We start from the raw sequence: 71,889 nt of genomic DNA, 5'->3' as shown, positions 1-71,889 counted from the left end.
CATTTTCGAACCTAATTTCAGAAAAATACTCAATTGCACTAATTAATGCTATATAAAATGAATAAATGATGTTTCACCAAAAGACAATAATGAAGGACCAAGAAAATATCTCTATAGTATTCAAACTAGTTCAACATAGTTGCATTGCGCTAGATATATACTCCAGTAATACTGCTTAATTAATTTTACGGTTAGCACTTTAAAATATATATTGGTATGGCAAAAGCTAACGGACGCCTCCCGGATGTTGGATAAAAAATATATTTTAATATTTTTTTTATATAATATGCATTAAGTGGGTTGACACAAATTAATTAATTAAAGACAAAAGTTTAAATAATTGTGTTAAACATATAGCAAAAATATAGAATAATTGCCATAAATACAATATATATCTAATAAATTGTGATAAAATTAATTAAATTAATTCCCCTACTTGATTTTCTAATTTTTGAAAGCAAAATGCTTGATTTGAATGTCCTCCCATCCAATGAAAACATAGTTGCGTTCGTGGGGGAAGATCCGAATTTGGAAAATTCATTATATACTTCAATTCTAGTATAACCTCCAAATAATGCAGAAGAAACTCATGATCCGAATTTTTGGGTTATTATTTACACAATCTTCTTTTTTTTTTTTTTTGGTAGAAATTATTTACACAATCTTCAATTCTTCACTAATTTCCTCTAATTTTAATACTTGGTTTTCTAATTTTTTTTAGAGCACAAATGCATGATTTGAATGATAACTAAATTAATTAAAGAAGAAGAAAAAAAGAACTGATATTAGAGAAAAGTAAACGTTAGATTTGTAGAAAGAGATAGAGATAAGAATAAGAAGAAGTGGTATAAATGACAGCTAAATTACCATTAAATAGACTACCCAATTATAACCATATTTAATGCATAGAGTTTGACTAATTACAATGCAAATCATTTAATATGTGTTATATAAAAAATAATAAAATATATTTCTTATCTAGCATCCGTTAGCGGGCTCGTATTGGTATTATAATTTTTTTTTTGTTAATGATGCTCCATGTGTTACATATTATTTCTCATATATATTTCTCATATATAGAAAAATTGATTCTTCATATTATTTTTCAGTTTTTCTTTTAAAAAAAAATTATTTGTCGGTTTTCAATATAATTTTTTTTCTATTTTACCCTTATTAACGAGTTTAGTATTAAATATACTTTTATAATTTTAATTTTTAGTCCATTTTTTATAAATTTCATACCAATCAATTATTTTCTTAATATATATGATTTCGTCAAATATGAAAAATAATATGGAACAGATAGAATAATACTTAAGTTATAGACCTTGTTTGGCAAATAAATATTTCAAATGAATTAGAGGTTTGCACCAAAGAACTTTCTCACTTCAAACCTCTAATTTTGAAAAAACTAGCTATACGAATCTTTTCAATTAATTTATTATTACATCTCTTTTAAATGATATCTGTATCCCTAATTACTACCATTTACTAAAATAAATGTTTTTTTTTCGTTTACTAAAAATAAACTAATAATAATACTATAAACATACCCATCTAACTACATTTTTGTGGTAAATATCAATTAATAAATTTGATTTTACTATTATATTTTTGAAATTATATCTTTATTCAAAATTATATGTATTAAAATTAACAATTAAACTAATGAATATTATTGGAAACTTTGAGAAAAATATAAAATATATTACATGCCTATATGACAGTTTTTAGAAATTGATTAAGAATATGAATTATTAAAAAAGTAAAGGGTTAATTTCAAATAAATTTTTTATTGTTTCACACTTTTTGTAAATCGGTACCTGTGGGTTTTTTTTTGTTACAAAAAACAAACCATGTGGTTTGCGCTGTTAGCAGAATCAAGACAAATCTCTTAACGCATTTGTCTTGATTCTGATAACGACGAAAATCAAATGGTTCGTTTTGTGACAAAAAAAAAACAACAAATACTGATCTGCAAAAACTTGAAACCACATGAGTTTTATTTGAAATTAATCCAAAAGAAAATATTAGCCATAAAATATAATGTCTTTATATGTTATTTTACACAAATAACTGTTGACAATCAGTTAGGTTGTACTAAACAAATTTACACAAAAAGCTAAGTAAATCAACTAAAATAGAAAGATTATTCGCTAATAGCTAAACTCTATTTGCAAAACAGAACCGTAGTTCTACCATAACATTATTTAATGATAATTTAAACTTTATATATATGGAAATAAGAAATTGCAAAAATATTGTGGTGAAGCTGTTAGTCTAGTGGTTAAGAGTTTACCTATGCCTTGGGAGGTCATGGGTTCAAATCACATCCGGGTCTGGTGGGAATTTTTCTTTCTTTTTTAATGTAAGCGCATTGCGCAAATTTTTTAAAAAAAGAAATTGCAAAAATATCATTAGATCACATGTGACTCGAACCGACCCGAATAATCCAATCTAACCTCATAGTAAAAGATAAAAGTATGTGGAAACAATTATATTATTGGTTTTATTATTTTACTTTTTTTTTTCCTGAATTTGCTCATATGAATCTCCTTCTAATTCATATTATTTGTCACATTAACCAGATAATACATATTAAAGAAAGATTGATTTGTATTAAATTCATAGTAAATAAACTAAAATATCTTCTATCTCTCTTTATTAATAATCATCATTTTTATAACATATATTAAATTACATCATTATACTTCGAAAAATTAAAATGACAAAAAAAGTAATTAATGCTAAACTCATTAATATAGGTGAGATAGGAAAAAATTACATAAAAAATAAAAAATGACAAAATAATATGAAATAAGAAAAATCTTCTCTCTAACAAATATAAACCCGAAGGGAATTATATCTGATCCGATCCGATGTAATAAAAAGAAAAATAGATTCTATAATTACTTTATTGTTTTATAAAGTAACTATTACTTTGTATATTTTTACTATTGAATTTTTTTTGAAATGATTTATAGGTTTTATATTCAATTTAACAACAATAAATGAAAATTATATTTAAAAAATTAAACTAAAAAGATGAAATTCTTAATTAGTTATAAGCTAAAGGAAAAAGAGATCAGAATAATGCATGCTAATATATACAAATGTTATCCTTTAACCTTTGAATGATGTTTACACCGGATGACTCAGATCTAGATGTTTAAGTATCTAAACCCATAGTAAAAAAGAATTTTTATATTAAGTATCTGATCTTCCATGTTATTTGGAGAATTCTCAATTTATATCTGGATATGTGTATTGTGACCACACGTAATAATTAAAATAGTGGCGTCTCTTATATTATATGTGAGTCTATATTATACATATCAAAATGTATGAGAGGTCCTCCATTTGACATTAAGAATCAGATGCTTCTAATAATTTATCAATAAAAAGAGCATATGCATGTTGTGCACCATTGAAGTCTTGTTTAAGGATTTTTAGAGAAGTCGTGTATATGTTTAGTAACTTTCATTATTCTAATTGGGATATAAGCTTGTGATGAGTAGGGTTGTAATCGAGTCGAGCAATCCAAGTTTTGGTCTCATCATGCCCAGCTCATAATTTTTTTTAATGAGGTTAAGTTCAACATCCTGTTAACGAGCTGTTTGCGAGCTTGTTCACGAGTTTGGCTCGTAAGCAGTTCGTTAATTCAGTTCACAAATTTCGTTCGAGAACAACTAATTAATTATAGGGTAAATTCCAAAAAAAATCCTTGTGTTTTGTTATTACAAAAAAAAAGGACTGTGGTTTGCGCCGTTACCCGAAAAACAGAAATTGGCTTAACACCGTTAAAGTGCTGACGTGGCACAAGGGTAAAACGGGAAAATCGATTTTATTTTTTATTTTTTTTTCCTCTTCTCTCTCCTCCTTCTTCTTCTCTCTCCTCCTTCATCTTCTTCCTTCTCCCTTCTTCTTATTCCTTCTTCTTCCTTCTCTCCTCCTCCTTCTTCCTTCTCTCCTCCTTCTTCTTCTTCCTTCTCCCTTCTTCTTCTTCCTTTTTCTTCTTCCTTCTTATTCTTCTTCTTTTTTTTATTCTTTTTTTTAAAAAAAAATTCCCTTACTCAAAGAAATCTGGAATTTTCCCGAAATCTGAAATTCCAGAAATCTGGAAAATTTCCAGATTTCCGGAAATCTGGACAAATTTCCATAAATCTGGACAGATTTCCGGAAATCTGGACAGATTTCCATAAATCTGGACAGATTTCCGTAAATCTGGAGATTTTCCAGATTTCCGTCAGAAATCTGGAAAATTTTCAGATTTCTGGAAATTTTCAGAAATCTGGAAATTTTCGAAACTTAAAAAAAAAGAAAAAAAAGAAGGAAGAAGAAGAGGGATGAAGAAGAAGAATGGAGGAGGGGAGAAGAAGGAAGAAGAAGAAGAAAGAAGAAGAAGAAGAAGGAAGAGGGGAGAAGAAGAAAGAAGAAGAAGAAGAAGAAGGAAGAGGAGAGAAGAAGAAGAAAGAAGAAGAAGGAAGAGGAGAGAAGAAGAAGGTGGAGGAGGAGAAGAAGAAGAAGAAGAAGAAGAAGAAGAGGAGGGAGAAGGAAGAAGAAGGAGGAGAGAGAAGAGGGAAAAAAATAATAAAAAAAAAAAAATCTATTTTCCCGTTTTACCCCTGTGCCACGTCAGCACTTTAACAGTGTTCAGCCAATTTCCGTTTTTCGGATAACGGCGCAAACCACAGTCCTTTTTTTTGTAATAACAAACCACAAGGGTTTTTTTGGAACAACATCAAACCATAGAGTTTTTTTTTTTTAGAATTTACCCTTAATTATATTAATTGAAATTCTTTTAGCGTAAAACTACATAGTTTTTTAAAATCTATAAAATTAAAATTCATACAAAACCATATAATTTTACAGTTCCAATTTATAAAAATATTATTATTAAAAAATAAAAGAACCAATCTTGCTTAGGGACGAGGTTTCCAATTGAGTTTCTTTGTCTTCAAAACCCGGCTCGTTTATAAATCAAACGGAGTACAATTGAACTTTTGTTGAAGTGAACATCAAACAGTTAATAAGTAGGTGCACTTAGTGGAGAATATAATAATTAGTGGAGTGCGTAGTCTGATTAGGACTAGAAAGATCGAGGTGTATTAGAGCAACTCTAGTGGGTGTTGCAAGCTTGTTGCTTGCAACACCCAACCACTAGAGTGGTTATCACAATTGTGTTCTCACAATTGGTGAGTTACCAACAGAGGTAACAAGGAAGAGTGGGACCTAAATATTAAAAAATTATTGAAAAACTAAAGTAGTGGCAGACCATTACTGTTTCCTATTTTATTTTTAAACTCACTTTCACTGTATATAACCAGAAACCTTCCCTTTTTTTATATATAAAAAATCACCATTTTTTATGAAGTGACTTTGAATTATAATGGTTTGTTTTTTAATGTTTTTTATGTCTTAGGTGGCAATACTTGAAGTTACAACTAGCAGTGATGCTCTTAGTATTGATAGATGAGCTCAAAAGTCTAGAATTACTATAAAGAGGTAGCAGTAATCGTAGTTTTCACATGACATGACAGGATCCACCTCTTAACTTATATCGGAACCACCTGACAGTAACATTTTACTACTTAATAAGCAATTGTGCTTAAACATAGGACCAATCTACCAATATAATAATATTTGATTAACTACGTTGTTAATCATATGATGATTAAAGTTAATTATTAACTTTTTAGCAATAATAACATATTTCAATTTGAATAACAACCAACAGCAGACAACATCTTTCAAAAGACAAGACAAATACGTTTTTGCCATCTTATCCATTCACCGATTCATCTTCTGAAAGCTGTCCAAGGCGAGGCCATACATTTGTATTGTATGGATTGCGGAATATTACAATAATTTTCCTAAATAGAAAACCTAAATCACACTTGTTGCCACTAAACTTTAATCATTTACACAAATATGGGTATGAAACTTTAAAATTTAACATGAAAGTCACTGTATTTTGGGATATTTTTTTATTATAAAAGTCACTATTATCGGTTGACTAGTAATTTTTTTTATTGAAGGCTGGTTAACGAGAAAATGCTAAAAAACAGACATCCCAATTATGCTGGCATCCCTAAAAATCACACCAAACCCGAAACCAATATTATTAAAGAAAAAGAGAAAAGTTACAAACAACAAAAAAACAAACATTCAAAACAAAACCAAATCAAGAGAAGTGATAAGAACCACGCATCTCCAGATCAAGCAAACAAACCGAACAACAACAATCTGGCATAATATCCTACTAATGCAAACTATCCACCATACGACCAAAAGAGGCAAGAGAATCAGCAACCACATTTTCTTCACGATAAATGTGAGAAATGACAAATTGCATTGAATCAATTTTTTATAAACACTCCATCCAACTCCGACGAACCACCCAAGGAATGATCAACGACCTACTACGCAATAACTGAACCACATAAGTCGAATCACTCTCTAACCAAAGGTGACGCCAACCCTTGTCGAAAGCCGTATGAATTGCAAATATGGCAGCCTTCAACTCGGCTAAAAAAGCAACAGAAACATCAAAGGGGAAAGCAAAAGCACTAAGGAACGAACCATTTGAGGATCAGTAAATACCACCACAACCTGCAGCACCCGGACTACCCAAAACAGAAGCATTTGTATTAACCTTAGTCCAACCTGTTCAAACACCTTTCCACAAGATTTTGATTTGACAAAATCATCCATGATTAAGAGGCAATTAAATTTAAATGCTTTGATTTAATTGTACTAATGTGTTTGTTCAATATTGAGTGCAAAAATATATATAAAGTAAAGACAGGACAAAAGTCAGCACAAGCAAAGCTGAGTAGAACGGAACTCAGCATGACAGAATGTAAGCGGAGTGGAGTAGAACTTAGAAGCAAAACGAAGCTGACTAAAGTTAAAGATTTCTTCAGAAGCGGTTACACAGAGCGGAGCTGACCAAGAATGAACTCAGCTTAGAAGTTGAACATCCGAAGATTACGAAGAAAGCTGAATGACTGTCAGGACAACATGAAGGATCCGTTCACTAAAGGACAAAGTCTGCAAATCTTCTGCACCAATAATTGGAACCTCGAAGACACGTAAAAGACTAATTCCAAGAGTCATGGGTCATTGGATTATTGGTAAAAGACAACTGGCACAAACAGACAAGCCAGACGTAAAAAGACAAATCTGACGCCTGAAGAAAACAGAGAAAGGAAATGGCGGAGCAGTCTGAAGCTGGCCAGAAATTGTTCCCCAAAAGAGCCGTTTTGGTGTTAACGGTAACAACAATTCAAGATCCAAATCTGCAATTTCCTTCTATAAAAGGACAATGAAGAACCTTGGTTCACAATTGAAGCATCAAGAGAAAAATACAAAGAGAGAAAATCTTGAAAGCACTCAAATACAAAAAGATCTTACACCAACTTTTCATTCTCTGTGTAAATGCTAGATTGATTGTTGTATAATCATCTAAAGTGTTCTTTAGCATAAAAAGAACAAGTTTGTGATCAATAGGAATATTGAGAGTGTTAAGCTGAGTGCTTGGTTGTAAGCATTCAGTGGTAGAGAAATCTAGGTGCTGGGTTGTAGCACTTAGTAGGAGTTGAGTAGACGAATAGAGGAAGGTACTCTTGCATATTCAACTGCCTTGTAATTGGTTTGTGCTCTACCGTTAAAGAGCTCAGTATTGGATTCAAAAAGCCCGGAGGACTCTGGGGGACTGGACGTAGGCAGAGAGGCCGAACCAGGATAAGTGATACTGAGTAATCTCTGAACTCTCTCTTATATTGTATGTGTTGTTTGCTATATTTACTCAGCATATAAATTGCCTAAGCTGACCTTGAGAAAATAAGTGGTGCTGAGTTAGAAGCTGACCTCCAAGAGTGTCAATTCTCAACTCACAAGAAAACAACTTTAGTCAACATCTGACTAAAGCTGTCTTCAAACATATCTCACCAAGCTGACCAAAAGCCGAGTTAATAAACTCTCAAAATTACTTCCAGTCAGCTTAATTAAAACGCGAAAAAGTTATATTAGTTCCTAATCCCCCCTTGGAACTAATTACTAGGGACCAACAAGTGGTATCAGAGCCTAAGCTCACTACTCAAAGATTTAACAATCTTGAGCTGATCCCTAAAAATGGGTGAGAATAGCACTCGGTTCCTTCCAGGAAACCAAACAACACAGATACTCCCTGAGGGACTATCAATCACTAGACCTCCCATATTCTTTGGGTCAAATTATACATTCTGGAAGAATAGGATGAAAAACTTTATTCAAGCCACAAACATGAGTGCATGGCTTGCAATTGTTCAAGGTCCACATGTGCCATACAAAACTGTTAACGATGAGAAAATCGTTAAAAGTGAGGCTGAGTGGACAGAGGATGACCTCAGAAAATTACAAAATAATGCTTCAGCTATAAACATGCTTCACTGTGCGTTAGATGCTGCAGAATACAATAAGATTTCAGGTTACGAGTCAGAACAGGAGATTTGGAAGAAGCTTGAAGTAACCTATGAAGGCACAAGCAAAGTTAAGGAGTCTAAAGTCAATCAACATATGAGACTCTATGAGCTGTTTGAGATGAATGAGAATGAAGACATCTCAGAAATGAACGCAAGGTTCACAAATATTATAAACGAGCTAAAAAGGCTTGGAAAGAACTTCACTGAAGAGGAACAGGTGAAGAAAATTCTGAGAAGTCTGCCTAAGAGTTGGCAAGCAAAGAAAACAGCCGTAGAAGAAGCTCAAGACTTGACTACCTATAAATATGATGAGCTGATCGGATCCCTGCTGACCCATGAAATCTCTATGAAAAACTTTGAAGCCAAAGAGAAAGAAAAATCAGCAGATAAGAAACAAAAGTCACTTGTCATGAAAGCTGACTCGACTGAAGTTGAGTCAACTGATGATGAGGAAATAGCCATGTTCACCAGAAAAATGAAGAAGCTGTTCAGAAGGAATGATAGAAACGGCAAAAGGTCATTTAGAAGAAATGACAAGTATAAAGCCGAGTCAAGTGACAAGTACAAGAAGGACAGCTCGAAGTCTGTCACATGCTTTGAGTGTCATCAAACTGGGCACATCAAGTCAAGCTGTCCCAACCTCAAAAAGGAGAAGAAGGGAAGCAAAAAGGCTATGGTAGCCACATGGAGTGACAGTGATGTGTCAACATCATCCGAAGCTTAGCAAAATGAAACAGCCAATATATGTTTCATGGCAGATGATGGAGCTGACCAATCTCAATCTGAGCAAGCTGACCTCTCTAAAGATTCCGAGCAGGAGGAAATCAACAATGAGGTAACATCCTTACTTTTGCTTAGAAATGAAATGGTAAATGCCCTGAGTGACTTATATACACTAACTAAGAAGTGTAACAAAAAGATTAAGGCACTCAGCAGGCGCTGTGATGAGATTGAAGAGGTCAAACTGAGTGACCTCCGATATCTTCTCCAGGACAACTCTGACTTGCATACCAACATGAAAATCTTACATAAGTTTGTCACGGAGGTTCAATCTGAGTCAATGAAACTTAGAAAGGATATCACACTGTTACAGAGTCAAGGGAAGGGCTCAAATAGAAATAAACCCTATGCTGAGTACGCAAATACTAGTCAGCATAAGCAATTCACTTAATGTGAGTGTTGTGGAAAAAGGGGGCACACAAATGATGTGTGTTGGCACAACAAGCGGATTGTCCAATGTGACTTCTGCAGAAGAAAAGGCCATACCACAAAAGTATGTTGGCATGCCCAACACAATAATGCTGACCATACTCAGTTCAACCCACAAAGGGTACCTTTTTGTGATTTCTATGGTAAGCCAGGCCACACCATAAAAGTATGCCGTCACAAGTTAAAATGTGATTTTGCACCTGTTTATACTAACAAGAAAGGACCCAAAAGGAATTGGGTACCTAAAAATGGATAGTTTAAACTGCAGGTCAGCTTGACATGCGTGGAGAAGTCAAAACTATGGTATATAGACAGTGCATGCTCAAGGCATATGACAGGTGATGAAACTCAGTTCATCACACTAGAGCTTAAACGAGGTGGAAGTGTAAGCTTTGGAGACAACAAGAAGGGTAAGATAGTCGGCTCAGGTACTATCGGAGGTAACCCAACCATTGAGTCTGTCTCCTTAGTTAAAGGTCTCAAATACAATCTGCTGAGTGTAGCTTAGCTTTGCAAGAGCGGCAGAAAGGTTGTATTTGATGATACTAAGTGTCAAATACTCGAGGGAAATACAAATGAATTGATTTTAACTGCCCCTAGTGTAGAAAATGTATACATGTTAAACCTAGAAAAACAGTTTTCTAAAAACATATGCTTGGTGTCTAAAGAGGACAACTCCTGGTTATGGCATAGAAGACTTGGGCATGTCAGCATGGACCTTCTTGCCAAATTAGCTAGAAAGCAATTAGTTGAGGGATTACCCAAGTTAAAATTTGAAAAAGATCAACTGTGTAAAGCTTGTCAGCAAGGCAAACAAACTAAAAAGTCATTTCATAGCAAAAATATTGTCTCAACCAAAAGACCATTGGAATTACTACACTTGGATCTTTTCGGACCTATCCAGCCACTCAGCTTGGGAGGTAAGAAATTTTCCTTGGTTATTGTAGATGATTTCTCTCGGTACACTTGGATCATCTTGCTGAGCAGCAAGGATGAAACTTTTGAGATGTTTACCACACTGATTAAAAAGCTTGAAAATGACAAAGACCTAAGAGTAGCTCACATTAGAAGCGACAATGGTGGAGAATTCAAAAACCAACAGTTTGATGAATTCTGTGAAACCAGTGGTATTGACCACAACTTCTCTGCTCCTAGAACACCCCAACAAAATGGGGTCGTTGAAAGGAAAAATAGAACCATTGTCGAAATAGCTAGGACAATGCTGAGTGAAAATAGGCTTCCAAAGTACTTCTGGGGTGAAGCTGTTCACACGGCATGTTACATACTGAATAGGGCTCTAGTTAGACCTATACTTAAGAAAACCCCATATGAGCTTTGGAAAGGAAGAAAGCCCAACATTGGATACTTTCGTGCCTTTGGGTGTAAATGCTTTATACTCAATACAAAAGACAACCTTGCTAAATTTGATGCTAAAGCTGACGAGGCGATCTTTTTAGGGTACTCAACAAACAGTAAAGCATATAGAGTATTTAACAAAAGAACTCAGGTTGTAGAAGAGTCTGTACATGTTGAGTTCGATGAAACTGACCCTATAGGTAAGTCAGCTCAGCCTGAAGAAGATGAACCAGGCTCAGCTTCCGCTGCTCAACCAGAAGCCTCTGTGTCATCTATACAGGAGCTGACCCAAGGTAAGCAAGAAATTGAAATATCATTTGCTGACCAATCTATTCCTGTAGAGATTGTAGAAACACCTCTTACAAATGACTCAACACTGCCCAAGGAAATAAAGATCCCAAGAGGACATACAGAACAGGCCATTCTTGATGCCGCCAATAACAAATTAATGACCAGAGATCAGCTTAGAAAATACCTCAGCAATGTTGCATTCGTCTCAATATATGAGCCAAAGAACTTTGTCGATGCTGAGCAAGACGAGTATTGGATCAATGCTATGCAAGAGGAACTTGACCAATTCACTAGAAATGAGGTATGGGATTTAGTACCTAAACCTAGGAATCAAAAGCCCATAGGAACCAAGTGGGTCTTTAGAAATAAGCTAGATGAGCATGGAAATATGATTAGAAACAAAGCTTGACTTGTAGCCCAAGGCTATAGTCAGCAAGAGGGTATAGACTATGGAGAAACATTTGCTCCTGTTGCTAGATTAGAAGCTATACGTATATTGTGTGCCTATGCCAGTTACATGAATTTTAAACTATACCAAATGGATATAAAAAGTGCGTTTCTTAATGGCTTTATAAACGAAGAGGTATATGTTAATCAACCTCCTGGGTTTGAAGATCCAAAGTTTCCAAACCACGTTTATAAACTCAAAAAGGCCCTGTACGGCCTAAAGCAAGCTCCAAGAGCTTGGTATGAGAGTTTGACCAACTTCCTGCTGACCAGGAACTATGTCAGGGGAAAAGCTGACACAACCTTGTTTATTAAGAAAAAGGGTAAACATACCCTACTTGCACAGATATATGTAGATGATATAATATTTGGTGCTACTGATGAATCTTTGTGCAAAGAATTTAGCCAACAGATGCAAACTGAGTTCGAAATGTCCATGATGGGTGAACTCAACTTTTTCCTTGGACTTCAAATCAGACAAGGTAAGAATGGCATCTTTATAAGTCAGTCTAAGTACACCAAGGAAATGTTGAAGAAATTCAGCATGGTAGATTGCAAACCAATATCAACCCCCATGGGAACTGATACTGTCCTATGCAAGGATGAGAAGAGTAAGTCAGTTGATAGTAAACTCTATCGAGGTATGATAGGTTCTTTACTCTATCTCACTGCTAGTAGACCGGATATTCAATACTCAGTATGCTATTGTGCTAGATATCAAGCTGACCCCAGGGAATCTCATCTAACGGCTGTGAAAAGAATTTTTAGATACTTGCAAAGCTCAGTTGATGCAGGTCTATGGTATCCAACCTCAAATGACTTCACACTCATTGGATATACTGATGCTGACTATGGACGAGATAAGCTAGAACGGAAGAGTACTTCGGGAGGATGTCATTTTCTCGGAAGCTGTCTAGTATCTTGGTTCAGTAAGAAGCAATCATCCGTAGCCCTATCTACAACTGAAGCTGAGTACGTGGCTTCTGGAAGCTGTGTTGCTCAAGTCCTATGGATAAAGCAACAGCTTGAGGATTATGGAGTCAAAACAAAGACAATAGAGATCAAATGTGACAACAAAAGTGCCATTGATCTATCAAAGAACCCAGTCCAACACAGCAGGATGAAGCATGTTAGCATAAGGCATCACTTCATCAGAGATCATGTACTAAAAGATGAGATCAAGCTGACCTATGTGCCAACAAATGATCAACTTGCAGATATCTTCACAAAGCCCTTGGCACGAGAACAATTCAACACACTAAGGGAAGCAATTGGTATGTCAAATCCACTCTAACTAAATCTGTATTGAATAATTGCCATGTGAGTGGAAATTTGAATGATTGTGCAAATTCCATGTTGAGTAAAATATCTACTCCTTACTAAGTTTGAAAATGGAAAAGCCACCCTATGCTGAATTGACATATATATTGAGTGATGATACTGAGTAGGCATAAAAGCTGAGTAAACATTCTATGCTGAGTAGATAAACGTATTGAGTAATCACTCTATGCTGAGTACATATACATGCTGAGTGAGTAACATATGTTGAGTTAATTAGAGATAGAAAAAATTATCTTCACAAAAGTTAGGCACTCAATATCGCAAATGCTTCGAATTCTAGAAAAATCAAAAAGAAACCCACTTGCGTAAAATGAACGTACACGTGTAACCTCTGGCACCTTGGAAAGATGCACATTAATGGCAAATCCCATGCGCCGAAGATGTCATAAATGACAGAATACTTATCGGTTGAACGTCCCTAGGCAAAACGGCTAGTTAATTGAATAGGGCCGCCGAAAATAGGTATAAAAAGTGGAAGAATCCCCACTCACGAATCCTTACGCCTACGATTCTCTGAAATCAAATCCTTCTCTCTCCTTAAAACCTCAAAACCTTCAACAATGGCTTCCGACAAAGACAAAACCCCTAAAACTCCAACCTCAAACAAACCCACTCAGGCTGACCTTGCCGGTTCCTTATAACCAGTGAAAAGAACCATGATTAAGGTTCACAAAAATATTGCCAATCTGGAGGTTCTAAAATGCCGATGGTTTTCTCCAAGCTTTGTCTCGTCTGAAAAACCATTCTGTGAATGGATCGAGAAGAACAAGTGGAAAGGTCTCTTCTCTCTTTCAGGAACAACCTATCCCAGGTTAGTACGGGAATTCTACTCGAATCTACATGTTGATGCAGATGACTCTGACTATTTAGAGACCACAGTTAAAGTTCAGAAAATCATCGTAACCCTTGCCTATCTAGCCACCTTACTAGATTTACCAGACGAAGGAATTCAGTTTATAACGACGAAGGAGAAAGTGCCAAAAGACACAGCTGAGAAGCTCAAGGGGTTCTGTAAACCCAAGGATCATAAGGGTGAAATACCCAGCACCTGCATGGGTAAAGAACAAAAGATGGTCCACTACATGCTGACCACCTTTATCTTCCCCAAACTCAGCTCAGCTTCATCCGCCTCCAACTTCGAGCAGTGCTTCATCTGGCACATACTAACCTACACTCCACTCAACCTTCCTGTCTTCCTAGTTGGAGCTCTTCAACGAGGTGGTAAGAAACTCCGCTTAGGATCTCTAATCACAAAAATTCTTGAAGACAAGCAGATCCAGACAAAAAATGAAACAAGTAGCTTGGGGAGTGAAATCACTGCAGTTCTACTGGATGGACTGTTGTACAATCAACCCTTAAAGGGATATGAAGGAGCTGGAAATGAAGAAGATGAAGAAGCTGAGCAACCAGAAATTGATCTCGAAACTGAGCCTGCAAGAGATGTTGAGGCTCATGCTGAGTCACCTAAGACAGCTCAGCCTGAGAGGAAGAAGAAAAGGAAGGCTATAGAAACCTGCTCAAAAGACATTCATGCAGTCCCAAAGAAAGTAAGGCTATTATCAAAAGAAAAAGCTAAAGTTGACAAGGCTAAGGAGCAAGTTGAGAAAAGAAAAAGGCAAGAAGAGCCTAAGGATGAGGAAGAAGAAACTCCAGAATCCCCTTTAAAGAAAAAAAAAGGGTAACTCCTTAAAGATAGTGGAAGCTGTCCCACTAGACTGTACTCAACCTGACGGTCATGGAACTGACCAAGAAAAGGAAGCTGTAGAAGAAACAGAGCTACATGTTGAGCACCAAGAAGCTAATACTGAGCAGGAAGAACATCCCAATGTTGAGAAATCTCAGGATGATGCTGAGCAAGGAGAAAGAGAAAGTAATGCTGTTGAGGGTCATGTTGAGCAACTTGTAGAAGAGACAGTTGCTACTGAGTCCTGTGAAGGTATTCGAACGGACCATTCACCGCCAAGAGCTGAGACACGGCGAAGACTCAAAAAGAAAGCGCAAAAGCAAATTGATCTCATGGATGACTTTCCTATTGATGAGCTTGAAACTGACCTCTCTACAATCCAGTTTCAGTACTTCTCTAATGAGACTGAGTCACCACTAGAAAATCCTGTAGAAAAACAAGCCTCTGTTACTCAGGATGAGGAACAAGCCAAAAACCCTGCAGATCCAATCCAAACTGCTCAAGTTGAGCCAACTCCTGCCTCAATTCCACCTTCAACTCAACATGTTAATGACTCAGCTCATCCAATCAATCAAAGTCCAGGTACCAATCAAGGTACACAATCTGGCAGAGAGCCAACTCCTCCCCCACCATCAAACTCAGTACCAGCCTCTGAGTCTAACACTGCTAGATTTGCATACTTGAATGCTACTGAGTCTGGCCGACGTGTCATTGCTTCTGCTCAGTCCTTGCTTCAAGATTTCAATACTACTCAAGCTGATGGTCACCAATCTACTCAAGCTGAGTCCTCCCACATGTCAGGTATTACTCAGCTTCTGAATGAACTTCGAGGACTAAAGGATCTGGTTAGCGTTATCACTACGGTTTAAACTCAGCAACCGAATCAAGGGCAAAGAGCAAAACTGACTGAACTGATGCTTACAATGGCAACCCATATGAATTCACTTGAAGGGCAAGTTCAAAAATTGTCGGCAGTCAATCCAGGGTATGCAACTTCAACTGAACTGCACGAATATTTTGTTAAGTTAAATGCGGAACTGACCAAATCTAGTGCCACTGCCCATACTGAGTATGCTACCTCTGCTGAGTTGCATGATTGCTTTACCAAGCTGGATGCTGAGCTGACCAAATCAAGTCCACCCGGCAATGCTGAGTTTGCCACCTCTGCCGAACTTCAACAATGCTTCACCAAGCTTCATACTGAGCTGACCAGTACACGTGAAGCAGTCAGACTACTCAACATCGACAGAGCCCAAATGGATGTTGATCCAATCTCCAACAGTGAACTCATGAGCTTTTCACAAGCTATCATGAAGGCAATGCGCACCAACAATGCCCAGCGCATGTTTTATGATTCTGTTCTGCTAAAACTGTACCATCAATCTTTTGGTCAGATCACAAGCTCACTCACCTGCCTGAGCAAATCCCATGAATGCCTCCTCAGCATGATCAGCAGCTCCCTTCGGGTTCCTAGGCATATCCAGGACGATAGTGTACCCGTCATTGATGGCTTGGGTGAAAGCACCAAAAGGCTTCAGCGCTACTCCCATTATCTCTCCTCTGCAGCACGAAATGAAACCTTCCTCTACAAACCCGATGATGGCAAAACGGGGGAGACAAGTCAATGAGGAACTCAGCCTCAGCCTGCAGGTAATGCTTCTGGAAGTAAAGAGAAAGAGAAAGGCAAAGGAATTGCTCATACTGATCACTCGGCTCAGAAAAATAAGAAGTAGAACTAGCTTATTCAATATCTAGGACTTAGCTTTATATCCTGTCTGTCTTTGAATGTATGTGTTTTTAAAAAAAGGTCAATATATAACAAGTATTAGTTTTCTTCCTGACCTAACTAATAAAATTTGAACAAACAAATCACAAAGTTAAACACACTCAGTATACATTAACACCAAAACAACTTATGCAATAAACTGAGAGACAACATACTTCCAAAAATGTTAAAACTGACTTAAATCCAAACAAGCTCAAAACTCAAACTAAGTCAGTATACACAAATGTCTTAAGTCTAATTCAGTTAGATCTTGGAAGGTTTAGAATTAAGTTAAGACAATATGTGCAACCCTTACGGGGGAGTCATTTCAAAAATCAATCATGGGGCAACTTATAACTGAGTTCCGTAATTATGTATTTTGCCAACATCAAAATGGGGGAGTTTGTTGAAACACCTTTCCACAAGATTTTGATTTGACAAAATCATCCATGATTAAGAGGAAATTAAATTTAAATGCTTTGATTTAATTGTACTAATGTGTTTGTTCAATATTGAGTGCAAAAGTATATATAAAGTAAAGACAGGACAAAAGTCATCACAAGCAAAGCTGAGTAGAACGGAACTCAGCATGACAGAATGTAAGCGGAGTGGAGTAGAACTTAGAAGCAAAACGAAGCTGACTAAAGTTAAAGATTTCTTCAGAAGCGGTTACACAGAGCGGAGCTGACCAAGAATGAACTCAGCTTAGAAGTTGAACATCCAAAGATTACGAAGAAAGTTGAATGACTGTCAGGACAGCATGAAGGATCCGTTCACTAAAGGACAAAGTCTGCAAATCTTCTACACCAATAATTGGAACCTCGAAGACACATAAAAGACTAATTCCAAGAGTCATGGGTCATTGGATTATTGGTAAAAGACAACTGGCACAAACAGACAAGCCAGACGCAAGAACACAAATCTGACGCCTGAAGAAAACAGAGAAAGGGAATGGCGGAGTGATAGGGGTCAAAAAACCCTATCTTTGGGTACGGTTTTAGGACGGGTTTTAGCGTTATTTAGTTAATAAGCGAGCAATTCTCGCATTTAAATGCTTTTGTGTGAGTTAGTTAGAAATTGGAAACGTTTTATTTACTTTTCGTTGTTTAGGCTCGTTTTATGATCAATTTAGGCAAATACGGCCAAAATGGCATGCATATTATAATTCCGTTATCTTTTGAAGCTAATTGATCCGTCAAAAGTCGCACCAAACGAAGCGTTTGCTCAAATAAGCGATTGGCGGGTCAATTTAGCCCTTGGACTAATGTTGTTTGGAGTTTATGTGTGTGTGCAGGTTAAAACATGATCAAATTTCAGGCAAAAATCGAGTCTCAGGGACCCCCGGCAGTCGCTCGGCGAATTGAGCATCGGCGTGCAGCCCGGGCGCTGCTCGGCGAGCAGCCCAGGCACTGCCCAGGCACCGCCCAGGCACTACCCAGGCACCACCCAGGCACTACCCAGGCATTGTGCCTGCTCGCCGAGCAGGCCGCCAGGCGCCTGCTCGCCGAGCAGGGCGCTGCTCGTCGCGAGTAGCTCGGCGAGCAGACCTGCGGGAATTGGTCAAAAAGACCAATTCCGCCCCCACAAAGCCACGATGGACCCCACAACTTCCTACATCAATAAGGACACGTATTAGGTCAAGAAAAGGGCCCGAACCGCGTCTATAAATAGAGTTTTTCCAATGTAAATTAGATATCTTTCGTTTTTGTAAATTATTTTAGCTTTCCCCTTGTAATTCCTCTCCATCTTCTCCATATCTTCTTCAACCTCCATTGAAGCTCCTTCAAAGCTCTTCCTCGAGGAATTATCAAGGTCCGTCCTTAAGATTAAGTCGCCGGCTGCAGAGTAAACAGGTTCCCTGAAAGGGATTTTTGTATCTCCTTTTATCTTTCCTTGTTTGTAGTCTTTGATACAGTTGCCGAACTTAACTTATTGTATCTTGTGACAATTATCTTCGCCTTTAATAATAATTTAGCTCTTGTTTTGTTCTATGATTATTTGTTTAATCTCTGTCTTACGCTTTATTCAATTGGTTTAACTCATTCAAAAGCCCCAAAATCTAGTAGGCACATATTGCGAGCTGAATCTGACCTAGTCAGAGCCTAGGAGATTGACGACCTCTTAGTTGATTAAGCGCCAATTTACTGAGCCTTAGACCTAGTTTCGGCCTTAGGGAATCACGCGCTAGGAACCTCAGGAGGGTAAGTAGGGTTAATCGCCTTGAATACAAGTGACTCAGATTAGGTTTTTATTCAATAGACTTGATAACCTATCTTCATTATTATCGTTCATACCATATTCCTTCGGATAATTTCATTAATGAAAGATCAATTAGGGGTAGAGTAATTTAGTTAGGCGTAGAATAACTTAGTTAGAATTAGATAACTTAGCTAGGATTAGCACAAATCAACCTAGGAGTAGATTAATTAAAACAAACCAACTCAAAACCCCCTAAGCCTAGATAACATCCGAGATCGAGTAGCTCGGTACTTGCAGAAATAAATCCTGTGGACGATAACCTGGACTTAAACTAGAAATTTATTACTTGATAACGACGGGGTACACTTATCCCTCAGATCGGGTTCTTCGCGGAATCCGCATCAAGTTTTTGGCGCCGTTGCCGGGGATTTATTTCTTCTGCAATATCGAACCAAAGGTCGATTTGTTAGTTTAGGCATTCCTTGTTATTATCCTTTGTTTATAATCGTTTATGCTTGTTTATATATAATCCTTTATACTTTTCTTTTTGTGAATATTTGTTTTTAATTTTTATTGTTATTTCTAATGATTCTTCTTTTTTGAGAAAATGGCTAGAAACAATGAAAATAAGGAGTCTATTACGCATTTGCTTAACTTTCTATCTACTCACGAAGATCAAACTGACGATTTGTATGCCTCAATTAAAAATTTATGCATACAAAAAGGGATCCTAGTTGATTCAACCGCGGGCGAATCAAATAAAGAACCCAATTTGGTAGGTCAGGTTGATAAGGTAATATCTCCTCCCATTAACAATGACGAACTGATCCCTAATTATGAGAAACCAAAAGTTTCAATATTAATTGAGGAATCAGTTGAAATTGAGCCTCTAGAGAAGAATCCAAAGATAGAAGAGTTCAGTTTTGCTCCAAGTTCAGAAACTTTCATTCTCTTTGATCTACCTAGAGAATCAAAAAGGGAGCAAACTAAACTTCTTCATAATTTATTTAAATTTGATCATTTGTTTTCAATAAAAATCTTTGAAATTGATAATCCGTTTTGCAGGTACGGATTATTTATTCAGGAATTTGAATTCCTAACCCGAGTAGAAGCATACACCTAGGCGGGAATTCTATGTCGAGCTCACCGACTATAATGTAGCGCTTCTTGGGAGGCAACCCAAATTTTAATAAAACTTTTCAGGTTTGTTTTATTTAGATTATACATTGATCTTTTAGTTTAGTCTTTTTAGTTTTCTTTTACGTTTTTTTAAAGTGTTCGTTTAAAAAAAAAAAAATAATAAAGAAAAAAAAGTATAAATAAAATATTTTTTTTAGTTGTTTAGTTTTCTTTTATTTTATTTTATTTTATTTTATTTTTATTTTTATTTTTTTTTATTTTTAAGTTTTCAGGTTTAAAATAAAATTAAAAAAAAATATATATTTTTTTTGGCCCCAGGAGGCCCAGCTCGCCGAGTTGGGCACTCCAGCTCGGGCGAGCTGGGCACTGCCGCCCAGCTTGGCGAGCAGGGCCCAGCTCGCCGCGAGCTGGGCGCTAGCGCCCAGCCCGCCGCTGGGCACTGCGCCCAGCCCGCCGCTGGGCGTTGCCGCGCAGCCCGCCGCTGGCCGCGATGAGCAAACTGTTCGGGATTTTTTTTTTAAATCCCGAACGGAGCTGAAAAATAATAATAATAATAATAAAAAAATTGGCACCGCAAATCATCAAATTTTTGGCGATTGCGATAAAATCGGTAAGTTTTCTTCTCCACCCTAACTTTTTGCACTTGTACTTTATGGTTTGTGATGAAATGTTGGAACTTATTGCATATTTTTAGTGTGAGGAGGAGGGGGTAGACAAACTTACAAAAATTGTATAATTTTTAAATTTTTGTTGCGTCGTGTCTAGTTTAGTTTTGCGTTTTTCGGGTTTTATTTAGGTTTTGCATGTTTAGGACCTAAAACCGTGAACCTCCTTCGAATCTAAACTTCGTTATTTGTCTTTGAGGGCTGAGAACCGAATATAAAATTGTATGACAACTAGTTTAGGCGTAGGACACAACTCTTGTATCTGTAAAAGCATGAGCTAAAGTTTGCATTTAGACCCTACTTTTGAAGAAATGCTAAAATCATTACTTAGGTAGATAACTTAAGAATTGAAGGCATGTGACATTAAACTTGAGTTTGGGGAAAACTAGTGAATACAAAATTGAAACCCAAAGAATTGTGATTTGAATTTGAGCCTAAGAGCGAACATCAAAAAGCTCTTTTTCTTGACATTTTTGTGTGAATGCTTTGACTTGTGGAAGATTACAGATTTTGCACCTAATACTATGTTGAACCTACATGCAATGGTTTGAGATGATAAACGATGAATCAGCCTCATTAGAATTAACCCTTTTCTTTACCTTATTTTTTCTTTTTCATCCACTCTAGGAAGCCCCTTTGAGCCTACATTTTTGTAGTTTATAGATTTTTCTTTCGTTCTAACCTGTTTTTGCAAACCACAACTTGGTTTGCTATTTAACCCAATTTATTTTGCAAAGCTCAATTAGAGCCTTTGTTTTCTAGCGCTTTATCTTTGTTTATGGCATTACAGTAGCAAGCCAAAAGGCTAAGAAGTGAATGAGCATCTCTATCAAAAAAAAAAAAAAACAAAAAGAGAAAAACAGAAAAAGAAAAAAAAAAAAGAGAAAAGAAAAGAGACGAACAAAAGGGAAGAACTTCATTCCCCAGTTCTTAAAAAAATAAAAAACGTCTCAAGGAAACATCCCAAAAAGAAAATAATAAGGGATGAATAAAAAGCTCAGTCATTTCATATTTGCTAAAGCCATTTAAACTTTGTTTTTGTAGCGCTAGAACTAATAACTCTTGTTGTACCTTTAACCCTCTAACCACTATACAACCCCGATTCGATGCTGTTTTTGATATCATCGGAGTCATATAGCATAGTAGAGGAACTCGGATGAACGTGCAAAATCAACGTAATCCTAAGCAAGAACATAAGCCGAGTAAACACTTTAGCCACCGAAAATTGTGTGAAATGAGTGAACTACCTATGGTGAGGTGTTTTACTTAGCGATCCCCTCAAGCTCGTTTAATTGAACATGTGTCCTTTTTCTTAAAACATATGACCTATGATAATTGAAATGCGGCATTTGGATATCGTGTCTCTACTTTGTATTTCCGAATGCATGTAATTACAGATGCTCGAAATTGTGTCAAGCACCTAGTCAAACCGGGAGGTTTTCTAGCTTGCTTGTGATTACGGGTTTAGTTTTTTAGTTTACTTGGGGACAAGTAAAGTTTTAAGTGCGAGGAGGTTTGATAGGGGTCAAAAACCCTATCTTTGGGTACGGTTTTAGGACGGGTTTTAGCGTTATTTAGTTAATAAGCGAGCAATTCTCGCATTTAAATGCTTTTGTGTGAGTTAGTTAGAAATTGGAAACGTTTTATTTACTTTTCGTTGTTTAGGCTCGTTTTATGATCAATTTAGGCAAATACGGCCAAAATGGCATGCATATTATAATTCCGTTATCTTTTGAAGCTAATTGATCCGTCAAAAGTCGCACCAAACGAAGCGTTTGCTCAAATAAACGATTGGCGGGTCAATTTAGCCCTTGGACTAATGTTGTTTGGAGTTTATGTGCGTGTGCAGGTTAAAACATGATCAAATTTCAGGCAAAAATCGAGTCTCGGGGACCCCCGGCAGTCGCTCGGCGAATTGAGCATCGGCGCGCAGCCCGGGCGCTACTCGGCGAGCAGCCCAGGCACTGCCCAGGCACCGCCCAGGCACTGTGCCTGCTCGCCGAGCAGCTCGCCCTGCTCGGCGAGCAGACCTGCGGGAATTGGTCAAAAAGACCAATTCCGCCCCCACGAAGCCACGATGGACCCCACAACTTCCTACATCAATAAGGACACGAATTAGGTCAAGAAAAGGGCTCGAACCGCGTCTATAAATAGAGTTTTTCCAATGTAAATTAGATATCTTTCGTTTTTGTAAATTATTTTAGCTTTCCCCTTGTAATTCCTCTCCATCTTCTCCATATCTTCTTCAACCTCCATTGAAGCTCCTTCAAAGCTCTTCCTCGAGGAATTATCAAGGTCCGTCCTTAAGATTAAGTTGCCGGCTGCAAAGTAAACAGGTTCCCTGAAAGGGATTTTTGTATCTCCTTTTATCTTTCCTTGTTTGTACTCTTTGATACAGTTGCCGAACTTGACTTATTGTATCATGTGACAATTATCTTCGCCTTTAATAATAATTTAGCTCTTGTTTTGTTCTATGATTATTTGTTTAATCTCTGTCTTATGCTTTATTCAATTGGTTTAACTCATTCAAAAGCCCCAAAATCTAGTAGGCACATATTGCGAGCTGAATCTGACCTAGTCAGAGCCTAGGAGATTGACGACCTCTTAGTTGATTAAGCGCCAATTTACTGAGCCTTAGACCTAGTTTCGGCCTTAGGGAATCACGCGCTAGGAACCTCAGGAGGGTAAGTAGGGTTAATCGCCTTGAATACAAGTGACTCAGATTAGGTTTTTATTCAATAGACTTGATAACCTATCTTCATTATTATCGTTCATACCATATTCCTTCGGATAATTTCATTAATGAAAGATCAATTAGGGGTAGAGTAATTTAGTTAGGCGTAGAATAACTTAGTTAGAATTAGATAACTTAGCTAGGATTAGTACAAATCAACCTAGGAGTAGATTAATTAAAACAAACCAACTCAAAACCCCCTAAGCCTAGATAACATCCGAGATCGAGTAGCTCGGTACTTGCAGAAATAAATCCTGTGGACGATAACCTGGACTTAAACCAGAAATTTATTACTTGATAACGACGGGGTACACTTATCCTTCAGATCGGGTTCTTCGCGGAATCTGCATCACGGAGCAGTCTGAAGCTGGCCAGAAATTGTTCCCCAAAAGAGCCGTTTTGGTGTTAACGGTAACAACAATTCAAGATCCAAATCTGCAATTTCCTTCTATAAAAGGACAATGAAGAACCTTGGTTCACAACTGAAGCATCAAGAGAAAAATACAAAGAGAGAAAATCTTGAAAGCACTCAAATACAAAAAGATCTTACACCAACTTTTCATTCTCTGTGTAAATGCTAGATTGATTGTTGTATAATCATCTGAAGTGTTCTTTAGCATAAAAAGAACAAGTTTGTGATCAATAAGAATATTGAGAGTGTTAAGCTGAGTGCTTGGTTGTAAGCATTCAGTGGTAGAGAAATCTAGGTGCTGGGTTGTAGCACTTAGTAGGAGTTGAGTAGACGAATAGAGGAAGGTACTCTTGCATATTCAACTGCCTTGTAATTGGTTTATGCTCTACCGTTAAAGAGCTCAGTATTGGATTCAAAAAGCCTAGAGGACTCTGGGGACTGGACGTAGGCAGAGAGGCCGAACCAGGATAAGTGATACTGAGTAATCTCTGAACTCTCTCTTATATTGTATGTGTTGTTTGCTATATTTACTCAGAATATAAATTGCCTAAGCTGACCTTGAGAAAATAAGTGGTGCTGAGTTAGAAGCTGACCTCCAAGAGTGTCAATTCTCAACTTAGAAGAAAACAACTTTAGTCAACATCTGACTAATGCTGTCTTCAAACATATCTCACCAAGCTGACCAAAAGCCGAGTTAATAAACTCTCAAAATTACTTCCAGTCAGCTTAATTAAAACGAGAAAAAGTTATATTAGTTCCTAACCCCCCCTTGGAACTAATTACCAGGGACCAGCACAACCAACCGGAGGACGCTGCCAAACTACATGAATAATACGAGCCTCCCTAGGAAATCTTCTATCAATTCTCAATTCCCTAAGAATTTGTAATTCCACAGAAGAATTCCAAGTAAAACCCCGACCCTAATTCGCCGCTTAACGAATAGCGTTCCAAATACGCCTAAGAGTCAAAGAAATAACTGGTTTTTCATCTTTAAAAATTTGGCTATTCCTTGCCAACCAAAGAGCCCACACAGTGCTAACAACAACCACAGACCAAATTTCAACAATTTGAGAACTAAACCTCTGCTTAACGGCATCCAAAAATAGAGTTTGGAAATCACCGTCCAAAACCAGACGCCTCCCAAACAAAGCAGAAACTCCTCGCCAAACCTCCTGTGAAAAAACACACGTAAGCAAAATATGATTCGCCATCTCGTCATGAGAAAGACACAACAGACATCTAGAAACAATCAAACAACCACACCTCAAATTCTCGTGAGTAGGAAGATAACCCAAAAAACCCTCCAACAGATAAATGAATGCGCAGGAGGAATAAACCGACGCCAAAGAAAACCACACCAATCCAATTTCAACCTAGGAGGCCTCATCCAATTATAAAACAATTTTACCGTAAAAATACTACTAGTCGCAGGCTCCCAAATACACAAATCGTCCATTTCAGAACTTCTACAAACCCCGCTTGATACCCTCTTCCACTTTAACCGACATAATTGGTAAACCAACGCAATCATTATTGACCAAAAAATCATCCACCATATCCAAGGCACGCCTTTGCTGCAAGGCCGATAGACCCAATTGTAAAGCAACAGTTGGCCTAATCCAATTACCATTCCAAAAATTTAGACCGGATCTCCGTCCAATCCACCAACAATAATTATCTAAAAGTAAATAATACATCCCTCTAACCGAACCCCAGATGGACGAATTGAGAAGCCAAGGCCTATACTGACCCGATTTAGAAAGAAAACGGGATCTAAGTAAGTCAAAACAAAATGATTTCTCCTGAATCAAACCCCAAGCCATCTTACCCAACAAAGCCTGATTAAGCAAAATCAAATCCTTCACCCCAAATCCTCCAGAATTAATAGAACCACAACACAATTTCCAAGGAACCGAAACTAATTTCCTATTATCAATCGACCCAGACCAAACAAAATTTCTCATACAACCCATCATACTCCTAAGCAAAGAAACATGCCATTTGTAAACAATAAATGAATGAATGAAACTTCCAGTAATAACAGAGTTAACCAAAGCAACCCGACCAGCCATAGACAAACAATGACCCTTCCATTTGGAAAATCTAGCCAAAACCTTATCCTTTAAACTTTTTAAAACCTGTTTGCGAGGAGCCCCAAAGAAAAGAGGAACACCCAAATAACGAAAAGGGACCTCCCCAAGCCTAATACCAATAATCTTCGCCAAGCGAATACCACGTCGATACGCAATCGAGCTACCCAAAAATAACTCCGACTTATTCCAATTAACTCTCTGCCCTGACAAAGAACCATACATATCAAAAAGATCCCTAATCATCTCCAAATTGGCAGACGAAGCTTTACAAAAAATCAAGATATCATTTGCATACAATAAATGCGTAGGAAAGACCTTCAAACCCGTGTACTGAATCAGAGCTAATATCCCCGCATCCCTGAGATAAAGCAACCAACGACTCAGAAAGTCTTTAGCAATCCCAAACAAAATAGGAGAAAGAGGATCTCCCTGTCTAACCCCTCTTGAACATTTAAAATAACCACTAATAACACCATTATTCAGAATTGAAATTCTAGAAGCGGACAAGATATTCAAAATCCAATCCCGAAATTGAAGAGAGAAACCAAAAGCATCCAAAACCGCTAAAAGAAAATTCCAATCTAAAGTGTCAAACGCCTTCTTAATATCCACCTTTAAGGCCATATTACCACCAAAACACTTTTTTCGAAGCATATTAGTGCCCTCCAAAGCCGTAGCAATGCACTGATGAATACTACGCTTAGGAATAAAGCCAAACTGATTAAGAGAAACAATCTTCGAAGCAATCAAACATCGATTGACTAGTAATTATATACCTTTTGACTTGTCTTTTAATAAGTAATCTCATTTTCTCTTTTCCTATTATTTTTTCTATCTCTATTTTACTCTTAAATAACATGTTATGAATGAATTATTTCCATCATAAGGGTCTCAAATCGTTTAAGTTAGATTTCAAGTTCGAGTTATAGAGTACACATAAAGTTTTAATCCAGAGAGGATCCACTTAAAGGGTGTGTAACGAGTCTTGAACCGAGAAATCGGATTTCCCCAGTTGTTTGATCCTTGCCCATTGCCAAATTGTATAGTGTCATATCTCGGGTAAGGAGACATGCGCTCAAGCTGATAGTTAAAGGTCCACTTTATTAATATCTGACACACCCCCACACGCGAAAGTACACTTGGGCTTGAAGCGTGACAACACATGCCCATATTACCATGTCCTGTAAATAACTCAACGAATGGGGCTGTCAGGAATCGAACCCTAGACCACTTGGTCACACTGGCTCTGATACCATGTCATGGAACCAATTGAACTAAAAATTCAAACGAATAGTTAAAGGTCCACTTCATATTAATAGCTGACAGGGATATGTATCAAAAATTAACACTTTTATTGTGGTTGTGTTTTATTTTACTATGGTATATTTATAATTAAATTTAAGGTAGTATAAATATATTAGAGAAAAGTATAAAAATAAACCTCGTAATTTGACCGATTTATAAAGACAATTTGTGTGGCTTAAAAGTTTACAAATAGGCTTTTGTACTTTGAGTAGTTTAACTCCGTAAAAAAATTATTGTAGTACTATTTATCCCAAAAATAAGTGATTTAGAGTAATTAAAAAAACTGAATTCGCATCACCGAGTGTCTCATTGGCAATGAAACGGGCACTGTCCTCTTCACCGCTCGTAACGATTAAGGTATGGTCCTCTTTTCTGTTTGTCATTTCTATGAATTCGATAGTATCATGTGATATGTTTAAGTGTGTTTTATTTGTAGATAGATGAATCTGCATTTTACTTGAATGTGAGGTCTAGATCGGGCTTTTAATTTTATGATATGGTTTTGTTGCTCTATGATTTTGATTATGCTTCAATTTTGTCTAGGTTTATTTAGTTTTATTTGGCCTGGTTTAAATTTTGATGGCTATGTTTTTCCCCCAATTTAAATGTGGGTGGGGGGGCATTTGCCCCCTTCATCCCATAAAAAAGAAAAAGAATTTTTTTTAAATCCAAAAAGAATAGCTAAGTTGCAAAAATACCCCTAATGTTTTGGATCAGGAACAATTTTATCACTAACGTTTAAAATGGTACAATTTCATCCCTAATGTTGGAAGCCTAGAGCATTTTTACCCCTAATGGTGATAAATTGGGTCAATTTGAGAAATAATTCATCAAATTGTCATCTCGATCATGAATCTTGTCATCTACACTTCACATCATGCGTTATTTTATCAGTAACAAATCACAAACATATGTTGGGATGTGAAAAAAATAAGAAAAAATATTAAAATTATATTGTCTTTTGTACGAATTAGACAAAAAAAAATTCAAAAAATTCACCGAATTTATAAATATTAATCTCCAATTTTATTATTAAATTACAAAAAACATTATATCTTTTTTTAGAATTGCTCTTGGCTACAAACATTAGGGGTATAATTGCACCATTTTAGATTTTAGGGGTAAAATTGCTCTTGACCCAAAACGTTAGAGATATTTGATGCGTAACAACCCGAAAATCCCGGAAATGGATGATTACGAGTCGGAAACATTAAAATTTATGTTTTTTTTATCAAAAAAATCATGAAAATTATGCATGATAATTGAACGATTTTGCATTTTTCGTCACCAAAAAATTGAACAATTTTGTATTTTTTGTCATAAAAAATTGAACAATTTTACATTTTTTGTCTAAATTTTTTTTACGTAGAGTTTTGCCCCCCGCTTCCTCGAATCCTGGATTCGCCACTGATGTTGGGTGATTTTTATGACTACTTAGGACTAGGGCTGGGCACAGTTCGGTCCAAGTCGGGGATTCATAAATCTCCAGTATTGGATTGAAATTCGGAGATTAATAAAAGGAAATCTCCAGGATTGGATTGAAAGAATAAATCTCCAGAATCGAATTGCCCCAAAATTTCAGTCCAGTCCAGTTCGGAAATTCGGAGATTCGGTTCCGGTCCAATTAGGGGTGAGCATGGTCCGGTTTGGTCTAAAAACCGAACCGAATTGGACCGAACCAAATTACCTCTATTTTTTAAGACCAAACCAAACCAAATTATAATTCGGTTTGGTCTGGACCAAACCGAATTATTTTGGTCCGGTTCGGTTTGGTTCATGTTAGGACCAAAGAAAGCACTAGAAACCTACAACTACTTGTGTCTTGACTAACTAAATAATTATATAAAGACAATAATCATATAATTAGTTTTTCTTTTGTATATATAATTAGTTGAGAGAAAAAAAACATATTTAATTGTTTTTTCTTTTCTATATATTATCTTACCAAAAAAAAAAAAAGTAGTATATATTGTATTTTGGTTTGGTTTGTTTGGTTTTTTCGGTTTTGGACCAGACTAAACCAAACCGGACCGAAAACCAAACTAGCTTAAAAATTAGGACCGAACCAAACCAAATATAATTTGGTCCGGTTTTTTCGGTCTTTGGGTTTTCGGTTCGGTTCTGCTCACCCCTAGGTCCAATCCAATATAATTTTTCGGTGATCGGATAAATATCTAATAGTTTAGGTCCTAAAAAATAAATTAAAATTTTAATTTACAAGATAATAAAATATAAAATTTTATTATCTTACATAACGTGAAATAAATGATATTTTTTTTAGGAAGTAAATAACATTCATTAAAAGTTACAGTAGACAACAAGGCTAAAAAAACTCACAACAAATATTGAAAGTTACAGTAGACAACAAGGCGAAATAATTGCTAAGTAAATATTACCTTCTTCAATAGCTTCAAGATCTTCAACTTCTTCTTCATGCTTGAAAGCTTGAGTTAAAGTTTTCAACCAATCTTGACAACAAATCAAAACCGCAGTTGTAGCAGGAGTTAAAGAACTCCTAAATTGATCCAAAGTTCTACCACTTGTGCTAAACGTTGATTCAGAAGCCACGGTTGAGCATTGAATTGCAAAAACATCTTTTACAACTTTGGATAAAGCAGGATATCGCATAGCATTAACCTTCCACCACAATAGAATGTCAAACTCAATTACATATTTTTCAGGTGCCTCATTGACATATCTTTCCCATTCTCCCTCAATTGACATATCTTTATCAATATTAAAAAATAATCATCAATCTCATCATCAATGTCATCATCCGCTTCATCCAAACTAGAAGAATGTGCTCCAAGATTCACATTTTCTTGCACATTTTGCACTATATACTCATCTAACAATGCAACAATAATCTTTGTGACTTGTGCCACCAACTCATACAGCATCATAAATTATACTTGAAGAACAAGATGTCATTGACAATTATGAATTCTTAACAAGTGATCAACAATCTGCTTTTAATAGAGAAGTTGCCCACTTTCTAATTATTCACAGAAGATTTGGATGATCAAATTTCTTTGATTCTTGGTTATCTGACTAAGGGCGGATGGGGTAGGCAAAGATAGCTGCATTTCTATAGGTTCAATTCATCAATGTCGGTATCTCAGTCACAGATTGATGTTGTCCTCCCTTGGCAGATTAAGCAAAGCCTTTTTAGCTATAAGACCCTATAATACCCGATTGAACAAGAGATGATGAGATGAGAAAGGTGGGAGTGGCTGTCTAGAAAATTTTCCATGGCTGAAAAACCAGGTGAAGAAAATTTTCCTAATTGATTTTCCATGAGAGGAAGATTTTGTGAATTAATTAAGAACTATATCTAATACCCTAACATATAAAACTTCAAATATAACACAGAACACATAAAACTTCAAATCTACATAATGTACACAACACAAAGTTCAGAAATTGAAATATAAAAGTTCTAAAAAACTTATCAGAGTTTAGATCGGTAAAAGGTGGATGTGGCGCTGTGCAAGGTGGAGGTGGCGGCGTGCGAGGTGGTAGCAGCGGTGTGCGAGGTGGTAGCGGCGATGGAGTGCAGTGGAGGAGATAGAACCCTAGAAAAAAAATCGAACCAGAGAGAATGGGTAAAAGAAGCATGCGAATCTATTTTATAAAATGTTTAAAAATTTTAATATTTAAAACTTTTAATATTTGTTACTTAATTAAATGGTTAACAAGAAGTGGAATTGGTTTAGATGGTTAAGGTGATTAACAATGTTCCATTTGGTTAGGTGTTCGATTCTCTATGTCTACATTTTAGGTAAATATTTTTTATTTAATTTTATAAACGGGAATTAATCGGGGTAATTTTTATGACTATATAATAATGTTATACCTTATTAATAAATTATAAATTTATATTATTGTAATTAGTTTACCAAACCTTACAAAATATATAACTATATATTATATAATATTTCTCTTTATATAAAGTTAATATATGAAATATAAATTTATTATTGCTAAACTTTCGGTTATTTCATTTCGGTCCAATCCAATCCAATCCAATCCGGTTATCAGTCCGGTCCTGGATAAATTTCGGTCCAGTTCGGTCCAGTTCTTTAACGAAAAGTCAACGGTCCAATCCAGTTCGGTTCTCCAAAAAGGGTCAACGGTCCGGTCCAATTTCGGAGTTTTTTCCTCGAATATTCGGTCCGGTCCAGTATCTCCAGGATCCGCGTCCAGCCCTACTTAGGACCGTGTTTACTTACTAAATAGAGAGTGAAGAGAGAAAGAAGATGATGAAGAAGAAGAGATTAGAGAGATAGGGATAAGATGGTATATTTAAATTTTTAATTTTATGGTTTTTTGTGATAATTAGATAATAAGAGGGTTAATTTATAAAATAAATAAATATAAAAATAAAATTAATTCTTTTCCCACTTTTGACTTTTAACTTTTTTTTTTTACACTATTAGTAAATTTGAACTATGTTTATTAACAGAATCAATCTTAAAATACTTATTTATTAATTTTTAAATTATATAATTTATATTTGAAAATTACTTAAACTATAAGATTTATTTGTGTATTTCTTTTATTTCTGTACTTTCCTCTTGTAATTATTATGACAATACTCTTTGATCTTGGAGAGACGCAAAGTTCTACTGATTCATTTAATTACAATTGATAGGTAGTTGAAGATCATTGTTCACCTCCTATATAGATACATGAAGACGTCTAAGTTTCATAATTGAACAGTCACCGAGCAAAAAAATAAAAATAAAAAGGCAAAAAATATAATTAGACGTATGAAATTTATATGTTTTAAGAATCAAATCCCTAATCAATTATTTTTCCATATTAAACATTTTATCATTAATTCTGTTATGGAATTGTCATTTATTTAACTTTTTCATCGAGTTTGGGCAGCACGTATCGATAGGGTATTTCCATAACAGAATGAATGATTAAGGGTTCGATGTGGAAAAATAATTAATTAGAAACTTAATCTTTAAAACATGTAAAATTCATGGACTTAATTATGCTTTTTTGTCAAATAAAAATAAAAAAGAATGGGTTACATAGGGGCAGCTTCAAGGCCGCATAGAGCCGGCCTTTGATCTAAAACAGTTATAATTTTTTTTTATAAAATTCAAAATTAAGTTTAATTATAATATAATAATTATTGAAATTTCAATTTTTGAAAAATTATTTTCGTAAATAATTATTATATCATGCCTGAATTGAATAGTAATCATATATAGAAAAATAAACTCCACTAGCATCTAAACATAAAATAGTACAATTTTAAAACTAAGATTCATTAGATGTTACTATGAACGTAATTAACAGATGATGAGTTTTTTTTCGGTAGCAAAAAAAAAGTGTTATTGGATGATCAGAATAGGTTGAAGGATAGTCAGGACATAAAATTGCACATGAAACGAAAACTCGCATTTTATTAATGAGGTTTGAAATTGAATTATTTCGTATCTAAGGATTAAATCAATTTTCACCCCATAACCATAGGGATAAATTTGTACACAATCTAACAATAATATATCAACTAATTGTTTCGTTCTCCCCAAATTACCAAAAAGTTTGATCTTCAATTGGTTATTCTTGTTGAGTCAAGAATTAATTGTATTTCATATCTATTAAATTTAAATTTGTAAAATAATGGAGGATTGGAGCTGTCTAAGACCTCTAAAATACTGGAGCTACCCATCCTATAACAATTGAACTTTACTCATTTTTACGGTATATCATTAAACTTCAAAACGTAACATAAAAACTTTTCAGCGTTACATATTCTAACATTATGGTAACTAAACTTCAATCAACACATCAAATTGACCATTTACGACCTCAAAATAAAAAAATTCAAGAATTGAAGATATTTTTAAGCAACTTTAATTATTCAAAATTTTAAGTTTAAGATTATTTAGGTGGTGTTTAGTTAGGAGAGAGAAAGTGAAGTTTGAGAGAAAAAAGCTACATAAATAGTTATATTTAAAAAATAAAAAAAATGTGGTTTCATTATAAATGTCATTATAAACCACGTTAATTTTGATTATTTCTATTTTAAAGTCGTTAAAGGTCATTTTAAAGCGTTAGTTAAAATTTGGTGGCTATAATGTTAAAAAAGTGTAAAATTAAATGACTTTTTATATTAAGTTTTGAAGTGTGAAAATGAGTGAAGTTTAGTGGCCATAGGTGTAATTTACCAAAAAAAACCCAAAACTACGGATAAAATCTATTTAAATATTAAGTTAGGAGCCAAAAAAAAAAAAAAAAAAATCGAATTACATGTCCTAATCAAAGCGATATATTTTTCTTATTGTACCATTCATTTGCAAAGGTTGAACCTTTAAATGAAATGAATAAAAGATGGCTTAATATATCATTTGCCCTTCAATTTGTCTAGTAAGTTTGATTGACCATCTGAACTTTGAAAGTATCTTAATAGCCCTCTGAACTTGCATAAAATGTTTAATTAGCCAATTGAATTTGCGTAAAATGTAATCAATTGATAACTCGGTTGGAAAAAAAGTTAAATACGGAATATGTATTCCACGCATTTTAGGATGTTATTACATAATTTAAAAATAGATTAAAAAAAGTTATTATTTGCTCAACTATAAAACTTGTCTTCTCTAAAACTACATGTCTTAATGCATATTTAAACCCTTAAACTTGGCAAGTTTTGCGTATTGGCACCTTGAACTTTTTAAATAACATATCACATACTTATAGTTGACTTTAAAAATCTATCACACACCTATAGTTGACATTAAAAACATATCACATACCTAAAGTTGGCTCATTCAGACCTCTTTCACACAAAATCATTGCATGTGATTGCTATAGAAAAAAGGAAAACGTATTAGTTCATTTTATATGTCACCTCATATATGTCAAAGATGACATATCATGATTTTGTGTGCAGGAGGTCCGAATAAGCTAACTTTAGGTGTGCGCTAGGTTTTTAATGTCAATTATAGATGTGTGATAGGGTTTTAAAGCCGACTATAAGTGTGTAATAGATTATTTAAAAAGTTAAAGATGCCAATAGCCAAAACTTATTAAGTTTAAGAGTGTAAATATTTTTTATTATGAAAAACTGGATTAGCCATACGATAAACAATAATGAGATTATCACACCACAAGAGTCAAGGACAAGAAAGTGGACATCCAATTTTTCGTAATAAGATACGGAGTTGATTCATAGAAAAAATAGTAAATCTCGACATAAATAAATAAAATCCAAAAAGTACATCAGATAAACTTAAATTTGTATCTTCAATATCATGGATCGTGATAGAGCAATGATAGACAATGCTCCAAACTGTCTTTAGCACAACAATGGAAAACAAACTCGTTGGAGGCAGAATATGGCACTACTTTCCTATTTAGATAGGAGGCCTGTCTCTATATTGTTGATAGTGAATACAATAAAGTTGAGAAAATGTTACAGTAACCACTTCAAAGTGCTAATTAAATGAAGGTGTGTAAAATAGTCGTATCAAAATAGAATTTGAACTGAAATTGTTAATTAGAGATTAGAAATTTCCTATATATATGCAGTAGTGGACATATGTATGAATTGAATTGAAAAGAGAGTAAAAGAAAGGGATAGAGAGAGAAGAAGAATGTGGAGGCTTAAGTTAGCAGAAAAAGGGAAGAATCCAAATATATATAGTACAAACAATTATCTAGGCAGACAAACATGGGAATATGATCCTGATGCTGGTAGTCCCGAAGAGCGAGCTGAGGTTGAAAAAGCTCGTCTAAATTTCTGGAACAATCGATTTAATGTTAAGCCTAGCTCTGATCTCATTTGGCAATTTCAGGTAGCTAGTTTCATTAAGTAATATAATTGTGTTGTTGTTGGTGATACCACACGTAACGTAACTAAAAGACGTACGTGCAGTTCCTAAGGGAGAAAAGATTCAAACAGACGATAGAAGCAGTGAGAATAGAAGAAGATGAAGAACAAGTTAGATATGAGGCAGCCACAGCTGCATTAAAGAGGAGTGTTCACTTGTTTTCTGCGTTGCAGGCTAGCGATGGCCATTGGTGTGCTGAAAATTCAGGGCCTATGTTTTTTGTACCTCCTATGGTATGGTATGGTATATGCTCATTCTCATTCTAGTTTGTTTTTCTCTAATTCCTGTGCATATATTGGATTGGATTGGATTGCAGGTATTCTGTCTTTACATTACAGGCCATCTTCATACTGTATTTACTAGAGAGCATTACAAAGAGATCCTACGTTACATATACTGCCATCAGGTACGTTTTTCACTTCTTTCCATCAAATTTCTACCTAATTATTAATTGTGATATATACAGTCTCCATTGATTATTTTCATATGCTATCCTATCCTATCCTTTTTATTTAAGGAACTATATATATGGCCACGTCAAATACCTATTTATGTCCTTAATTAATTGAGAATATGACGTATATATAAATACAAAATGAAATTGTGTCAACATGAGAATGGTTTTTAATTGCAGAACAAAGATGGAGGGTGGGGATTGCACATAGAAGGACATAGTATGATGTTCACTACAGTATTAAATTATATATGTATGAGAATACTTGGAGAAGGACCAGTAGGTGGAATTGAAAATGCTTGTGAAAGAGCTCGTAAATGGATTCTTGATCATGGTGGAGCAACTTCTATTAGCTCTTGGGGAAAGACTTGGCTATCTGTAACTTTTTCTTTCTTTCTTTCTTTTATTTAACACCATACATTATCAATTATATCTACATTCATTTTTTTTTATTAACAACATATTTAAAAAAATATTGCCAAAAGTATATTGCTAATACAAAATGATATATACAAATGAATAAATTTAAAATTTAAAATGATATTTAATAAAAAAAAAGTATTTGAATTAGAATATTATTATAATAGAGTAAATAATTATAAGGTGTGCCTTTGTTTTTAACTAATACATTAGTTAATCCATATGTTTTTAGAAATAATTATGTAGTCCTTCAATTTTTATTTTCGTCAACTCTTTAATTTTTATATTTGAATGAATGGTAAAGTTATACTAAATAAAATTTAAAATACCAAAATTACCCTTTACTATATATTTTAATAATAAAATATCCATTTTTTCTATTTTATGGTTTTTCCTTTGTAATAATAATAATCTCTCCAATATTAGTTCAAGTATAAGAATTTTGGTGTATATATATTACACAAACTTCATTAAAATTATTTTGATTAAATTTGAAAATTAGAAGGTAAGTTATTTGATTGGCATAATTAAGGACAATTTTGTACTTTCATATATAAAAATAAATAAAAGAACTAAAGAGTTGATTAAGATAAAACCTAAGGACCTCATGATAATATGATGAACATTCTAGCGAGTTAAGTAAAAAGATAAAAACATTGGCCCTGTTTGGGAATTAGCTGTTAGCTGTTAGCTGATTACATTAGCTGATTTGACTAGCTGTTTGTGTAGACATCTTTGGTAAAAGTTAGCTGATTGATAATAGCGGTTTGTGCAAAAAGACGAATAAGGGCATTAATTTTGGCGCAGGAGAAGAGGGAGTCTATCTATTAGGGTTAAAGAAGTCCATTAATTTTAATATTCCAAAACGCTAATTGAAAAAGCTCATTTTAAGAGCTTTTTCTAAATTAGCATTTTCATCCCAAAACTCTCTCCCAAAACTCTCTCTACCAAACACTCCAATCAGAGGTTTCAGTGGTCAAACCTCTAAAATTGGTCAAAACCGCTCTTTACCAAACAGGGCCCTTATAACTAGTGTTTTGTCTTTTATTTTCTTTTCCCTACCAATAATAATAATAATAATAATAAATATGCCTAATTTATAAATATAATTTTTTAAAATTTTCAGTCTTTTTTCCTTAACTAGCACAATATTTTTCTTGAATTAATTTTCTAAGCTAAACCTTAAAAAATTAGAAAAATATTTTTTAGACTTTAATTTTCTAGAAACAAGACCTAAATAGATGAAAGTCGTAAATTTATTGAAAATTAATAGCGACGAGTTTAATGAAGACTTTGGTTACCTAATTAAGCATAGAAATAACTTTCACGATTGGAACCTAAAACTAGATCATTTATATATGGCCGGATTCAAAAAGTGTGGTGTGGGTGGGGACTCGAGGACCACTAATAACTAAAAAATGCTAGAACCCAATCTAACGGGACAAGTAATTATAAATAAAAGTCTTATTTTGGGTATTTATATTTGCCTAATTTTTTAATTAATAAACTGCAGATACTTGGTGTGTACGAATGGGATGGAAGTAACCCTATGCCCCCTGAGTTTTGGGATTTCCCAACTATTTTTCCAATGCATCCAGGTATCTGCCTTCACAATGCCATAATACATCTTTCACTTCTTAATATAATCTTAAACTATTAAAATCATCAATTAGATTTTTGAATTAGACAAAAATTATCAATTGAATCATTGTTATAAACAAAAATCATTAATTAAGGTATCATCGAAGATCATTGGATTAAACAGTTTCAAATCCTCTTTCTCAAACTCATTTTAAACACAAAAATTATTATAATCTATATTAAATAGTCACCGTTTCTGATTTTATGATAAAATGAAAATTAAATTTGTAATTTTTACTTTATTTAAAAATCTGATTGATAATTTTAATAGATTAGAATCTACTTTGAAATTTTAATTTTAGAAGCTAAATAGGTGTATTGCGTTCAAATTCGATGAAACTTATTATATATCATTTGTGTCAACAGGAAAAATGTTTTGCTATTGTCGGGTTACTTACATGCCAATGTCATACTTATACGGAAAGAGATTTGTGGGTCCAATCACACCTCTCATTTTACAACTCAGACAAGAAATTTATAATCAACCTTACCACACCATCAACTGGAACAGTGTCCGTCATTTATGTGCTAAGGTAAATTTCTGATTCGTTTGTTTTTGCGAAAATAGCTTAATTTGAAAAATATTAGATAAGAAAAAAGAAATTTGTTCATTTTTCAATTGTTTTGGTTATGATAATATTTTCCCATGTTTGTTTATGTTTCAGGAAATTCCTATCACTAATTTTAAGTATATAATGTTGTATTTATTTATAATTTCTATTTGCACCTAAAGTTTATATTATAAAAAAAAAAGAAAACGGAAAAAGAGAGAAAATTTGATGTAACGATTCGCTCCGGAGTGGATGGTACCGAGATATAAGATCTGAGTAAGGAGCGACACTATGTGATGGAGATTGGATCAGGAATGAACTGAATCTCACATCAGAAATGGAGAGATAGTGACTGAGGCTTATTAGTAAGGTGGAAATCCAATATATGTAGACGCATTTTAAAATCTCGAGGCTTAAGGTGTTGGATTTGGGCTAAAGTTGACAATATCTACATGGTAGATGCTTATTAGTTAGGTGCAGTGGCGAATACAGGATTACTCGGTTGGGAGGGAGGATTTTACATGTGGGTTCGGGAAAAAAAATTGCTAAATCGAACTTGCTTAATTTTTTTTTTGTATATATGCGTATTATAATTTGAATGGTCAAGAACTAATTTTAAGTATTAATGTATAATTTCTCAAAATTAAGCTAGATTTCGTTTAAAACTTAATTTAGAAATTCAGTTGTTTGAGTCTCAAAAATAAGAAATTATTTTTTAATGGAAAAAACATAATAAAAATGAGTTCAAATGTGTTATGAAAATAAATAAATTAATTAATAATGGTAACATAGTTTTATAATTATTGAAAAATAAAATTTAAATAAATAAACATTTTCTAAAATAAATTGAGGTTGGGAGGAATTGAACCTAAGATCTTTAAAAAAGAAACAAGTGTTTTAACCATCTCATCTACCTTTAAACAATGAAATATTACTACATAGAGTCTATATAGACTATTACTAATATTTAGGGGGGCCGAAACTACTCGTAACCATGAAAGTTCCGACGGCCAGAGGGGGCCGGGCCCCCCTGTATACGCCCATAGTTAGATGAAAATCCAATACATGTAGACATGTCTTAAGATCGCGAGGACCAATGTGCTGAATTTGGACCAAAATGGTATTGATTTATGATGTTATAATTGATATCAAAACCGACTCTCGAACGAAAACGGTTAAAGAAAACTGAATCTCACATTTGAAAACGATTAGAGAAAATGTTCATTTTCTTTTATCTTTTTCTTTCTGTAGACTAGTAGAATATTTCTGTTTGACTAATTTTCTTAACCGAACGTATTCCGAAGTTAATATTTCTAGTTTTTGAACTTAATATATTTGTGAATTTATTTTGAGTTTCTAATTTGATAATAATATTATAGAAGTGTTAATAATTTGAGTTTCAGGAGGATAATTACTACCCCCATACATGGATACAAAAAATGGTGTGGGATGCTCTTTATATATTTAGTGAGCCTGTTTTCACCCGTTGGCCCTTGAACAAATTGAGACAAAAAGCTCTCCACAAAACTATGGATCACATTCATTATGAAGACCACAATAGTCGATATATCACCATTGGATGCGTTGAAAAACCACTCTGTATGCTAGCATGTTGGGTTGAAGATCCTAACGGAGATGCTTTTAAGAACCATCTTGCTAGGATCCTCGATTACATTTGGATCGGAGAAGATGGCTTGAAGGTCCAGGTTAGTACACTTTCCTAAATCCGAATGAACCAATACAATAAACAATACAGTGCAATTAAGTCTAACATTATAATTTCGCAGAGTTTTGGCAGTCAAACATGGGATACAAGTTTTTCCATCCAAGCTTTGATAGCTAGCAATCTTTCCCATGAAATAGGATCCACTCTTAAGGAAGGACATAACTTTATCAAGAATTCTCAGGTAACTGAAAATCCTAGTGGAGATTTTAAGAGCATGTTTCGTCATATATCCAAAGGATCATGGACCTTCTCTGATAAGGATCATGGATGGCAAGTTTCTGATTGCACTGCTGAAAGTTTGAAGGTAATTTAATTTGTTTTTAGCCACACTTTTTGAGCTTTTGAATGTTTTGTACTTACAAAATACATACGTACAGTGTTGTCTGTTGTTGTCATTGATGCCCTCTGAGATTGTTGGTGAGAAATTGGAAGCTGACAAGTTATATGATGCTGTTAACATCATACTTTCTCTTCAGGTGTGCCTTAATTATTTATTACTTTCTTATGCTAGCTACTTTTCATTAACAAACAACTAATTAATATTAATTTATTACTGTAGAGTGAAAATGGTGGAGTATCAGCCTGGGAACCTGCTGGCGCAAGCCCTCTCTTGGAGGTACTTAATCAACTCAACAAAAAACTACAAATGCTTTGTTTTTCATTTTCCTCAAAACTTTTACTTATGTAATTAATGTTTTATTCATTTTATCTCTGTTAAAACATAGTGGTTGAATCCTGTGGAGTTTCTTGAAGACCTTGTTGTTGAGCATGAGTAAGTTCAGTTCTTACGGGTTTCATTTCATGATAATAAAAAATTGTGAAGAATGTTTGTAAATTTTGTGAATTCAGGTATGTGGAATGCACTTCATCGTCAATCCAGGCATTAACTCTATTCCGGAAACTATACCCAGAACACAGGGAAGCAGAGATTGACAATTTCATAGAAAAAGCTGTAACGTTCATCGAAAAGATACAAAAACCAGATGGTTCATGGTACTATATTAGTTTTAGATTTAATCTTATAGAATTAGATTAATCTAAGTAATTAACTATGAGTATGCAGGTATGGAAATTGGGGAATATGCTTCGTTAATGGAACTTGGTTTGCTCTTGGAGGATTAGCAGCAGCAGGCAAGACTTGGGATAATTGTATGGCTATTCGTCGAGGAGTTCGATTTCTTCTTAAATCACAAAGGGATGATGGTGGATGGGCTGAAAGTTATCTTTCTTGTCCTAATAAAGTACTCATATTTCTATCCAAAACCTTTAATTAGTTACTTCATTTTTAAATTTGATGTTCACTGGTTAATCAAGTATAAGCATAAACTGTGGTAGGAATATGTTCCTATTAATGGTGGTCAATCAAATTTGGTACAAACAGCATTCGCTATGATGGGTTTGATTCATGGTGGACAGGTCAGTAATCATCAATTTCATATTAATGTTAAGTTTGTGTTTTAATTCTATTTAATTTAATAGGCGAAGAGAGACCCGACTCCTTTACATCGTGCTGCAAAGTTGTTGATCAATTGTCAATCACAACTTGGTGATTTTCCTCAACAAGTAATTCCTTCACAATACATGTTTATTTAGATAGATAGATAAATGGTGTTGATACATTAACAATTGATTTGGTTATAAATGGCAGGAACTAACTGGAGTATTTATGAGGAACTGTATGTTGCATTACGCTTTGTACAGGAACATTTTTCCCATGTGGGCTTTGGGAGAGTACGCTCGACATGTTCCATTATCTTCATAATATGTTTGAACAAATTATGTAAAAGATTCTCATTAACGAGAAATTTTACATTATTCCTCTTCCAATAAACTGGATCATATATACAAATTTATGGCATTTATAAATAAAGAAAATGTTAATTACTATGTATTTGTTTATATGCATGTTAGACTAGAACTACTGGAAGAGGTTTCATATTCCATAAAAAACGCTGACAACGGCCATCATTCCATAGTAGGTGAAGTACATGAAAGAACACATACCAAAAGAACTTAGCAGCAGTGTATTTGAATCCGATCATGGAGTATGTTAGAAGAGAATAAACAATATCTTGAACAAAACATGTGGAAGCTCCACTAGGACCTGTTACAGAATTAAGATGAATTATGTCAAACAACAAACAAATCTAAATTATGACAAATTACGCGAAAATGCGAAAATTTAAGGATAGGCCAAAGCTGAATACATTCCTGCAGCTTTCTCTTTCAACTGCCACAACTAGCTGCACGTGCAATGCATTTTTGCACCCCACGGAAAAGTACCCAAGTGTACATTGAGCCCGTAGCATTGAAAACATCATGTTGCTGAGTTCTGCCGTTCACAAAAAAGAAACAAGATAAAGATGGCTTAGACAAGTATTTTAGCTCCAACTTTTAAATTATTTTCTGGAGCCAAGATCCCTAAATATTGTTCCAAACATCAAAGAAACCAAGGTTGTCACTATGGCAAACGTTGCTTCCACAAGCAAGCAAAACATTGAGTTAAAAATGACTGAGAATATTGTGTAGAGAAATAGAGGTCCTTCGAACAGGGGATCTGGTTTGCTCAATTCATCAATCATTGCTTTGTTCCTCCTGAAATATGCCACACTATCATAATTGTCAAATCGAGATTCGACTCGTGAATCGAAATCCTTATTTTGTGAATTGTGACTCGTGAATCGAATGGTAAGATTAACATAAAACTTTTACCATGCAATTTTAATATCAAAAAAGAAATCATATGAACCAAATACTTCAAATCTTACGCAAATGCAATACTAATAAAGCTAATTCACAAATGAGACTATGTTTAACAACTTAGTGGAGATGGAGAGTTTGAGTTGATAACTTAATAAATAACAATCACACTATTTTGAGTTGATAACTTGATAAATAACAATCGAACTAGAGGAGGGTGAGTTTAGTGAGGATGGGGTTTTATGGACCAGCCCTAAGCTAAATGGAGTAATGGTGGCTAACCCCCACACGTCGCAATCAAGTAAGGGTTCTTTACCTTTACCATTTTCACCCCGACCATCGTAGCTTTTCCCGATTGATAGTTTGGCAATCCATTATCCTTGCTTGAACTACCGATTGAGTCTAATATGTATAAAATTACATATAGTAATAATAATAAAATCAAATAAAAGGAATAAAATTGAAATAAGAAAGAACATACTCAAAGGAGGAATACACTGCTTGTAGACTGTTTCCCACCAAGCATCAAAGAGAGGTTGATCAGCACTAAGAAGTAAAGGACTAAGCTCTTGACTCATGTCAGAAGTAACATCAACTGTATTCTCCTCAGACTCGAGTGGCTGCATTGGAAAGGGAAGCGGTCCTGAAAGAGCTTGGAAGAACCCCAATTTCCGAGCCCACAAACACGGGGCATACAAGACTAACCCTAGGCTTGCTGATCTTAAATTCTTACTTTTGGTTACCACGTGGTAAAGCCTTCGAGTTGCACAGAACAACCGCCACCATTGCGCATCCTCGTGAGCTAGGATTGACATATAAAAGTAGGTGCACAGTGGAATGTAAGTGTTGTCCTATTCACCGAAAAGAAACAATTTGTGTGAAACAGCTGACACCAGAGTCCAAAAATAATGTATCACTGCACTGGCAGCCAAATCAGATAAACTATACTATAGGTCTACACCGAGATAACTTAAGATACCACAAAATGTCTTGGTAGCCAACAAAGGAAAGTACACAAAAATCCATAGTTGAAATAGCCACAGACCTCCTCTATTACCGTTAATGGCAATCGATGGGAAGTGTGAGCCAAAAGTATGGTCCCTAGCGCCAGTTGTCTCCCTGGAGCTAATGCTTTTGCAATGACGAGAATATGAGCAGTAGGCCGAAGTCCCATGCGTTCAAATATGTAATTACTTAGCACCATCCACACAAAATGAATGTGATCATCATCTGTTAACACATTTTTGTCCAGTTTCCTTTTTATCATCTGGTTGTAAGTTCCAACAATCACTTTTACTTCCGGGAAATCAAAAGTCTTGATCTGGCTAGGAATTTCCTCACCAAAAAATAGGAAGCACTGTAATAGCAATCACGTCTCTCAAGGTGATAGACATAGGACCCATAGGAAGAATCAACGAGTTGTAGTGAGAAGACCAATAATTCAGCGTGCCTTTAAAGTGCCCCATACTTTGGTTCTATCCTTTCAAGCAATTTGTGCCATCCCAAATAGAGACGTGGAAACACAAAAGCGTTCTTGTTCATAGGAAAATGGTAAGTCTTTTGATGGAGTACCAAATTGCGATCACCATCCAAGGGAAATGGGGGCAGGGGAATTCAGCCAGTTTTAGCAACAGGTCCAAAAGTGAGAATTCCATCATGTATTGGAAATACAGCATATTCAATCAGTTAAGTCCAAGAATGCATCAATTCAGCAACTACAATCAAAATTAAGTATAGCTTGAGTTACCTCTTGCAATCCTAAAGTTCTTCCTAAGGCCGAGACAGCTACAGAATCAAATTCAAGTAATTTCAGTTCAACGGGATAGAGTTGCCAATTACAAAACAGAGAAATACAAAACTGTCAATTCTTATCTCTACTCAGCCAATTGGTTGCAACATATCAACAAGGTGATGCAATTTCTCAATTCCAAGTGCCAATTTTCAATGAACAGACATCAGATTTCATAAAATCATATTCAACAGTACAGACATGCTTCAAAATCATGAAAATTAACCCTTCTATTTCGAGTTTTTCATCTTTTAATTGCCTATTCTATAATATAAATAGCAAATCCATACATCTAAACCCCAATTCACCATTCCTAGCATATATTCAATTCTTTTCTAAAGTTTATTTTCATCTATTTCATACATGGAAGCCGTTAACCTTTCTGTTTCGAAACTTAAAACTATCAATGACTTCTCAAATTGTAAAGATTCTCAATAGAGAAGAAATAAGTTTACTCATCCATAGTCACGAAGGCTTGAAAGTTTGAGACTTTCAATCAATTTCTTCTAAGTTGAATCAAAAGAATTGTCGCAGGCAAAGGGAAAAAAACGATAAAGAGGGGTATTTTTCTGTTTAGGGATTCTAGCAGATAGAGTTTCAAGGATTGATGCAATCTTCATTTTGTTCCAGATTTTTATTTAATTTTTGAAACTAGAAAGATAAGAAAGAGAATGCATGAAAATAGGAGGGTGGTTGTAAAAAACAAAGTAACTATAGCGGACACCATTAACCCATAAAATAAATTTTAGTTTTAAAAACATATTGTAATTTTCATTGCCAATAATAATAGTAATAGTAAACGAAAAACCATCCTTCGGCACTCTTTGTTTTCCAGCTTGGAAAGCTAGAACCAACTTGCCTAAAGGGAGTTTATAGGGCCAGCTCCGCGAGCTGGCCTCTAGTTCAGAGAAAAGAAAAAGAAAAGATCAAAATGACCATCTTTCCAGCAACATCAATGTCAATTCAATTGACCATTTGAGGTATCAAATGGACGAATTTTCTCACAAGATTGAATATTCCAGAAACTAGACATCCAGAGACATTCAAGATGTGTTCGTGGGCCTAATTTGGGTCCGTATGTAAGGATAAATAAAATTTGGAAGTAAGGCCCATGTCTAGAATATGTGAAATTGTTTGTTATTCATACTCTTACTCTAAATTCAAATTTCTAATTTTTTTTGGCCTGTTAGGCCTCTCTAAATCTAAATTTCTAATTTTTTTTGGCTTGGCCTCCTTAATCCAAATTATTAATTTCTTTTTGGCCTGGTAAGCCATCTGAAATCAAATTTTTTATTTTTTTTTACCTATTCAGCCCTCCCTAAATCCAATTTTTTTTTACATGTTAGGACTATTAAACGAAATCTAGCTTAATTTCGAGAAATTGTAAATTAATTCTTAAAAATCAATTCTTGACCATTCATATTATAACACGCATATATACAAAATAAAATTGAGCAAGTTCGATTTAGCAAAAAGTTTTTTTTTAAGAACGCACATGTAAAATCGGCCCCCAACTGAGTAATCATATATCCGCCACTGAACACAACCATCTCTTCTTAATCTCTTGAGTGTTCCCTTTTGGCATTTTTGCCTTCATTTTCGAGTTTCTTCAGCTCAAAGTGAGAAATTCTTAGCTTTCTTTCTTTAGTTCGTCTATTCAAAGTCTGGTTTTTAGTTTTCATCGTTCGAATTCATAATTTTTGGTTTTTGTTCTTCCTATACACATTCTGTCCAGATTTCTTTATGGGCTCATTTCGATATTATATTTTGGTCCAAACTTTCACTTTATTATTGTTCCCAACATCATAAATTTGATTTTAGGCTTTCGTTTCGTTCAATTCCGTATCCTGAGACTCATTTTATACACATTTTTGTGTCTCGATTTTCTATTTCAGCTTTCAAAAATCCTCTTCTATTTAGTTTTTGTGACATCAAGTTGATTGAATTTAGAGTCATCTCGCTTTATTTAACAATTGTTTAGTTTCTCATATTCGATATCCAATTCTAATTCAAATTATTTGTCAATTCTGATTCTAAACCTAAAATTCGTTAACCGTCCTCTTAACTACTCGTAACGATTAAGGATGTCAACGGGTACTTTACCCGTGGGTACCCGACACTATCAGACCCTAATGGGACTACCCGTACCCTATATAAAAGGGTATGGAACGGGTATGGGATCAAGGCCATTACCCGTTAGGGTAATGGGACGGGTATGGGAAGATCCCCCCAGGGTACCCGGTATCCGTTACTTGTCATAACTTTTATATATATCAAAAAATATTATTGTGTTTTACATGTAAGATGTGAGATTTGAACACCAACATTTTGTTCTTCGACCATTAAGTGATACCACTAAGCTACTCTATTTTTACCGATTAAGGTTCAATTTGTTCAATTTTTAGATGGATGGTTTATTAAATTTATACTATGTTAAATTTGTAATACTTTTTGTTTTGTTTATTAATTCTTAACGGGTAAGGGTACCCGCAAGTACCCGTGAATTAAATGAGACAAGTATGGGATGCAAAACATATACCCATTAGGGTAGTGGGAAGGGTACGGTACAGGTAATTAAAAAATAAACGGGTAAGAGTTTGGGATTGACACTACCCGCGGGTACCCTACCCGTTGCCATCCCTAGTAACGATGGGTGTGGTCCTTGTTTCTGCTTGTCATTTCTATAAATTCAAGTATCATGCGATTTGTTTAAGTGCGTTTTATTTGTAGATAGATGAATCCAGGGGCGGAACTAAGGGGGTTGGGGTAGGCTCGAGCCCCGACAGGCCGCCGGAGAATTGAGAATTTTTTTTTTTTAGTAATGGTGTCTGATAATATTTTGGGGAGAATTATATTGACTCTATGTAGTATTATTTCAATGTTTGAAGATAGATAAGATGGTTAAGGATGCTTACTTCTATTTGAGAGGTCTTATGTTCAACTCCCTCCAACCTCATTTTCTTTTAAAAAGTTTTTATTTATTTTAATTTTATTTTTCAATAATTATAAAAACATGTTACCATTATTAATTAATTTAAAGACCAAATGCTTCCCCAACCCCCTTAACTTGTCCAAATTGGTCATTTTACCCCCTTAACTCCATAAAAGTGGTTTTTCTCACCCCTTCAACGTGTCCATTTATCCCCCCAACTCATAGAATGTTCTATTTACCCCCTTAACTCCATAAAAGTGGTATATTTTCACCCCTTACAATCCGTTATCGAAGCCTAAATTGATAACTTTTTTTAAACGTTAAACCTATATTTATGCTATTTTGTAAGTGGAACCTAAATTGATACTTCCCCAAAAATCATAGGCCTATTTTGGTACATTATCCCTACATATAATGTATTTAACTTGTTTATATTAATGTTCTTGTTATTAGTATTTTTTATTCGTTCTTTCTCTTTTCAACTTTTTTTACTACTATAAAGGGATAAAAAATACCATTTTTATGAAGTTAAGAAAGTAAATAGGATCATAAGTGGTGAGAAATACCACTTTTATAGAGTTAAGGGGGTAAATAGGATATTCGATGAGTTGAGAAGGGGTAAAATGACAAATTTGGACAAGTTAAGGGGTGAGAAATACCATTTTTATGGAGTTGAGGGGGTAAATAGGACATTCGACGAGCTGGAGGGGTAAAATAACCAATTTGGATAAGTTAAGGGGGCTGGAGAAGCATTAAGCCTAATTTAAATGAACTCTTTATTTTTATTTTGATAACACTTTTGAATTCATTTTTAATATGTCTTTACCATTAAAAAAAAAAGTAAACATATTTAATTTTCATTTTTATTATGTATTTACCATTAAAAAAAATAAACATGTTTAATTTTCTATTAGTTCAATGCTAGTTTTTAGAAAATGATAACATTTTTACAGTTTTAATACGTTCGGGACTATAAATTTTTTGCCCAATTCTATTGGACTGGACTTTGAAAATTTACCGTCAACCGTACGGTTAACATTAACCCCCCCACCAAATCTTAATTCCTGACTCCACCACTGGATGAATATGCATTTTACTTGAATGTGAGGTGTAGGTCGGGCTTTTAATTTTATGATATGGTTTTGTTGCTCTATGATTTTGATTATGCTTCAAGTTTGTCTAGTTTTATTTGGCATGATTTAAATTTTGATGGCTATATTTTTCCTCCAATTTAAATGCTTATGTTGGGTCATTTTTGTGACTACTTAGGACTGTGTTTACTTAGAAGGAGAAAAAGAAGAGATTAAAGAGATATGAAGAAGATGATGTATTTGAATTTTTATTTTTAATTTTGGGGTTTATTTGTAATAATTAGATAATATAAAAATTAATTTATAAAATAAGTAAATATAAATATAAAATTAATTCTTTTCTCTTTAACTTTTAACTTTTTTTAATACCATTAATTAATTTGGACTGTATTTACTAATATAATCAATCCCAAGATATATTTATTTATCAAGTTTAAAATTATATAAAATTATATAGTTTATATTTGAGAATAACTTGTTTATTGTTGTACTTTCGCGCCATAATTATTATGGCAATGCTCTTTGATCTTGGAGAGACGAAACTTCCACTGAATCACTTAATTACAATTGATAGGTAGTTGAAGGTCATTGTTAACCTCCTATATAGCTACATGAAGACGCCTATGTTTCATAATTGAACAGTCACCGAGAACAAAAAAAATAAAAATAAAAGTACAAAAAATGGGTAAATTACATGAGGGCAGTTGTAAGGGAAGGCCGTATAGGTGGCCGTTTAGAGCCTTCCGTTTAAAAGGGCTTTCGTTATAATTTTTTTTATAAAATTCAAAATTAAGTTTAATTATAATATAATAATTATTGAAATTTCAACTGTTGAAAAATCATTTTTATAAATAATTATTATATTATGTATGAATTTAATAGTAATATATACTGTATATAATTACGGAAGCAGAGAGAAATGAGAAGAAGTGTTTTAGAGGTCTTTTTGATGAGTTGTCAACGTAGTAATAACAAATTTATATTTATAATATATTAAATAATTACTAGCCTATTAATTAAAATAATAAAAGAAAGCAAGAGTTACGGGAAGATGAAAAAACACAAAGCAAATGAAATCCAAAAGTCACAAATAAACTTCTATATAAAGCATGATAGATAGTATTCCACCATTATATTCATTGGTCACGATAGATAGTATCATATTTCTGAAGGTAAATATTCGATTTTTTTTCATATGTTGTAGTTATTTTGTTCTCAATTATGTGGTTGTTTTATTTTTATTAAACAATAGTTGTTATAGTTTCATCTTTCAGATTCATTTATGTTGTTACCCAAGTTCTATACCTCTCGCTATCTTATCCATGTTCGACAGAAATAGAAGATGCATGAACAACTAAAACCGAAAAACACAAAAGTGTCAAAAATTATAAGAAATTCTTATGTTTCTCAAGGTAATTATTCGATTTTTTTTATATGTTGTAGTTATTTTTGTTCTCAATTGTGTTGTTGTTTTCTTTTTATTAAACAATAGTTGTTATCGTTTCATTTTTCAGAGATGAAATTCCATTTCTGTCGTTACCCAGATTCCATACCTCTTGCTACCTTATCAATGTTTTCTTTTTTATTTGTCTTTTTTTTTTCAAAATGACTAAAATAAAGCTTTTGTAAATTTTTATGCTTTTTTAGTATATGTTGCTAGGTATTATCGTTTCGATTGCTAACTCTTAACTAAAATTTAGATTTTCGGCTTTATATGAACTCAATTTTTGGCTTTCTCAATTGTGCTGTTGTTTTATTTTTTATTAAACAATTGTTGTTATAGTTTCATCTTTCAGAGATGAAATTCCATTTATGTCGTTATCCAGATTACATACCTCTCGCTACCTTATCCATGTTTTCTTTTTTATTTATTTATTTTTCAAAATGACTAAAATAAAGATTTTGTATATATGCATTCTTTTTTAGTATATGTTCCTAGGTGTTATCGTTTTGATTGTTAACTCTAACTAAAATTTAGATTTTCGGCTTTTTATGAACTCAATTTTTAGTTTTAATTGAAGTTAGATTAATTTTTCTAATTTGGAACATGTTGAAATCCACTCATTTTTTTAGTTTGAGTTTAGCTAATTGATATGGATTGTATTTTTTTATTTTTATGCATTTTGGTACAAATAGATATAAAGTTTCACATGATAGTTGTTCATTGAAGTTTGAGACATATTAAAGAGATATTGGAATATTATACTTACAATGAAGTTTATTTCAATATAAATTATGTTATCCACCATGGATTATCTAGATAACTACCTCGGTATAGAGGTTCTCTTTAATCCAAAGGCCCCTTTTCATAATTCGCAATCGCGTATCCCGCAACCACAGATTGCTTCGATTTCACAGGATCCTTTGAGAAAGCCTAATTTGGCGGTGCAAGGCAGGTCATTTGCGAAGGTCCTTGCTGGGAATCTGGATCCGACTCCTTGCTCGTCTGCTGTGATTTCTGATATTGGCGGTCTTCGGCCGGTTAGAATTTCTCAATCTGCCTATGATAGGCGTGCGGCCCTTTGCTCCTCATCTCTGATTGGCAGGTTAATCTTAAACAAAGGAGATGCCCCATGGAAGGTTCTTTCTCTTAAGGAAACTTTAACAAAGGTTTGGAGTTTGAAGGATTCTTGGCGACTGATATCTATCGGGAGAGGCTTTTTTCATGTGGTTTTGGGATCCCAGGAGATCAAGAATCAGTTGCTAGCGCGGGGCATTATCAATACTAAGCCAGGTACTTTCCGTTTGCAACCATGGGTTCCGGACTTTGACCCCTATGCTGAGAAGTCTACAAATGCTCAGGTTTGGGTTAGATTATATTCTCTTCCATGGGAGTATTGGGATCCTCAAATTCTTTCAGATATTTCAAAGGGTATTGGAGGGCTTATACGATTTGATAATACCACTCTTGAAGGTGAGTTTGGTCATTATGCTAGAATGTTAATTGATGTGGATTTGATGAATGAGCTTCCTATTAAAATGGGTATTGAGAGAGAAGGAAAACAAATTTAGATTGATGTGGTGTATGAGAGATTACCAAGCTTCTGTAAAGTTTGTTCAAACATTGGCCACATGGCTTATGACTGCAGGAAAAATAAAAAACCATTGGAAAAGGTTCTAGAGGCTCCGGTTATTGAAAAAAAACGTACAATGGTTTCACAGGAGAGGAAGTTTGTGAAAAAGCCTAATGCAATTCAGACCGAGGTGCCTGTTCAACATGCCACTTCACGGATTGTTTCTGAGCTTAGGCCTCCTGCTTGTGTGGTGGAGGTTGTTCTACCTGGCAGCCCGCAACTTAGGAAGGAGGATGAATTTAGTTGTGATAAAACTGATAGGCCGGATTCACCTGGAATGGACAATATTCTCACTAGATATGAGGGAGCTGATTCAGCATCTGAATCATCATCCCGTACTAAATCATGGGCTGATATGGCAGAGGAGGATGACAATAGCTGGAACACAGTTAGCACTAAGAAAGTAAGGCGGAGGGAAAAAATTATGACAACAACGGAGAATTTGCCAGCTCGAAACAAACGAGCCAGTAAACCTCCGGTCCGTTTTAAATGATCTTTCTTTACTGGAATTGTAGGGGTATTCTTAATAGGGATACTCAGGGTTACTTGCATCATTTGTGTTCTCTTCATAAACCGGATTTTCTTTGTTTAGCTGAGCCTATGGTGGAGTTCAGTTCTGTTAATGAGGCCTTCTGGAGAAGGCTTGGTTTGTCTTTAATTGCTATGAACAATAAGGAGCTTCCAACTCTATGGGTCCGTTTGGTATGCCGTAATGCAATGTAATGTAATCAAGGTCGTAATGTAATCAAAGTTGTAATGTAATGGAATGGAATAGTGATTCTATTACTATGTTTGGTTGACAATTATGATGTAATGTAATAATCATTACAATACTTATATTTTCCTAATTAAATGCAATCATAAAATTTTATTTACATAATTAAAATTAACGAAAAATATGAAAAACCGAATCGAAATCAAATACAAAATTAGATTAACCGAAATCAATAAATTAGTATATAGTTTTTTGCTTTTTCATATTTTTTTACATTTTTCTCGTTTCTTTTAATTTCCATTTTCAACATTTTTCACCGTTTTTCTATTTTCTCATTTCTCCGGTTTTTCTTTTTTTTTTCATTTTTCGCATTTTTTTTGGTTTTTCGGTTTTTTTTTTCATTTTTCTCGTTTTCAATTTTCATGTTTTTCTACTTTTTGCGTTTTTGACAAGAATGAGAGGTGAGATTGAGAGGTGAGATTTGAGAAATGAGAGGTTAGATGACAATGTAATGAGAATTCAAGTCATTTTTCTATGTAATGGGGATTACAAAGTTTCTTCAACAAAATTTAACTCAATGTTTTCTCATTCCATTACAATGAAATTTTAACATGCAACCAAACATGTTAATGAGCCTTCAATGTAATGGTCATTCCATTACGAAGGTCATTACATCTTACCAAACGACACCTATGGGTTTTTGCAAAGATTAATTCTTCCATGGTTACCAATATTTGTTTCAGACATGAACAATTTGTTATTCTGAGTTTGTCTAATTTAAATACTTTTGTCTGCTTTGTTTACGGGAGCATTTGGGCAAATAGACGTGTCACTATGTTTGATGATATTTTGGCTCATCAAAATAGGTTGAATGGGCATTGGGTGCTTCTTGGAGATTTTAATTCTGTCCTTGGATCTCATGAGAAATCGGGACGGGCTCCAGCTTTGCGTCCTTGTAGGGAGTTTCGTGATTTTATTGATTCTGGTTCTTTTGTTGATGGTCCTACTCATGGGGCCTTCTTTACTTGGTCTAATGGTAGGTCTGGCTCTGCGCGGGTTGAATGTCGACTGGATAAAGTTTTATTATCTGCTTTATTCTCGGACTTCTGGGAATCGATTTGCAGTTTGGCTTTGCCGCGACATCACTCTGACCATTGCCCTTTGATGTTTAGCTGCTCCAAGGGGAATCGCCCTATCTCTAGATTCAGATTTCAGTCTATGTGGATTCTGCATCTGGGGATTAGGGAGGTGATTGCTGATTTTTGGAATGGAATGCATCCTAGCTTACCTCCTATGCAAGCTTTATGCGATAAACTCAGGCGACTTCGGCCGGTGCTCCGTCACTGGAATAAAGTGGTTTTTGGTAACATTGATATGTGTCTCACTGATGCTGAGACGGATCTGGCCCGTGTGCAGGCAGAAATCTCTAAGAATGGGTTTACTCCTGAACTACATCATGAGGAGATGAATGCTCATGCACACTTGGATAATATTTTGCATAGAAAGGAGGCTTTTTTGCGTGACAAGAGCAGAGTTAGATGGCTTAAGAAGGGAGATTGAAATACCAGCTTCTTCCATCGTATGGCATCTATTCGAGCTGCTGCCTCTGGGATTTCGGTGCTTCAAATTGAGGATGAGCTGGTCTTTAATCCGAATCAAATTGGGACACATATTGCTGAATTTTATTCAAGTCTTTTTAAAAATGACGAGGTCTTACCGCAGAATTATGATCTAGTTTATGAGGTTGTTCCACATCTTGCCTCTGACTTGGATAATGATTTGCTTACTCGTTGTCCGGATATGAATGAAGTTCGTATGGCAGTCTTTGCAATGGATAGCAGTAGTTCTCCTGGACCTGATGGGTTTTCTAGGGTCTTTTTTCAGTCTTTTTGGGATATTGTTGGTGCTGATGTGTTTGCTGTTGTCAAAAGCTTCTTTATGAGTGGCATGATACATCCTGGCCTGTGCTCCAGTATTATGGTCCTTATCCCGAAGGTGGAGGGTGCGATATCTCTTGATCAGTATAGGCCTATTGCACTGAGCAACTTTAGTTATAAAATAATTGCAAAAATTTTGGCTGATAGACTCGCTTCTATTGCATCTCGCATTGTTTCTCAGAATCAATTTGGATTTATTCCTGGACGAAGTATTCACCAATGCATTTCGCTTGTTTCTAAAGGCACTAATATGCTTCGTAAAAAGTGTTTTGGAGGGAACTTAGCCTTGAAGGTTGACATCAGGAAAGCTTTTGACACTTTAAATTGGAATTTTTTACTTGCCGTGATGGACGCTTTTGGTTTCTCTATTCAATTCAGAGACTGGATTCTGAATGTTTTATCTGCATCTCGGATTTCAATTTTGAACAATGGAGCCATTAGTGGATATTTCAGATGTTCAAGAGGGGTTCGACAAGGCGATCCGCTGTCTCCTATATTGTTTGGTATTGCCGAGGACTTTCTTAGTCGTTGGTTGATTCACCTCGTGGATACTGGGCGACTTGCTCCAATGCAATATACTTCTGCAAAGGTGTTTCCGACTCATTTATTTTATGCTGATGACATTCTTCTCTTCTGTAGAGCCTCTTCGGGTAATCTAGCTGTTATTAAAGGTGTATTTGAGTTGTATGGATCTATCTCAGGTCAGTGTGTTAGTTGGAACAAATCTGAATTATTTCTGGGCTCCTTTGTTTCTTCTGGACGTGGTAATCGTCTTGCTGATATTATTGGTATTCGTCAAGGGTCTGTTCCATTTCGCTATCTTGGAGTCCCTTTGTTTTTTGGTTTACCAAAGACACGACATCTGACTAGTTTGATGGATAGGGTGCTTGCTCACTTTGCTAAATGGAAAGGGCATTGTTTGTCTATGGCTGGGAGAGTGGCTCTGGTAAATTCTGTAATTACTGGTAGCTTCATTCACTCTTTTAGCATTTATAAGTGGCCCTCTGCGCTGCTTACACGTATGACTAGGCATATGAGGAATTTTATTTGGTATGGGTCCATTAATTGCAAGAAGCTTGTCATTGTCCCTTGGAAAATTTGTTGTCAAAACTTCAAGGATGGAGGTCTTGGAATCAAGAATCTATCTATTCTAAACAAAGCGTTGAATGGAAAGATGGCTTGGGGTCTTCTTCAAGAAAAGTCTCTCTGCTTTAACTTACTTAGAACTCGTTTTCTCAATAAAGCGGGACAGTCACGACATTATATCATGAATTCTTCTATTTGGGGCTCGATAAAATCCATATATTCTGAAGTTGAGCATCACTGTTTTTGGTGGATTGGTCAGCACTCTGAACTTAATTTTTGGAATGGGGCCTGGATGCGTCCTTCACTGGCTGCACAGGTTGGCCTATCTGCTAGTCAACAGCGTCGTTGTTTTGATTTGGTGGAGGATTATTTGGATGGTAATAATTGGCACAATCTGCCCATGTTACCTGCGGATATGGAGAATAGATTGCGGAATATTAGGCGGGGTAGGGACGATGTTGATATTTGTGTTTGGAAGCCTGCTACGAGTGGGGTTTTAACTGTTAAGCTCTTATACGCTTGGCTTAGATCTCCTCCTACTCAACAGCCTTGGAGTCGTTTTTTAAGGTGTCAGAGTGTTCCTCCTGCACACTCGCTTATTGGATGGCGGGCTTATCTTGGGTATTTGCCAACACATGATCAACTTCAGTTGCGTGGCTGTCAAGTTGTTTCTCGTTGCAGTTTGTGCTTGTTAGATTCTGAAATGTTGGACCACCTTTTTGTCTCCTGTCGGTTTTCCAAATTTATTTGGCATGGTGTTAGCTCATTGTTTGGAAGACGAATTAAAACAGACTCGACTCTTAAGAATCTAGTTGATCATGCTGTTATTCAACGTTTCAGTACTCAAATCGCTGATTTATGGGCGGCTGCAATTGTTAATACAATTTGGGCTCTATGGCTTGCTCGTAATAGGTCCATTTTTTAGGACGAGAGGGTTGATACTTCCATCACGCTGAGACGGATTTGGGGAGCTGTTCGTGAATCTGCTCACACTGGACGGGGCTCCGTTTGGAATTCGCTAGTTGAACTTCAAATCTTAGGTGAGCTCGGGATTGAAAAGCGTCTTGCTAAGACTCCGCACATTACTCCGATTTTTTGGCAACCACCTCCGAGGGATTGGATTAAGATCAATACTGATGCGTCTGTCATGGGTGCTCCTGGTCCTGCGGGTTGCGGAGGTATTTATCGCTCGCATAATGGCATGTGCCTTGGTGCGTTTGCCTTTCCGATTGAAAGTTCCTTTGCTTATCTTGCTGAACTATCTGCTGCTATTTACGCCATTGACATGGCTATCAGCAAAGGTTGGCGGAAAATTTGGCTTGAAAGCGACTCAATGTATGTTGTGCAGATGTTCAAATCTAAATCTTGTTCGGTCCCTTGGTTGCTTAGACAAAAATGGTTCAATTGTTTAAATCAGATCGATTCTGTGGCTTTTGTGGTGTCTCATATTTTTCGTGAAGGAAATCATGTTGCGGATTCGCTTGCAAATTATGGATGGACAGCAACAGCTTCGACTTGGTGGGATGTTGTCCCAAATTTTTATGGATCGGTCTTTTTTCATGATCGTGTAGGACGTTGCGTTTATCGCTTTTCCTAATTCTTTAGCTTCATTTTATTCTTTTTTCTTTTTGTATTATGACATTTATTTACTCTTTTAATAAATTTGGTTCGGGGCTTTTTTGGGTCTGTGGTGGGGGTGCCAGTATAGCTGGGATGTCCGCCGCTTACCCTTCCTCGCTAACCAATCTTTAATCAAAAAAATATAAATTATGTTATATTATTATTATTATTATCAATAAGTTATTTTTTCTCAATTTTCTAGACAAGGAGATTATAAACGTCTAATACGCTTGATAAGATGTTTATTCTTGAAGAATATGGATTATGCTAGATACAAATTCAAAATCAAGTTAAATAAAAATAAATTTTGATGCTCAAAATCCTAAAAATGTACATTAATTATGGATATTAAGATAATTGTTTTTGCAACATTGGCTTATATAATTTTTAACTATTATATTATGGTTCGTATAAAATTGTTAGTATTTTAAGAGTTTTTAACAGATGAAAATGAAATATGATCATATGACAAATTATTGAAAAATATTAATTAAGAAAATATTATTATTTGAATCTCTTCAAATTCTCAAATGTTGAGCATAATGATTCTAATTAATATAATTAATTTCACATATTAATTATAAAACGTTTTTTTTGTATTGTGTGGTTACAATTGCGATTTAATTCTATTTAACTAAAATTAATTTATGGACTTAATACTTCATTAAGAAAAAATAAAATGTTTAATTAATAGGCAAAAAATGGCTTGAAACACTATTTGGTCACTGATCTATCTAAAATTATGTCATTTGGCCCCTGATCTATTATTTGGTCACATTTGGCTCATGATCTATCCCAAATTGGTGAACTTTCACCAAATTTGGATTCAAACTTAACCGAATCATTATCTCATTGATAAGTAATGATATTTTGACACTTGAACTTAATAGATTTTAGTTTAGGATTTGTTTTTTTGTTTTTTTTAATCTAGTTAATTATTTTCACATAATGTGGGAAAAAAACTTTAAGAAATATCACGTTTCAAGTTTAAGTGTCAAAATATCGTTACTTATCAATGAGATAACGATTCCGTTAAGTATTCATACAAATTGGGTGAAATTTCACCAAATGAGATATGTCAATGGCCAAATGTGACCAAATAATAGGTCAGAGGCCAAATGACACGATTTTGGATAGGTCATGAGCCAAATAATGCTTTAAGCCGGCAAAAAATATTTTCACTCTCCTCTTTATACGCTTATGTCTCGACATTCTCTTTTATTTAAAAAAAAAACCGAGAGGAAGATGGTTCTCTCCTAATTATCTTTTTCGTCCCTTCATTTTTTTTCCAATTCTTTTGTTTGTTTTTCTTACTTACAAAATTCAAGAATATATAATTATTAGAAAATATTAATGAAGTCAATAAGTGATATCTGCGAGTATGACTGATATTCTATATAGTGAAATAATGAAGAACAAATTGATCGAATGTCTTGATGAGATATTACGAGATGAAAATAGGAGAAATCATCATCTTAAACTGATTCAATGAGATATATTGGGTTATTGTAGCAGAATGAATAATTGAATTCGAATACTTGGTGATCATGAAATTCCATCAACCAAAATAATTATCATCAAGATGAATTTGTGACTAATTCTTACGAATTTTATTTTTTTATATGTAACATATTGAATTGATAAAGTTTCTTCATATGCAACATTAGAAAAGTATTGATTGTAATAGTTTATAGAATAATATATTGATGTTGTTTCCATTTTAACATAGATTGTAATTCTTTTGTGTAGATATAATATTTAATTTTAATTGTAGTTTAATTCAATTTTTGTTTAACCCATATTGTAATTCTTTTGTATCGTAAATATAATATTTAATTTTAATTATTGTTTAATTCAATTTTTGGTTTTTTATTATATTCTAATATATTTCTTAATTAATCTGCTATTTTATTATTATTGTTTCACAAATATGAAAATGTATTAAAATTCCTAAAAAGTACAAATCATTGAATTTTATAAAAATAAATAAATCATTCATTTTTAGTTAAAATTCTATAAAAAAAAAGTAGTCAATTATTTTTAAAATTAATTTAATTTGAATTATCATTAAAAAATATATATTAATTTCAAATATACATAATATAAATTTTTTTCATAGCATGATATAAAATTATTTAAAAGTAAATATGTCAATTTATTTATTTATCTAAATTATATAAAAGTTTCATACCCCATGCATCGCACAGGTTTTCGACTAGTTATATAGAAAAACATACTTCATTAGCATCTACGTATAAAATAGTACAATTTTAAACCTATAATTCATTAGACGTTACTATTTGAACGTCATTAACAGAAGATGAGTTTTTTTTATAGCAGAAAAAAAGTGTTACTGGGTGATCAGAATATTACAGGTTGAAGGATAGTCAGAACATAAAATTGCACATGAAACGAAAACTCATCTTTCATTAATGAGGTTTGAAATTGGATTGTTTTGTACATAAGGATTAAATCAATTTTCACCCAATAATCATAGGGATAAATTTGTACATAATCTAACAATAATATAGCAACTAATTGTTTCGTTCTCTCCAAATTGCCAAAAAATTTGGTCTTCAATTGGTTCTTCTTGTTGAGTCAAAAATTAATTGTATTTCATATATATTAAATTTAAATTTGTAAAATAATAGATGGAGTTGTCTAACACCTCTAAAATACTAGAACTGTCCATCCTATAGCAATTGAACTTTACTCATTTTTACGGTATGTCAATAAACTTCAAAATGTAACATAAAAATTGTTCAGCTTTACATTTTCTAACATTATGATAATTAAACTTCAATCAACACCTCAAATTGACCATTAACGAGTTTAAAATAAAAAATTTCAAGAATTGATGATATTTTTAAGCAACTTTAATTATTCAAAATTTCCATTTCAAAGTCATTTAGATATTGTTTAGTTAGGAGAGTGAAAGTGAATTTTGAAAGAAAAAAGCTACATAAATAGTTATGTTTGAAAAAAAAAAGGCAAAAAGCATCCTGAGACCCCTGATCTTTCATTGTTTGGTGCATTAAGCCCTCGATCTTTTATTTAGACACATTGAGCCCCTGATCTTTCACCATTTGGTGCATTAAGCCCTCGATCTTTCATTTAGACACATTGAGCCATTGATCTTTCATATATGAGTGTATTAGGTCCTTCCGTAAATCAATTAATGTATAGGTTTATTAAGGGCATGTTTGGTGTGACAACAAATGATGTTCTAAAAATAAAAAATATATTATACAAATTAATAAAAATAATTTAAATAAAAAATAAAAAATTTATTGAACACAATAAAACCTTGTTTTTCGATAATTATGTTCTAAAAATAAAAATAATGTTAAAATTGAAGCACATTTTATGGAAATAAGAAGGATAATTTTATCAATAACAAGTAACTAAAAACATGTGAAACGCTGCGGTTATATAAACCTAACCAAACATGCCCTTAATAAACTTATATATTAATTGATTTATGGAAGGGCCTAATACACCCATATATGAAAGATCAAGGGCTCAATGTGTCTAAATGAAAGATCGAGGGCTTAATGCACCAAATGATGAAAGATCAGGGGCTCAATATGTCTAAATAAAAGATCGAGGGCTTAATGCACCAAACAATGAAAGATCAGGGGCCTCAGGATGCTTTTTGCCAAAAAAAATGTGGTTTCATAATAAATGTCATTGTAGATCACATTAATTTTGATAATTTCTATTTTGAAATCGTTAAATTTGAGACGTTAGTTAAAGTTTGATGGCTATAATGAAGTAAATTACATCAAATGTACCAAAAGTATACTTCAGTTCATATTTTGATATCTAAAATGTAATTACATTTTGGTATCTGAATTACATTTTGTTTAAAAAATATACATAAAGTATCTGTAATTTAGTACATTTTACCAATGTTATAAAATTCGGACCGGACCGACCAGTTCGATCGGAAACCGGTTATTGGTCCGAACTGGATTGGTTTGTTGCATTTGCAACAAACCGGACAGAACTAGAGTCAAACCAGAAACCAGTGGTTCAGCCGGTAACCGGTATGACCCCGATCTGATGAAAAAATTAAATTTCTTTGCCAATATAAACAGCTGGCACCGCTTGTTTTGGAGGCAATTTGCTCTATAGGTTTTGAAACTGTATATATAGCACTTACATTGGATCTGATTGCTCCATGTTTTTGATGTGGGACAAATTTTATTTGTGGAAATCACGTGGAGAACAATTGAATTTCCTTTTTTTTTTTTTTTATAGAAAATGGACAATTAAATCACGTGGATACCTTAGCTATACCTCAAATAAATTATATGGATTTTATTGGTCTTTTGTACCCAAATTAGTATAATATATATTATATATATTATATACATAGCTGGTTTTCTATTTTTTTTGGGGAAGATTTTAATCTGAAAAAGTATATACCATTAATTAATGTATTAATTTATATTATTTCAAACAAATTGTTTTTTTGGTAAGAAAGGAAAGGAAAAAAACAAAACCAACAAAAAACCTACACCGGGATCAGTCTAGGAAGGCTGACTCCAATCCTATCCTCTAGGAGAGAAGGCAAAAGAAAAGAAGGAGGAACAGATAGGGTAGAAACACCTAACATTCTCCCATGCCCAGCAGCTGCTAAGCGATCCGCCACGCGGTTTTGCTCCCTAAAAATATGGGAGAAATTAAGATACTCAAAGGCAGGACGAAGCCTCAAAATAGCTTTGATGAGATTCTGGCTCTTCAGACAAACAGCCTGGCTATCTGAGATCCTGTTAATAGCCTCCAGATTATCAGATTCCACCGAGAGCTTTTTAACACCCATGCGAATGGCGAGTTTAATATCTGACAAGATACCCCAGAGCTCCGCAGAAAAGGAGGAGCCCGTCCCCAAGTTATGGGTAAACCCCGCCATCCAATTGCCACCAGCATCCCGAAGAACTCATCCAGCAGCAATTCTGCCATTGCTAAGGCAGGAGCCATCAGTATTCAACTTAGCAAACCCTTCTCTAGGCTTACTCCAGCCAACTAGCAGGATCTCTTTATCCGGGGAGGGGCGAACAAGGGAATCTCTTTCAAAGCTTTTAGTAATAACAAAGAGCTTCTTCGAGAAGAAAAACAGTAAATCAGGAATAAGGACAGCCTTACCCGCAAATAATTCTTCATTCCTCCACTTCCAGATTTGGTGACAAGTAATAGCAAAGAGGATGGCACCGTGCTCCATGTTGGCCAGCAAGTTCCCCTTGGCTCCTTGAGAGAACCAGTCCCCTTCAGAAAAGGCCATGAAGGAAGGGAGGATGTGATGAGGGAGGATCCCTTCCCAGATCTTCTTACTATTTAGGCAATCCCTCAAGGCATGGCACAAGGTTTCCACATTGCCTCTGCATCTACTACAGGCACTAGACTCAGTCAAGTGCCTTCTGTGCCTATCCGCATTCGTAAGGAGCCTGTCTTTGATACCCAGCCAAAGGAAGCTCCTGATACGGTAAGGGATCTTGAGGGACCATATGGACTTCCAAATCTCCAAGGGATGATCAGCCCTATTAGGGGTAAAAGCTTCATAGGCCGATTTACAAGAATAAGTACCATTATTCGTCAAGGCCCAACAATGTCTATCCTTATCCTCCTCTTGATTGCTAATCTTCACTCCTCTAATGTTAAGAAGGGTCTCCAGACTAAAGAAAGAGTCGAACTTTGACCAGATCCAGTCTCCCTCCGAGTCCACCACATCAGCAATTTTCCAAGAAAGGAGATTAGCCGACGGAGGGGCATTACACACATCAATCAGCGGTTTATCACCAATCCAGGTGTCATACCAGAAGCTAATAGATCTACCATTACCCACCTCCAGGCCAATCCCCGTACAGAATTCAGCAAACACGGCACTGAGCCCTTTCCAGAGAAAGGAACAGCTAACAACCCTCTCCTTCGGGCCACCAAAGATTCTATCTTTCCGATACTTCCCGCACAAGAGACGTACCCAAAGAGAGGAGGGGCATTGCCACATTCTCCAAAGAAGTTTCATTAACAGGACTTTATTATTGTCCTTTGCCTGCCTAATACCAAGACCCCCCCTGTTTTTAGGCTGGCAAGCTTCCTTCCACGGGACCAGGTGAACCTTTCTCCCATCTCCAGACTCACCCCACAGGAAACGCCGATTTATCTTATCCAGGTCACTAAGGACAGGCTCAGGAAGCTTACAGGCCTGCATGATGTGGTTCGGAGCAGCGCAGTTAACTGACTGGATCAAGGTAAGGCGACCTGCAAGGGAAAGAGAATTAGCTTTCCAGCTAGCACACAAACCATTAGTTTTGTCCAAAATATCCTTGAAAGAGGCTTTGGAAACCCTGTCACTGTGAAGAGGAACCCCAAGATACTTCCCCAAAGAGTTCGTCAGAGGTATGCTAGAGAGCTCACTCAGTCTTCTGCACAAGCTATTGTCCATATTTTTGGAACAAAGCATACGGGACTTTTGGATGTTAACCTTCTGGCCAGAAGCCTCGCAAAAACAATCAAGGATATCCATAACTGTTTTAATTTGCTCCTCATTACCCTCAACGAAAAGCATGACGTCATCAGCAAAGAGTAAATGGGTAATAGGGGGGCAATGTCTGTTGATAGAAACATGGTGGAGAGTCCCTTTGCACACCGCCTCTTGGATCAGGTGAGACAGTCTTTCCATGGCAATAACAAAGAGGAAGGGACTCATAGGATCTCCTTGACGAATTCCTCTGGAGGGAGAAAACTCATCTGACATGTCCCCATTGATCATGACCTGGAAAACAGGAGAGGAGATAATTTCAAACAAATTGTTGATTATATATAATTTATAAAAATAATTTTATATTAATTATATATATTGAATATATATAAATATTATTTATTTATTTATTTATTACGTTATCCGATTCGACCAATCCGAGCCATCCGATTCGATCAAGTGACTCGTGATCCAGTTATCAATCTGGTTTGATGTCCGGTTCGATTCTGATAACATTGTATTTTACCGGTCAATGACGGATCAACATAAGTTTGACCAATTTTAATTAAAAATTGGGACCCATAATATGATCGACTAACATAAAATTACAATAATATCCATAAAAAATTTCAGTGCGAATTTCTAATTATCTCTCGCTCTCTCTCCTTCCTTGTTCTTGTTACTTTCTCTCACCTATCAACTCGGTTTTTGTTACTTTCTCTCACTTATCAACAAAGGCATCCAAACTGAAAGAATATTTCGAACAGAAAGCACTCTATCTCAATTCTTATTTGATTATATACCTTAATGTAATTTTCAACATTAGACATCATTTCCTCAACGTGTTGTATAGCCGAAATTTCTAATCACTAAGGGGCGTTTGGTTCGCAGAAGGGTAACAGAATGGAATCAAGAGAGGGAAACAAGGAGAAAGAAATGAAATGACCCTGAATTCCTTTATCTGTTTGTTTCAGTTCCACAAAGGGAATGATATACCAATGATTCCCTTTGTGGCTGTTTGGTTCATATGAGGTAATAAACTAGAGTTTTGTTTTTAACAATAATTTCTAGACATACATGTGTCTATACTAATAAATTATCACATGTAGAATGAAAATCAATTTATTCAACCATTAAAATCAAAAGTCGGTAAAACTGAAGAAATTGAAATAAAATAAATAAAAGAAAATGCATCAATTTTATATTTTAAAAAGAAAATAATTATTTTAAAATAATTAAAAATAAATACCAAAACCGAATAATATGATAAAAGAAAATATTTGTCAAAATTATTTTTCAAGATAAAAAAGTAAAAACAAATAAGTATAAGGATCAAAAGTGAGATTAGTCTAGGGATAAAAAAATATACATAAATAAATATAAGGATCAAAATAAAAATCAAAAAGTAAAAATTAGTCAAAAATATTTTTTGAGAATAAATAAATAAATAATATATAAGTATAAAGATCAAAAGTGAAATTAATCCAATGATTAAAAAAGTAAAAATGAATAAATATATGGAACAAAATAAAAATTAAAAACAAAATAGAGACTAAAATGAAATTTTATCAAGGAAAGTAGATGTTCAAATTAGTGAGTCAGAGGGGAAAGGGAATGGAAAACCTTAAGGGGATTGGGGGAATGAGATAGAAGAGTTAGGGGTAAACCCAAAACTAAAAAAAGTTAAAGCGAATGATTGAATTTACAAAACAAACACCAAAAAGGGAATGAAAGCTATCATTTCCCTTACCCTAATAAGTTAATATATATCTGCTCCTATTACCTAGTCGTATACTATCAGTTATAGTGCCCAGTGACGGAGCCAGGAGGGAAAGCTCGGAGGGGCTCCAACGTATGTGGAAAATAAAATAAAATAAGCTACTAAAAAATATATCTAACTTTCGAGATGATAATAATACCTTTCAAGTCTTATTCTCCAATCATTACATGAGAAAAAAAAATTTAGTTAACCAATATAAATTCATTAATTGGAATCTATATTAATTGATTTTCTTTATTTATGTTAAATATCCTAAAATGACTTATATAATGAAATGAGTGTAGTAGTAAAATAATAATATTAACTTAAAAAAAATATTTAATTAATATTTTCAATTTCAACCTTTTTTTTTGAGAAAAACGAATCAACTTTAGTATTTAAGAATTGGAACGAATATCGTTATGTAACAAATGAATGATAAAATGAGGTGCGTACTGCCAATTAGCAGACGAATATTAATATTTTCAATTTCAACCTTAATCAAAATTTTCAATTTATCAACTGACATGTAAAAAATTTAATCAGAATATTAAGATTTTTTTTTATTAGTTATATTTCAAGGCATGATAATTGAAAAATTAAAATTCCTTATGAATTAGCATTAATTTACTTTACGATTTTTTATGTATAGAAATAAATGAAAAGTTAGTAAGCAGTTATATCTCAAGACATGAAAATAAATAGATAAAAAAAACTTTAGCAGCCTGTAAAAGTATTGGAAATAGGAAATCAGTAGATACAAGTTTGTGTTTGAGCCACTAGAATATCAACCACGTCTTATTCAAGCTTCCCCAAGTAAATAATGGGTCTCTTCAACTTCTTGGTGGTGCCTGCCTCTTGATCTTAATAGCCCGAATTTGCTCTTTCTTCCCCATTCATGTTTCTCTTCTCTATTCTTTGTGCTTCCATGACGCCTTCCTTCTGCATCTTCTCTTTCAGCTGCCATGGCTGGAGGGGCTCCAGTCATGGCAGCTCTGCCAGGAACTAGAGAGGAAAACCCCCACCTTAGGGTTTTCCGGTGGAGCCGGAGGGTCGGCCGACCCTCCCTGCCCCCTCTGGTTCCGCCCCTAACAGTGCCATGTAATTAGGATCTTAGTTATGGGTTCAGTTATTGGGCTTCTATATATAATCTATTGTAAATTGCCGTATCAGAGTACGATTGGAAAATATACAAACTCTTATCTTTTTTATGGTATCAAGAGCCATTTAATTTTTTTTCTTCCTCTTCTCTTCCAGTTTCCGATCTCATGGCCTCCACAAACCAAAATCTCCTAGCTTTTGCCACATCTACCTCTTCCCTCAATCTTCAAATTCCATCCATCAGTATCAAACTTGATCGTGAAAATTACTCCCTATGGAGATCAACCATTATTTCTGCTCTTGAGACTTTCGATCTCGAAGCCTTTATTCTTGACCCTTCACCACCACCTGAGACTAGATTTCTCACTGATATAGACGGGGAAACAACCACCGCACCCAACCCTGATTTTATTAATTGGAAAAGGCGAGATTGCTTTGTTCTTCTATGGCTCAAATCTACCTTATCTGAACGTGCACTTGCCTTACTTGCTCGTGCTTCTTCCTCTCAGATGGCCTGGATCGCTATTGGAAAGACCTTTCAGGCTCAAACCCGCGCACGACGGATGGCTATGAAAAATCAGTTACAGACTCTATCCAAAGGGTCTCTTTCTATGCTCGATTATATTGAGCGCAAACGCTCTATCGCTGACTCACTTGCGGAAAATCTTAATCCAGCCCCCGATGAAGACCTTATTGGCCATCTCTTAAGCGGCGTTGATGCATCTTATAGTGCCTTTAATTCGGCTTTCATGATGAAGACCGACATCGTCTTTGTCGATGATCTTGCCGGACTACTTCTACAGGAGGAAGCTCGCCTGGAACATGAATTAGCCTGCCAATCCACTGTTATACCTTCATCTGCCACATCAAATATGCAATCTGCTTCAAGTTTCTCTGCCTTCACTGTCAATCGGTCAAATGACAGAAACTCTTCTCACAACAATCATAATATAGGCTATAACACCTCTACTCGCAACAATAATTCTCGACGACGTCGAGTTGTATGTCAATTATGTGGTAAACCTAACCATGAGGCGATTGATTGTTGGCAATGAACAAACCATATAGACTACCCATCTCGCCGAGGTAATCCGAGAGACCAACCCAAACAGGCACATGTGGCACAACACAGCAGTTCATCAACAGTGATTGATCCCTCTTGGTATTTTGATACGGGCGCTACCGATCATGTCACTCCGGACTTCAAAAAACTCAACGTTGCCGACAACTACAACGGCGATGATAAACTACAAGTTGGAAATGGTAACCATCTCTCTATTTCTCATGTTGGTTCATGTTCTTTACCTAATATTTGCCTGCCTAGTGTATTTGTTGTCCCTCAACTCACCAAAAATCTTCTCAGTGTGTCAAAATTGACCCAAGATAATAATGTTTTCATGGAATTTTGGCCTACTCACTGTTGTGTTAAGAATTTTCAGGGACAAACAATCCTTCAAGGGGACGTTAGTCATGGTCTATATCGTCTTCCTTCCGACACAAATAAAAAGCTATCTACCATGGCTCCTACCGGTGTTCGCGCAACCTTACATGGATGGCATCAGCGATTGGCTCACCCTCACCAGCCCCTCTTAAGACGCCTTGTTTCATCATTTAATCTTCCAATTTCATCAAATAAATTCCCCAATGTTTGTGATTCATGTCAACTTGGGAAAAGTCATCGTTTTCCTCTTCCTACTTCTCACATTACTTCTACTAAACCTTTTGAATTAGTGTACTCGGATGTTTGGGGACCTTCTCCCCTATTTTCTATAAATGGAAATCGCTATTTTGTGTTGTTTATTGATGATTGCACCAAATTTGTGTGGATTTATTTCTTGTCACAAAAATCTCAGGTTTATTTCACCTTTGTTCAATTTCATCAAATGGTCAAAACACAATTCGATAGCAATATCAAAAGTCGTCAAACAGATTGGGGTGGTGAATTTCGTAATGTCTCCACCTTTTTACACACTAATGGTATTCAACATCGCATCTCTTGCCCATACACCCAAGAACAAAACGGTGCAGTCGAACGACGCAATCGTATAATTGTCGAAAAAGGACTCACTCTCCTAACCCAATCATTTCTCCCTCAAGAATTTTGGGAACATGCTTTCAAAGCTGCAACCTACCTCCACAATCGCACCATCACTCCGCTACTTCATTTTCAATCACCCTACCAAAAGCTTTATAATAAACATCCTGATTATGCTTTTCTTAAGACCTTTGGTTGTCTTTGTTACCCTTTTCTAAGGCCTTATAACAATCATAAAATTGATTTTCGATCTCTCCCATGTGTCTTCATTGGCTGTAGTACTACATATAAAGGGTACCTATGTTTTCACAAACCATCATCTCGTATATATATCTCTGGTCACACTATCTTTAATGAAGATGTTTTTCCCTATGCCAGCCCTTCCATCCCAACTCCGCCTCTCCCTTCTATTTCATTACAAGCTAGCACATCAAATCTTCTTGAATATGCTACTGCCATGCCCACTATGTCCTCTCCAATTCCGTCTTCCTCTCCGGATGACTCAACTAGACCATCCACTCCGTCCACTCTACCAACCTCGTCTACTGAATTACCATACTCATCCACTCCACCAAATACTCCACCGTCACAAACCCATATCCCTCAATACCAACAATCTACAACTAGCTCCCGTGCAAAACAGTACCAACCCACCACTTCTCACTATCGCGCTGCTGATAATAATCAACACTCTATGATCACTCGAGCAAGCACCAACTCCCTTAAACCCAAAACCTTCACCACTACTCCCTCTACTAATCCAAACAATGAACCCCAAACCTACAATCAAGCCATTAAACATACACATTGGCAAAAAGAAATGCAGGTAGAATATGATGCCATCATGAAAAATAAGACATGGTCACTTGTCCCTTGTCCTACTAATGTTAATCTTATTGGTTGTCAGTGGACTTTCAGGGTAAAATGGAGATCCGATGGTTCAATTGAGCGTTACAAAGCTAGGTTAGTGGCACAAGGGTTTAGTCAACAGGAAGGCATTGATTTTTTTGAAAAATTCAGCCCTGTCATCAAATCGACCACCATTCGGTTAGTGCTCTCAATTGCTCTCTCCAACGGTTGGCGTATCAGACAACTCGACATAAACAATGCCTTTCTAAATGGATATTTAACAGAAGAGGTCTACATGAAACAACCACGTGGCTTTGAGGATCCTAGTCAACCGACTCATGTATGTTGTCTACACAAAGCTATCTATGGACTCAAACATGCACCAAGAGCTTGGTTTAATAAGCTCAAACACTATCTGATTACTCAGGGTTTTCATGCCTGTCAATCCGACACATCTTTGTTTGTCGAGCATTCTAACACAGCCACTATCTATATCCTTATGTACGTGGATGATGTAATTATTACAGGCACCAATGCAGCTCTAATCCAACGGTTCATCATGAAATTAAATCAAATATTTTCACTCAAAGAACTCGGAAACTTGCATTTTTTCCTGGGGTTACAAATCTGCAGAACCTCAGAAGGTTTAACCTTGTCTCAATAAAGCTATATTCAAAACATCCTTACTCGTAGCAAAATGACGTCCGCTGCTCCAATCTCCACTCCAGCTGATCCCCAATCTCGGCTCGCTCGTCACGTTGAACTGTTTGAGAATCCAAAACTATTTCGACAAGTTGTTGGTTCACTTCAATATGCCACCATCACTCGTCCTGACATCGCCTATGCCGTCAACCGAGTTTGCCAATATATGCACTCACCAACCATTCTCCAATGGCAGGCGGTAAAAAGAATACTAAGGTACTTAAATGGAACATTAAACCACTGCCTGCACTTCACACCAACAAAAGCAACATCTCTGCTTGCTTATTCAGATACCGGGTGGGTCTCCGATGCCGACGACAGCAGATCACCGTACGGTTTTGCCATCTTTCATGGCACCAATCTTATCATTTGGACTTCTCGCAAGCAACGAGTCGTCGCACGTTCTAGCACGGAAGCAGAGTACTGTTCCCTTGCCTACACTGCTGCTGAGCTGTTGTGGCTTAAACAACTAGTGTGTGATCTTCGTGCTCATCCACATCAACCACCCTTACTGCTATGTGACAATGTAGGGGCAATTTTCATGAGCAAAAATCCAGTCATCAGCACCAGGTCAAAACATATTGCACTCGACTTTCACTTCATATGGGAACAAGTTGAATCTGGTGATCTCAAAATCTATCACGTGTCTTTGGTCGATCAACTAGCGGATATCTTTACCAAACCTCTTGCCAAGGATCGAGTTGCTCTCCTTTGTACCAAGCTGCAAGTTTGTCCTGCCTTTGAGCTTGCTGGGGGTTAATAAGTTAATATATATCTTCTCCTATGTTATAGGGAATAGTTTGAAATATTCAAAATCTCATTACATAGTCGTATACTATCAGTTATAGTGCCATGTAATTAGGATCTTAGTTATGGGTTCAGTTATTGGGCTTCTATATATAATCTATTGTAAATTGTCGTATCAGGGTACGATTGGAAAATATAGAAACTCTTATCTTCTTTATACCCTCTCCTGGAACCCCAAACCAAACCCCCTAAATGTCTCTATTGTATCATATCAGCAAACTGCAGAAGCAGAAATTTCAGTCATTTACCAGAAACAGATTCATAGCCAATGTAGCACAAAACTTATCAAATAAATAGTAGTAAATTTTTTAAAAATGGTGGAATAAATTGTGAAATTCAAATAAATTATACGGTGATTCATATTTGAGGTATATTTTTGAAATAAAATATAATTCAGCTAAATTTTGATGGAATGGGGAATCGAACCTCAAACTTGTCAAACATTTGAGGTTCAACGCCTTACCACTCGAACCAATCCTCATTGGCAGAATTATACATGTCCTAATCAAAGAGATATATTTTTCTTATTATACCATTCATTTGCAAAGGTGGAACCTTTTAATGAATTGAATAAAAGAAACTTAATACATTATTTGCTCCTCAACTTGTCCAAAAAATTTAATTGGCCACCTGAATTTTTAAAGTATCCTGATAGCTCTTGAACTTATATAAAATATTCAGTTAGTCCATTGAACTTGCATAAAATGTAATTAATTGATAACTCGATTGCAAAAAAGTAAGTTAAATGCGGAAGATGTATTTCACGCATACATAATTCAAAAATAGATTAAAAAAGTTATTACTTGCTTAACTATAAAACTTATCTTCTCTAAAACTGCATGTTTTAATGCATATTTACACCCTTAAACTTGACAAATTTTGTCTATTTGAACTTTTTAAATAATATATCACACACTTATAGTTGACTTTGAAAGTATATCACACACTTATAGTTGGCATTAAAAACCTATCACACACCTAAAGTTGGCTCACTCATCTTGCACACAAAATCGTTGATCTGTCATCTTTAACAGGCGGGGTTGCATGTGATGGTTATAGAAAAAAGAAAAGCGTATTAGTTCATTCTATATGTCACCTCATATGTCAAAGATGACAGACCATGATTTTGTGTGCAGGAGGTCTGAATGACCCAACTTTAGGTGTGTGATAGGTTTTAATGTCAACAATAGATGTGTGATACGTTTTTAAACACAACTATAAGTGTGTGATAGGTTATTTAAAGGTTAAGGGTGTCAATAGCCAAAACTGGTCAAGTTTAAGCATATAAATATGCATTAAGCTTTAGGCCCTGTTTGGCAAAGAGCGTTTTGGGATAAAAAGAGCGGTTTTGACCAACTTTAGAGGTTTGACCACTGAAACCGATGATTGAAGTGTTTGGTGGAGAGAGGTTTGGGATGAAAACGCTAATTTAGAAAAAGCTCTTAAAATGAGTTTTT

The 71,889-nt window shown here is 35.0% G+C and overlaps 2 protein-coding genes across 7 annotated transcripts; one reads left to right on the top strand and one right to left on the bottom strand.

Moving 5' to 3' along the window:
* Positions 1–34,667: 34,667 nt before the first annotated feature.
* LOC136222440 (lupeol synthase-like) lies at positions 34,668–41,638 on the top strand. 2 transcript variants are annotated; one of them, XM_066010201.1, is made up of 16 exons: positions 34,668–34,923; positions 35,004–35,192; positions 35,276–35,365; positions 35,594–35,791; positions 37,347–37,431; positions 37,841–38,007; positions 39,429–39,731; positions 39,813–40,055; positions 40,129–40,227; positions 40,311–40,367; positions 40,477–40,523; positions 40,601–40,744; positions 40,815–40,992; positions 41,087–41,167; positions 41,231–41,314; positions 41,400–41,638. In XM_066010201.1, exons 1-16 carry the CDS (start codon positions 34,723–34,725, stop codon positions 41,511–41,513), a joined length of 2,280 nt encoding a protein of 759 aa, XP_065866273.1. In that variant the 5' UTR covers positions 34,668–34,722; the 3' UTR covers positions 41,514–41,638. The 2 variants fall into 2 exon arrangements, with proteins under 2 accessions (XP_065866273.1, XP_065866274.1); XM_066010202.1 differs by lacking the exon at positions 34,668–34,923 and having other exon boundaries at positions 35,096–35,197.
* Positions 41,639–41,727: 89 nt separating this feature from the next.
* Positions 41,728–45,035, bottom strand: LOC136222441 (uncharacterized). Of its 5 annotated transcripts, XM_066010205.1 has the most exons (5): positions 44,199–45,035; positions 43,497–44,008; positions 42,933–43,302; positions 41,959–42,083; positions 41,728–41,855 (listed from the first exon to the last, which is right to left on the bottom strand). In XM_066010205.1, the coding sequence occupies exons 2-5, from the start codon at positions 43,716–43,718 to the stop codon at positions 41,802–41,804; spliced, it is 771 nt and encodes a 256-aa protein (XP_065866277.1). In that variant the 5' UTR covers positions 43,719–44,008; positions 44,199–45,035; the 3' UTR covers positions 41,728–41,801. The 5 variants fall into 5 exon arrangements, with proteins under 5 accessions (XP_065866277.1, XP_065866276.1, XP_065866278.1 ...); XM_066010204.1 differs by having other exon boundaries at positions 43,497–45,035; XM_066010206.1 differs by having other exon boundaries at positions 43,509–45,035.
* Positions 45,036–71,889: the final 26,854 nt, after the last annotated feature.

This window comes from Euphorbia lathyris, chromosome 3 (assembly GCF_963576675.1).
Source record: "Euphorbia lathyris chromosome 3, ddEupLath1.1, whole genome shotgun sequence".
Lineage (NCBI taxonomy): Eukaryota > Viridiplantae > Streptophyta > Magnoliopsida > Malpighiales > Euphorbiaceae > Euphorbia > Euphorbia lathyris.
Note: the sequence above shows the minus strand (reverse complement) of the source record. Positions and strands in the feature narration are given on the sequence as shown.

What these genes read in the sequence shown, in the direction of transcription:
- LOC136222440 (XM_066010201.1), top strand. Translation starts at nt 34,723, where the DNA reads ATGTGGAGGCTTAAGTTAGCAGAAAAAGGGAAGAATCCAAATATATAT. An exon ending in TCCGTCATTTATGTGCTAAG is followed by an intron (nt 38,008 to 39,428) that starts GTAAATTTCTGA and finishes TTTGAGTTTCAG; the next exon opens with GAGGATAATTACTACCCCCA. An exon ending in GCGCAAGCCCTCTCTTGGAG is followed by an intron (nt 40,368 to 40,476) that starts GTACTTAATCAA and finishes GTTAAAACATAG; the next exon opens with TGGTTGAATCCTGTGGAGTT.
- LOC136222441 (XM_066010204.1), bottom strand. Translation starts at nt 43,718, where the DNA reads ATGATAAAAAGGAAACTGGACAAAAATGTGTTAACAGATGATGATCAC. An exon ending in CATTAACGGTAATAGAGGAG is followed by an intron (nt 43,303 to 43,496) that starts GTCTGTGGCTAT and finishes TTCGGTGAATAG; the next exon opens with GACAACACTTACATTCCACT. An exon ending in AAAGAGAAAGCTGCAGGAAT is followed by an intron (nt 41,856 to 41,958) that starts GTATTCAGCTTT and finishes ATTCTGTAACAG; the next exon opens with GTCCTAGTGGAGCTTCCACA.